This window comes from Propithecus coquereli, unplaced genomic scaffold, assembly GCF_000956105.1.
Source record: "Propithecus coquereli isolate 6110/MARCELLA unplaced genomic scaffold, Pcoq_1.0 Scaffold76, whole genome shotgun sequence".
In the NCBI taxonomy this organism is placed as follows: Eukaryota; Metazoa; Chordata; class Mammalia; order Primates; family Indriidae; genus Propithecus; species Propithecus coquereli.
Window position 1 is genome coordinate 5,522,969 of NW_012153729.1, and position 68,816 is coordinate 5,591,784.

General features: G+C 48.5%; 5 protein-coding genes across 8 annotated transcripts in view; 2 read left to right on the forward strand and 3 right to left on the reverse strand.

Annotated features, from left to right (window-relative positions):
• The first annotated feature begins 1,268 nt into the window (after positions 1-1,268).
• On the forward strand, positions 1,269-13,559 carry COG1 (component of oligomeric golgi complex 1). The gene is made up of 14 exons (XM_012662366.1): positions 1,269-1,583; positions 3,800-4,044; positions 4,191-4,372; positions 4,523-4,693; positions 6,021-6,177; positions 6,729-6,939; positions 7,260-8,051; positions 8,551-8,697; positions 9,192-9,353; positions 10,587-10,714; positions 11,209-11,317; positions 11,765-11,874; positions 12,202-12,280; positions 13,368-13,559. Exons 1-14 carry the CDS (start codon positions 1,269-1,271, stop codon positions 13,503-13,505), a joined length of 2,946 nt encoding a protein of 981 aa, XP_012517820.1. The 3' UTR covers positions 13,506-13,559.
• Positions 12,376-26,756, reverse strand: FAM104A (family with sequence similarity 104, member A). 2 transcript variants are annotated; one of them, XM_012662367.1, is made up of 4 exons: positions 26,454-26,756; positions 21,808-21,907; positions 16,676-16,738; positions 12,376-14,838 (listed from the first exon to the last, which is right to left on the reverse strand). In XM_012662367.1, the coding sequence occupies exons 1-4, from the start codon at positions 26,672-26,674 to the stop codon at positions 14,587-14,589; spliced, it is 636 nt and encodes a 211-aa protein (XP_012517821.1). In that variant the 5' UTR covers positions 26,675-26,756; the 3' UTR covers positions 12,376-14,586. The 2 variants fall into 2 exon arrangements, with proteins under 2 accessions (XP_012517821.1, XP_012517822.1); XM_012662368.1 differs by lacking the exon at positions 16,676-16,738.
• Positions 26,757-27,571: 815 nt separating this feature from the next.
• LOC105824789 (chromosome unknown open reading frame, human C17orf80) lies at positions 27,572-35,995 on the forward strand. 2 transcript variants are annotated; one of them, XM_012662369.1, is made up of 5 exons: positions 27,572-27,690; positions 29,160-30,679; positions 33,332-33,439; positions 34,254-34,361; positions 35,882-35,995. In XM_012662369.1, exons 1-5 carry the CDS (start codon positions 27,581-27,583, stop codon positions 35,902-35,904), a joined length of 1,869 nt encoding a protein of 622 aa, XP_012517823.1. In that variant the 5' UTR covers positions 27,572-27,580; the 3' UTR covers positions 35,905-35,995. The 2 variants fall into 2 exon arrangements, with proteins under 2 accessions (XP_012517823.1, XP_012517824.1); XM_012662370.1 differs by lacking the exon at positions 27,572-27,690 and adding an exon at positions 28,379-28,387.
• A 2,672-nt stretch (positions 35,996-38,667) lies between these two features.
• On the reverse strand, positions 38,668-50,387 carry CPSF4L (cleavage and polyadenylation specific factor 4-like). The gene is made up of 7 exons (XM_012662228.1): positions 50,222-50,387; positions 49,780-49,830; positions 47,076-47,228; positions 44,259-44,354; positions 43,292-43,385; positions 38,834-38,973; positions 38,668-38,699 (listed from the first exon to the last, which is right to left on the reverse strand). Exons 1-7 carry the CDS (start codon positions 50,322-50,324, stop codon positions 38,668-38,670), a joined length of 669 nt encoding a protein of 222 aa, XP_012517682.1. The 5' UTR covers positions 50,325-50,387.
• A 12,889-nt stretch (positions 50,388-63,276) lies between these two features.
• Positions 63,277-68,816, reverse strand: part of CDC42EP4 (CDC42 effector protein (Rho GTPase binding) 4) — a 30,605-nt gene continuing 25,065 nt past the window's right edge. For both annotated transcript variants that reach the window (XM_012662365.1, XM_012662364.1), the window contains exon 2: positions 63,277-66,210. In XM_012662365.1, the coding sequence (XP_012517819.1) occupies positions 65,035-66,099 (1,065 nt within the window). In that variant the 5' untranslated portion in view covers positions 66,100-66,210 and the 3' untranslated portion in view covers positions 63,277-65,034. The remainder of the gene's footprint in view (positions 66,211-68,816) is intronic.

Genomic DNA, 68,816 nt, shown 5'->3' on the forward strand with positions numbered 1-68,816 from the left:
GTTTGTGGAAAATTATGTGAAAAAGTAGAAAAGGGCTGGAGCCAGGAATTCAAAACTCTAAGGCCCAAGTGCTGACTGGGTTACTTATTAGCTAGGTGATTTGGGCACGTAAATAAACTTCTCTGGGTTTTTGTCATGCACAGACTAGGCATTAATTGCAGGGCTGGTGTTTGTATCCAATGAGGTAATTTTGAGGACACGCTTGGACAATTGTACTGAGTGAAACCATTTGCCTCTCCCGGTCCCGGCTTACCCATCTGTAAAGTGGGAATGATACTCCCTACACTGGGGGGCTATGGAGAGGTAAACTAGAATATTATAAATTAATCGTTTATGTACAGGTTGAACTTCTTTGATGTCTGGGATTTGCCTCAAAATACTGGAGGTGGCAGGTGGTGCTGCAGATAAGTCGGACCACGAGTTAGTAAGGGTGGAACCTGCCGCTGGGCACATCATGCCATTTTTTCTGTATTAGTGTTGGGTATAAAAGCTTCCATCGTAAATTTTTTTTTTTTTTTAAATAAAGAGTGTTGGACTTACTTAGAAGAAACAAGATCACAATCCCCAAATTGCATTATTACTGGGTCAACCCCAGGAGCCCCCCACCCCTCGGGCACGGTGCCCTTTGCCTTTCTGCCCCACGTTCCCCGCGGGCCACGCAGTGAGGCCATGGCAGGGCAAACGTCTGTAGTGGCCAAATGTAGATCTGAAACAAAATGGAAAACCCCAATGAAGGAATCAACATTTAAAGAGAAACAAGCGCTCAGGTACCCCTTAAGGGGCAGCGAAGTAATCCTTTACAATGAACGAAGGACTCAAACTCTTTTTCTAAAACTGCATTGGGTCAATGACCACAGGAAAATAGCCGCGAACGCGCCTCCGCCGCTGCAGCCCGCGAGCCAGGGCGGGAATGGGCGGCGGTTCGGGCCACACCTGCGGGCCCGCAGAACTTAATGCCCACCGCGAACTCGACGACGGAGCTCTTCCAACAGGAAAGGCTCCGCTGGCGCTGGGGGGTTTCAGGTCACGCAGGGCTTCGGCCAGCTTAGCAAAGGCACGGTCAGCCTAGCGACCTCACCTAACCGCCCAGGTTCCTTCACCGCGCCAGGGCGCGCCGCCCACCACCTGCCCGGGCTCTCGGCGGCGCAGGAGAAGCCCGGAACAAACATGGCCCCGGCGGGGCGGAAGGGCTTCCGCCCCCAAACAAGATGGCGGAGAGGCGGGGCTGGCAAAGCGGAAGTAGCTAGTGGACGTCTGACGGGTGCATCATGGCGGCCGTGGCCGCCTCCTCCGCGCTGAAGCGGCTGGATCTGCGCGACCCCGCGGCGCTTTTCGAGACCCATGGAGCGGAGGAGATCCGCGGGCTGGAGCGCCAGGTTCGGGCCGAGATCGAGCACAAGAAGGAGGAGCTGCGGCAGATGGTGGGCGAGCGGTACCGCGACCTGATCGAGGCGGCCGACACCATCGGGCAGATGCGCCGCTGCGCCGAGGGGCTGGTGGACGCCGTCAAGGCTACCGACCAGTACTGCGCCCGCCTCCGCCACGCCGGCTCGGCCGCGCCCCACCCGGCGCAGGACCCGCAGGTCAGTCCCCCCACGTAGGTCGGTCCTTGCGCCCCATCCCTGCCACCGCGCAGGTCAGTCCGCGCCCCGCCCCCGCGGGACCAGCAGGTCAGTCCCGGTCCCCCCAGGTCCTCCCCACGCTCCCGTAGGCCGCGCGGACCCCCTGGCAGTCCCCGCCTGCCAACTTTCCGACCCCCGCGGGCCCGTCCCAGTCCGTCGGTCTCCGACCCGCGAATCCTCACCTTCCCGGGAGGAGCCCGCGTCTCTCCCTTCCGACTCCCCTCCTCAGGGGACAGTGCCGGCGGTCCTTTCGCGGGCTGCTGATCCGTTCTGGAGAAGTCTTCCAGCTGTTTCTTCAGGAGACTTCCCCGACTTCCGCGCCCCAGTTCCCTCACCTCACTCTGGGTTCCCTGGGCTCCTTTCACTTATAGCGGAAAACGCCAGGGGTCTCTGTCTAGACAGCTCAACTCTTCCCTGTATAACATTTCCTGACATTGTTTTTCTTAGGACAGATTTCTCCTTTGTGTTAACACCTTCCCCCAAGTCATTTGTTCCTCATCCCAGCCTTGCCCCAGATCCCACCCCAGGAATAACTTCCACAATCCCAAACAGCTGTTCCACCCTTTGGGAGTTGTTGGAAGGTGGTACTGGCCTTCAAGCCCTTACCTTTTAGTAGCTGAACTAAGGCTCTTCTAATTCAGGTTCTCCTGCGTTCTTCTCCCCGAATGCTATTGATTAGACGCGAGGTGGAAAGATGAGGCAATAAACGCATCCTGATATTGGAGCAGCATCTTGTGTGCCCAAAGAATGTTGACCCAGGGAGGAACAAAGTAAAGTGGCATGAGGGTGAAAAGGTAAACAGGGAAGTTGTTCTTTACAACCTGGGAGAAGAATTTACTGGGACATGGAAGAAGAAATTGCACAAGTACAATCTAGCTCCAGTTTGGAACTTTTTCATGCTACTTGGGTTTTAGAAAAATCCAGGTCAGTAGCCTGGGCTGACACAAGAGAACTATAGAAAGTTGGAAATATGTCACAAACGTTTGAAATGAGTGACCCCATCCCTTCCAAAGCTGAGCATTTAGTACATGTCCACCCTTAGGTGGCCAGCCTTCACTGTAACTTGAGTCATGCTTCCGGGCTTATTAAAAAGGCAACTTGTACTATGCCTGATTTTAGAAATTACTGATTTTCATAATAGTTATATCTGACTTATTCTCAGTCAAACCCATAAAAACTTGAGTGCCTTCTCTGTTCAAGTAAAAAAGAAATACAAGTCCCCCAATTCCTGCTCTAAAGGAGCTTACAATCTAGTTAAGGAAATAAATCCATGGAAAGTTGACCATAAAAAGGTAAATAATTTAGAATAACAGTAGGAAAGATTTATGATAATTGGTGATTAATTCCCAAAATAATTATATACATTTACCCCAAGCGTAGGCTTTGGGTTCTTCTTAGTAAGGAGAGGACTTACAGACAGATGAGATTTGGAATATGGGTGTCTTAGTCCATTTGTGCTACTATAACAAAATACCTGAGGTTGCATAATTTATAAAGAACCGAAATTTACTTTTGCACAGTTCTGGGGTCGAGGAAGTCCAGGATCAAGGCACTGGTGTTTGATGTCTGCTGAGGGCCTTCTTGCCGTTCCTCATGTGGTAGAAGGTGGAAGAACATGAAAGAGCCCCAGCTAGTTCCCTCCAGCCCTTTTATAAGGCACTAATCCATTAGTGAGGGGATGTTTGAGGGAAGAGAATCCTAAGAGGGTGGGCTGAGATGAGTAGAGGCCCAAAGACTGAACCAGATGAAGATTTGGTACAGGGTTGGTGAAGAGGAACAGTCAGCAAAGAAGTCCATGGTGCCCTCGAGGAAGCAGGAGGAACAGTAGGAAGGCTGAACATCAGAAAAGGAAGGAGAAAGCTCGCACAGTTGGTAGTCTGCAGAGCTCGCTGCCATTGAGACTTCAAGAGAACCGCTGATGGCCAGATGGTGAGATGAGAGTTTGCCTCTCCACAGGACCCAGCAAAGGTGCACGCACGCATAGGAAAAACCGTGAGCTCATACAGCACTCCAGCAACTATACTGCACGGGAATTTGATGCCTTGCTGAGTGGCATTGAGTCCCGCTTAATGAAAGCTTTGTATTCTAAAATGCCCCCCAATTTTTCCCCAAGCCTGCAGAAAACTGACCTTGCTTTTGTGTGCTCTTCTGACTTAGTTCTGTGCCCTTCCCTGCAGCCACAGCAGCCATCCCAGCAGAATTTCTACAGCATGGCTGCCCAGATCAAGCTACTATTAGAAATTCCTGAGAAGATCTGGAGCTCTATGGAAGCCTCTCAGTATCTGCACGCCACACAGCTCTACCTGCTCTGCTGCCACCTTCACAGCCTGCTCCAGCTGGATTCTTCTAGTTCCCGATCTAGCCCTGTCCTCTCCCGGTTTCCTATACTCATCCGGCAGGTGGCAGCAGCCAGCCACTTCCGGTAAGTGGATCCGGCATAAAGCCCTCTGGTGATGGTCAAGCTTCACCACTACAGTTCTATGGAGTCTGTCTTCTTTCCTGATGTACCAAGGCTCTTCACCCCAGATGTTAAAAATTCCCTGTTGCCCTTTGTTATCGTTTTTCTAGGTCAGCTATTCTACATGAGAGCAAGATGTTGCTCAAATGCCAGGCTGTGTCTGACCAAGCTGTCGCCGAGGCATTGTGCTCTATAATACTCTTAGAAGAGAGTTCTCCTCGCCAAGCCCTCACAGACTTCCTCCTGGCCAGAAAGGCAACTATTCAGAAACTTCTCAACCAGCCACACCATGGTGGGTGCGGCTTCTCTCCAACATTTGGTCCTTAAGCGTGGGATAGAGAAGGGTGAGCTGAGGGAGACTGCAGCCTTCAGAGCGTTCTCTGTCTTTAACTGTACGAAAGGAAATTGTAAAGGAGAAACAGAGGATGGTTTCTTCTCGTAGGTGCTGGTGCCAAGGATCAGATTTGCTCGTTGGTGGAGTTGCTGGCTGCCACGCTGAACCAAGCTCATGCCCTTTTCTACACTTTACCAGAAGGTGCGCTGCCTGATCCGTCTCTGCCGTGTGGCTTGCTCTTCTCTACTCTGGAGACTGTCACAGGCCAGCATCCTACCGGTGAGCTTTTTAGCTAACTTTTTTTTTTTTTTTTAATGTGGCAGTGGATCCCTGTGGGGCTAGAATGGATGCTGAGAGCTCACTTAGGAGGCTGCCACCGTGATCCAGGTGTCAGATGCTGGGGACTTGGGTTAGACGGGAGCAGTCGAGATGGGGGTCAGCAGACAGCTTGGACATCTGTGTAGGAGGAGAGGATTGGTGATGTATGGCTGTAGAAGGTGAGGGAAGGGAGGTGTCCAGATTAACTAGAACAGGAGCTGGTTTGAAGGTGCCAATGATGGGCTGACTTTGAACTTGTTGCATTGGAGATGCCTGGGACTTTGAAGTGGGGCTGTAGCATGGGCAGGTGCCTGTGACCCACCACAGAGCAGTAGGATGTCTGATTGGGGACATAACCTGTGGTGCTTCTGCATGGGGCTGTTATTTGAAGCCATGGGAATGGATGACATCATCAGTAAGAAAAGATGCCAGAGACTGTGCCTTATGGAATTCCAGAAGTCCGGGGTCAAATGGGGGTGTCAGCAAAATCAACTAAGGAGATGCAGCTGAAGATGGAAATGAAACAAGTTGAGTATGGTGATAGCCAAGTGGCCATTTCCAGAGAAAGAGAGACGTGCATCACAGAGCCGCCGCTTGGCTTACTTTATCTTCCAACTAAGCACCACCTCCTTATGCTTTGGTTTCTCTCTAGGCGCTTACATTTAACACTTTACCCTCTCATGAAGGCTGGGCATTGGGTGGTTTGTCATGGCACTGGAAAACAGTGCAGCAGTACCTTGGAGAGGCCCTGTGTTTCACAGTCCAGAGGGTGCCTTGTGGTGCAGTGATGGTGCCTCCCAGAGCGGCAGAGCACGGGCCTGTGCCCTTGTCGACAGGTCACCCCTGAAGAGCTACGAATGACTTACTAATCAGGATGAGTGGTCATTGATTCTTTCCTTAGATCTTCAAGGGAGGGAGGAGGATGGTGAGGAAAGGGAAACCGTTAACTTTTACTTTTTTTGACAATGTAAGTTCTACTTTCAAAGTCCCAGGGACTACACAGCACTCATTTCTTCTTTCTACTCTTTTGACCCTCATTTTTTCCTTTTGACCTTTGTTCGCCATTCTTCTCAACCAGTAGGATGACCACAGTTGTGGGGAAGCTGCCCCGCTCCCTGATGGGGGGCCCTGGACATATTCTGTACTTCCTTGTCCCCCCTATTCCCGGAGCCCAGTTCGACCTTTCTAAAGAAAAACTAGATGATTTTTGGAAATTCCTTCTAGGTTCACATTTTAATGTGCTGTTCAAAAGGTGGCCTCGATTGCTTCTCACTGGCCTTCTCTTTAGGAAAGGGCATGGGGGTCCTGCAGGGGGAGATGAAACTCTGCAGCTGGTTCAAACACCTGCCGGCATCCGTCGTCGGGTTCCAGCCAGTGCTGCGCACCCTCGCGCATCCCATCAGCCAGGAGTACCTGCAAGACACGCTGCAGAAGTGGATCCACATGTAAGTAGGCAGACAGTGCTTCCCTAAGGCTGGCAGTAACCACCTGTGCAGCCTCGCGTGGGACGGTAGGAGGGTCGGTGAAGCATCAATGGGAAGCCTGATCCCACAGATGACGTGCTGTGTGTCCGCCACTCTCCCTGAGGCCCATTGTCGCCTTCGTGGCCATTCAGCACCCACCGTGGGAGAGCCAGGAAGGAATTTGTCTTTGAGAAGATTGTGTGGAAGGTTTTTAGTTCTCTTTATGTAAAAGTTCTGCAACTCCTAAGGTTTTATTTAATGCATTGGTTTTTGAAGCCATTCCTGGGGGCTCTAGACTTCCTCATATTCTCAGGGAAGCAAGGGTGGGCCTGCTAAGAGGGCAACAGACTGCACACCCCAACCCAGCCAGAAATGCTCTGAAATACACACACACACACACACACACACACACACACACACACTAATATATTGGGACTCAGGTCAAAGGTTTGCAAATGGAATCCTGCCGTTTTTCTTAATAAAGATGAAAACTATGCACGTAATGGAGCCCAAGGGAAATGATTTTGTGGCAGGTGTAATGAAGACATTAAAAACGGGATCACCAATCTGCTGATGTATGTGAAGAGCGTGAAAGGTCTCGCAGGGATCCGGGATGCCATGTGGGAGTTACTTACCAACGAGTCCACCAATCACAGCTGGGATGTGATATGTCAGCGCCTTCTGGAGAAGCCACTTTTGTTCTGGGAGGATATGATGCAGCAACTCTTCCTTGACCGGTTACAGGTGAGGTAGAAAGTCACAAGGTCCACCTGTTTCACAGCCAATCCTAGTGTAGTATTTTGACTGTCTGGGGAGACTCCTGTCACTTCTTTCCCTGCTTACTAACAGACATCCAGCATCTGGAGCTGAAAGACGCCAAGCTCCGTCAGTTGGTCGGGAACATGGCCGTGTCCATTAGTAATTGCTTCTTTGTGCTTTGCCAACACCATGTCATCTCTCTGAATGTGGTGGAGAACATTCTGAATGCTCAGATAAATTGCCATTTGGTAATTTTGAGATTTCCTTAAAGGAATTGTGATTAGAACTCTCTCTCATTCTTTTAGACCCTGACAAAAGAAGGCTTTGAGTCCATCTCCAGCAGCTCCAAAGAGCTCCTGGTTTCAGCTCTGCAGGAACTTGAAAGCAGCACCAGCAGCTCCACCTCAAATAAGCACCTCCACTTTGAGCATAACTTGTCTCTCTTCCTCTGGTCTGAGAGTCCTAACGACCTGCCTGCTGATGCTGCCTGGGTCAGCGTGGCAAACCGGCATCAGTTGGCCTACAGTGGCCTCTCCATGAAAGCTCAAGCTGTCAGCCCTTGCGTCCAGAACTTCTGCTCTGCCCTGGATTCAAAACTGAAGGTTCACCTGGATGACCTCCTGGCTTACCTTCCCTCTGATGACTTGTCACTGCCCAAGGACATTTCCCCCACACAGGCCAAGCGTTCTGCCTTTGACAGATACGCAGATGCGGGGACTGTGCAGGAAGTGCTGCGGGCTCACTCGGTGGCATGCATCCAGCACATCACAGACTGCATCCGGGCAGAGCTGCGGAGCATTGAAGAAGTTGTGCAAGGGCAGCAGGACGCCCTCGACAGTGTCAAGCTGCGCGCAGTCCTTTTCATGGCCAGACTCTGCCAGTCCCTGGGAGAGCTGTGCCCTCACCTGAAGCAGTGTATCTTAGGAAAATCAGGCAGCTCTGAGAAACCAGCAAGGGAGTCTAGGGCTCTGAGGAAACAGGGAAAGGGGAAAACTCAGGAAATCATTCCGACGCAGGCCAAGTGGCAGGAAGTTAAAGAAGTACTCCTCCAGCAGAGTGTCGTGGGCTACCGGGTCTGGAGCTCAGTGGTCCTGAAAGTGAGTGACATAACTTCTTCTTACGCCCATTTTATCTCATTTTTAGCATATTCGGTCTCACCAACCTCAATGAGGCCCTTCAATAATAAGGAAATAATAGTTCTTATTTCATACACTTTTACTTTGTTTCTGCCAGAGAATTCAAATGTAAAAACCTTAACATTCATTTTTAGCCTAGATTTTGGAAACAGAAAACCTGTATTTTTTCCTTCCATCAGATGAGAATGAAAGATTTTCTGCTGTGACAAAGGTCTGCATTTCCCATTCTGCAGCCTGAATGCCATAAGATGGCATTTGACATTTGTAGGTTAGTTAGCAACAAAGTCCTCATTGCTGGCATCGATAATTAGGCACAAGAAGAGTGATGTTTGTCACTCAAACCACTGCACACATGACCTGAGCAGCATGAGCTGTTCTCAGTATGGTGCTAATAATTTTGAACATACTCTACAAAGGATCTGAATGGCTTATATGGAAAATGTTTGCCTTTTATTACCAGGTTTTGATTCATGGATTCACCCAGTCATTACTTTTAGATGATGCTGGCTCAGTCCTGGCCACAGCCACCAGCTGGGATGAACTAGAAATCCAGGAGGAAACAGAGTCCGGCAGCAGTGTCACATCCAAGATCCGACTCCCTATACAGGTGAGTAAGTCCCACTGTTGCAGGGACCATGGGCTGAAAAAGGGAAAAAACTGTTCTGTCGAAAAGAAAAAGATTTTAGAAAATCATTCAACATACAACTTCTGAGTAATAGCCGAAAGTCATACTTATAACTTCCTACTATGGGAGCATAGCGGATGTAGCACCAAGTAAATAGCAGACTATTTGAGAAAAAGTTAGTGGTTCTTTCCTTTTGTAGCATGGGCTCTGTTAATCAGAACCACACATTCTAAAGTGAAAACAGCAGCATAAAACACAGTGCCACCTGCCAGGTCAACATCAGACCACAGAGGGGTGACAGCAAATTGCACTTCACAAGGGGCTTTGTATCTGTTACGTGGTCTGCCAGGAAGAAGGCTTAATCGGAGAGGTCAAGGTCCTGGCCTATAGGCCTCGTGAGGGTAAATGGAGCCACTTTTACTGCGCGGCATTTAATTGGTCCGAGTTGGCAACAAGACTTTCACTTGTTCTTTTAGCCGTCCTGGTATGTGCAGTCCTTCCTGTTCAGCTTATGCCAGGAAATTAATCGGGTTGGAGGCCATGCCCTGCCAAAGGTGACGCTGCAGGAGATGCTGAAAAGCTGTATGGTTCAAGTGGTAGCTGCCTATGAGAAACTTTCAGAAGAGAAACAGATTAAGGTAGGTGCTTGAATGTTTTCCCATTAAAAACAGACAAATAAAAACCTTAGCTTTTTCTTGTGTTTGGGCAGTTCATATCAAGGATTCAAACTGTGAAGGATCACCCAGCCCAGGCATCAGGTCCAATAAAAATGTTCTCTTATTAGGAGTGGCTCCCAGCTCTATGCGTTTAATAACACCCACTCTCAGGGGTCAAGCAGGTCTTTGCTAAGAGACCGTTCAGTGCAAATGGAAAGGATGAGAGCTTCAAAGTAACAAAAGGCCCGGTTTCCAAGTCCACTGCTGCCACTTGCGCACTGTGGGCTTTGGGCAAGTCATTAACCTCTCAGTTTCCTCAGGATCAAATGTGATCACATAAACTGCTCAGCCGGCTTCCTCACTTGTAACTGGAGCCCCCACCCCCAGCTCAGGTGATTGTGAGGGGTTAGACCAGTTGCAGAGCACAGCCTGTGGTGCACAGAGGTGCTCATTTCAGGGGAGTTCTCGTCTCCCAGCCCTCCACTTCCTCTCGCCTTCTGTGAGGCATCTGCCCTTGGTGTATATTCCCGTTTCATTAGTAACACTTCTAAGAAGGGACCAATCCTGACTTTGGAAAGAATTCAGTTAAGTCTTCGCTCATGAGCTTCCTCCAAATACCTGTCCTTCATAGGTTGTGCCATAGGTAGCTTTTTTCCCCTATAAAATGACCATTTATAGCACCTGAGGCCTTTTTTTAAAGGGCTGGGTCTCTTTCTTGCTGTTAGGTTTAGTTTTGTTTAAAACTAAGTGTCAGGCTGGGTGCAGTGGCTGACACCTGTAATCCCAGCACACTGGGAGGCCAAGAAGGGAGGATCACTTATGGCCAGGACTCTGAAACCAGCCTGGACAACGTGATGAGACCCTGTCTCTACAACAAATAAAAAAATTAGCTGGGTCTGATGGCATGCACTTGTAGTCCCAGCTACTCAGGAGCCCAGGAGTTTGAGGTTGCAGTGGGCTATGATCGCACCACTGCACGCCAGCCTGGGTGATAGAGCCAGACCCTACCTAAAGAAAAACAAACAAAAAAATAAAGACCAAGTGTCTAACATAACCTGTTTGTTGTGGTTGTGAGCTTTAAGCTGGCCACGTGAGTATAAAAAGCATCTGCTTCTGAAATAGCAAGCTGTAACTCAACCAAAACATGAAGCCGTCTTATTTTGCTCATGTAACAAATCATCTCTCTTCATGGTGGGGACCGGGATTCACCTGCAGAAGGAAGGTGCGTTTCCAGTAACCCAGAACCGGGCACTGCAGCTGCTTTATGATCTGCGTTATCTCAGCATCGTTCTGACAACCAAGGCTGAAGAGGGGAAGAGCAGCCGAAGCAAACCGGACTCCAGGTGTAGTATCCTCTCCACTGTGCTGTTACAAGACAGTCTCTTCCAAACGCAAAGAGCCTCCTTGCTGGGAAGCCACCGGAGAGAAGCATCAGCCTCCTATAGCACATTCCTTGTGTTTGTTTTAAATAGTAAGTGCTCATGTTACCGGCAAGTTAAATAATGGCCACCTGCTGGATAAACTCCGTGGTCAAGTGCAGTAGGTGGACCCTCATTCCTCTCTGAGTCAGCCTAACAGCTGTTGAGGAGGATCATTTGAGCCCTTACTGCTCTCCCTAAAACCAGAACATGGGGAAGGAGTGGACTTCACTTAGACACCACGTCAGGTTGAAACTCTTTGAGGATTACTTAAGCACAATCATCAGTGACAAATGTCCTAAGCCAGCAGCTAAGTAGAGTAAAATCCAACTCCAGGATTTCTGTGGCATTATAATACTGTAAGGTTGTTTTTGATCCTTAAAAAATGCGGAGAATAATGATCCTAATCCTTTTCTCAGAATCGAGAAAGTGACTGACCACCTGGAAGCACTCATTGATCCATTTGACCTGGATGTTTTCACGCCACACCTCAACAGCAACCTCAATCGTCTGGTGCAGCGAACTTCTGTGAGTCTAGTCTCAAACGTGCTCCGTGTGACTCCGGGGCCACAGGCTCAAATTACAGAATTAACCTGCTCCTGCACTTAACTCTCCAGGACGCAGCCTTGGGAGGGGGGTAAGACACAAATAGCTGTGTGTAGTTATAAGGGCTGAAAGAGGATTAGATAAAATCTCATATGCTGAGGCAAACATGATCTGACCCCTTAAGTTGTAGATAAGGATTATTAAGGTTTTATCCAAGCCTCAGAAAGAAAAATAAAAGAACTATGTGACTATGAGATTCTGACCTGCAGGGCAATAATAAAAAGTAATTTTGATGCATTAATGCGCTCAAAAGAACATTGCCCAAAACGATGGTTAGAAATAGTGATTGATTACGAACAGAGAAGTGACCTTCCCTGACCTGGACAATGAAACCCAGCGTTTTATTGTGTTGCATTTCTTGTCTGTCAGGTTCTATTTGGATTGGTCACTGGTACGGAGAATCAGTTCAGCCCCCGGAGCAGTACATTCAACTCCCAAGAACCCCATAACATACTGCCACTGGCATCGAGTCAGATCAGGTAAATCAGCGGCCCCCAACCTTTCTGGCACCTGGGACTGGTTTCATGGAAGAGTTTTTCCATGGGTTGGGGTGCGGGTGGGGGGGCCGAGTGAGCAACGGGGAGGGAGGCTACAGCTGGCTGCTCACCTCCTGCTGTGCACCCAGATTCCTAAGTTTCATGTAAGACAGTTTTCCCAGAGGGGCAGGAAGGGGCATGCATGGCCCAGTTCCTAACAGGCCACGGACTAGGGATTGGGGACCACAGAAGAAAATGATTCTAAGAGGCTTTCACTGGGCCCTGAAGCTGCCTGTTTGTGCTACTGAAATTCTTTCCTCTCATCTTGAGGTTTGGACTTCTCCCGCTGAGCATGACGAGCGCTCGCAGGGTGAAATCAGCCAGCAGAAGCGTCGAAACAAAAGCCCAGGTTAGTGCCAACAGCAAGAGGTCCACCCCTTGATCCTGTGTCCATCTCCCACCCAGCTACCCAATGAGCTCCTTTTTAAATGACTGATAAAGAACTGAGTGACAAAATGCACTAATGCTGCTTTTAATGGCGGCGCAATAGAGAAGTACAAGGTCTTACTAGCTCGAGCTAATAGAAGTGTTAAAAGTAGCCCATTGACACTACCAAGTAGCTTCATGATAGAAATATTTCTCAGGCTGCCCCGGCTGTAGAAAATATACAGGACAGGGTGGAGATTCTCCCTCGTATTTAGTAGGGTAAAAGTTAACTGCCAACCTGGCACTATGATTGTACTTATTTGGAAAAAATCTGTTTTGTTCTGGTGATGGTTTCACCTTCCATGTCTTTTAGTTGGGTGGATGGTAGATAAAAGAAAATTTGCTTCCTCAGGTTTTATGTTTTCTTGTTAATACACGTTTTGTTTCAGTAGGGTGCCATCCGTTAAGCCTGCAGGAGTCCTTCTGGGTATTTCTGAATTGTGCTGTGTACACGTGTTTGAGAGCTCAAACAGCTTGTCTTCTTACAGCATTCACTTGTTGTTTGCTTATTGTTAGACAAAACATGAGCAGTGTATCCTTTCTATATTCCCTGATACCAAAGCCATGAAGATCCACAGTCCTCATTAAATATCTTCTTTTAAAATTTGGGAGATGGTAGTAAAACAAAGAAAAAGCTCTTGCAAAAACCACTCACTCCCCAAGCATGGGCCTGTGCTGTAACTTCCCCCAGAACACGCGTTTCCACTTCAAGTGACTGGCCTTCCAATCCTACCCAGAGCAGAGGGACAGAACATGAAAAGGAGGTGCATGTGTTTACCCTTTTCCTAGGACAGTCATTTTCAAATTCTAGTTCTGTCACATAATAAAATCTCATGCTGTTCCCCATGTCCTCTTCAAATCTTGAAAAACAAAGTCATCTGACTAGAGCTATCCATGCTTCTCAGACCTGCTTGTGTGCCGTGTGGACTGCGAGTGGCGTGGTGTGGAGGGTGAGCAGGCAGGAGGGCTCGGGGAGACTCTAAGGCACTTTCCTCTACATCCAATGGCAGGTTGTCCCCCCGGCACTCTCCAGAGCAGGTGACCCGATGCTTCCTGGCTCCTTTTTCAGACAGCTCGTCAGTGAGGAAGACGACACGTCTGCACCTTCATTATTCAAACTTGGCTGGCTCTCTAGTATGACTAAGTAACATGAGAACATATCCCTCTCTCTAAATAAATACTACTGCATTGTTTCTTCTAAAGGTGCCTCTGCTCATTTGTTTCAAAGCCACACCAGTCTATCCAGTTCCAATGATGGAATGTGGCCCCTAGTTACTGTTAGGGGTTACTTTAAGCATAAACTTAATCCTTGTCCAATAGTTTCACAATACTTGTTGCTTTAAACATCAGTTCAGGTAGCTTACACTTTATCAGCATTCATCAATGCCTTAATTATTGACACTACAAGGTGGAGTTATCAGACATCAGGTAAGCTGCTGATTTAACAAGTTTGTGAGTAAGACAAAAAGTCATTACGTATTTCTTCGCTTTCAGAGCTGTGCAGTGTTTCCTACTAAAGTCTTAGGTCCAGACTCTGGACGAATATCAATACAGAAGTTATCTGAGTATGTAGGAGTCTAAAAGACATTCTCCCTGGAAATACAAATATATAACAAAGAGTAGAGACCATTACTAGGAAGGGTGCTTCTCTCTCACAGTCTAAATTGGATCTGATTGTTCTCCCGTTACAAAGGAGAGTACGTTCAATAGAACATCTACATACTAAGAGGTAGTCTGGCAGTTAATTTCAGTGCAAGACTGAATCAAGATTTCTGTATTTTGGAAAAAAAAACTTTTGTTTTTTCATGGAAACTAGATACTCTTTACTAGTTTATTGAATTAAAAAAATTGAAGATCCCGCATTTTTAAAAGGCCCTTTTACATAAAGTAGAATTTCTAATTGACAGATTTGGAAATCAGTCTGAATTGGACATACTATGGATTCAACACACAGATGAGATTTCCTCATACCACTACCTTGACATGGATTTGACACCCTCCCTCAGAAGAATCCTATAAAAAATTGCTTCAAAGCCCCTTTGAAATTGCAATAGTGCAGCAAAACCACAAGTAAACAATTGCCTGTTAACCTGTTATTTCAAATATAAACCAAAAAGCCAACAGGCATTTTTGTGTGTGTGTGCAATTTTTTTTAAAACGAATCGCAAGTTGAAATATCCAATCTGCACAGCGCTGTCCCTTCACAGAAGGCAAGAAACTGCCGGCACATCATGTCGGAGGCCGTCCTCGGTGCTGTAGGCTGTGGAAGTGGGCCTCCTTCAGGGTCTGGTTGATGTGGAAGTAAGGGCCTTGGCACAGTGCAGACTGCTCGGGCATGGGCTGAGGGGTGTTAGGGCTGGATCCAGCAATGGTCTGGCTTAAGCTGCCTTCTGGCCCACTGGCCCTGTCTGGGCTGTTGATGCTGCTGCTGCTGCTGCTGCTGCTGCTACTGCTGCTGCCACCACTGTCACTGCCTGAAGACTGGAAGGAAACAGAAAAAACAGGGTCACGATCAGGCTGTTTTGTTTCTTAAGTGCTTCATTATGGTTTAATGTACAATACCCTTAAGTGTATTTTTCCAATTCAGCTTGAAGATGAAGACATTTACTGAGCTTTACAGTTTACAAAGTCTATTCACCTAAGACATTTCAATCTATCCTCACAGCTACCCTGTCAGGTCGAGTGGGATTTACTATCTCCACTATATATCCCTAGGTGGATAGGTCCAGATTCAAGCACAGAGCTTGAATCCTTTCAACTACATCTTAATTCCTTCACACATCTTCTGTACCTACTTTTACCATTCATTTCAATAATTTCTAATCAAAGGAGGAAGTTTTCAGCCTCCAAGGGAAAGTGTCAGTCATTGGTACAGGGCATAATAAAGGTGTCCCCATAACAAATAAGATGGCTTCTAGGCACAAGTGAAGATAAAAACTAAAAACCTATCCCAATTTTGTGATCATCATCTCATCATAGACACAAAAAGGTATTCTATAACTGCAAGACGGGACATATACCCTGAAAGGACTTTAATATACCTCTTATAAGTTATCTTATGCTGGCATTTTTGCATCTCAATGTGCACATGTGTATCACTGAGTATGCCCAATTTTTTCTTTAATGTAACTACCATGACTTGGAGTTTAAGTCACCTTTGAGAAGCTACTCAGAGATCCCCGATGAGAATCACTTGCAGAAATTCCTGCCTTCCAACACTAGGATTCTCAAAAGGGAAGATCATGTCAAGGATTAATTTCAGAATTATAGTATGTTGCAATCTTAATACTGCATTTCTAATAAATGACAACCCTGATTACTCGATGAGCAGTACTTTTTTCTATTTACAACTTAACACAGTACCATACTGGAAATCGATACATGAGAAAGTTAAAATCCTAGTAATTCATCATCTGGTGTGTAATTTTTTTTAACTTAGTCCTTTGATACATCCAAATTTATGTTCCCTTAGATAAAAACATTGGTTTTGAAATGTCTGCTTACAACTATGTAAAGTCTGCACATAAGAAAAAAAGACTGGAAAGAAACAGACCACAGTAGTTGTATTAGAATGGAAGGATTATAGTTGCTTATTTTTTTCTGCCCTTTACTATAACTTTTTTTTTTTTTTTTTTTTTTAAGAGGTGGGGTCTCACTACGTTGCCAAGGCTGGTCTCACACTCCTGGGCTCGAGTGATTCCTCCCGCCTCAGCCTCCCCAGTAGCTGGGATTACAGGCACATGCCACACCACCTGGCTTTACTATAACTTTTTAGCAAAGTGGTTATTATGTATTTTCACTGTAAAAATAATTGCATAAATAAAATGTTGTTTCCAGATATATACTTTTAAAGTGATTTTTAAAATCCTAGTTCTGTCCTTTTTTGACCAAAAGTTACATCTAACAATATACGTGATAACTTGGTCTGAAACAGTGAAAAAAGCAATGTTCATGAAGCAGCCATCATTAATAAGACTGAAACCAAAACTTGTCATGGTCCAGAGGTCACTTGGAGCTATGGTCACATACCCCCCATTGCCCATATGTAGTAAGAGACAACATATCTTTCTACAGCTTTAAAAAAAAAACCAAACTCATGAATGGATATAATGGGCTGAATGAAGTCAGATGGCAGGTTTTGCTGCAGCAGCAATTAAATTTACTGAAAGGCTTAAGAGGTCAAAGCCAATTCAAAGACAAAAGCTTTCTTCTACAAAGGCCTCTCCTAACCTAGTATAACAACCTAGAACAGCCGCGTACACCTCATGAGGTCATGAATATAGAACAAGTAGATCACTACACTGGATAAGAAACCCACCGCGCAGAACGCTTTGTTTCCTCTTAGTCTGTTTTCTTTATTGCTTTTCATTACAGGTACTGTCTGAAAATTAAGGCAAGAACTAGAATCAGTTTCTAGTAAGTCAAATTTTCATCTCAAGTGATATCTATTTTACACTATAATAGCAAGGGTGACTATTCACATAAAAAGTATAAGTTCTTTAAAATAAACAAGTTAGGAAAGACTTCTATACAGTAACTTTTTAAAAAAGGATAAATATACTTACAATTTCTAGTTCATTTTTAAAATGTTGTAATAAACCTTATAAAGACATATATAAAAACATTTAGTGTAACCTTGTTTACAATGGCTAAAATTGGAAACAACCTAAACATCTAACAATAGGGAATTGGTTAAATTTTAATATATCTGTTGTATACATATATATGATAAAATTCTATTCAGCCATTAACAATAATGAGAAGTACATATACTAAGATAGAAGTCTTTAACATATTTTTACATCGTTTTCAAGTTCATACTGAACAGTATGCATTGTATATCATCTAATTTTTAAAATGTTTTTCTTTATGTATATGTATACATACACCAAAAATAGTCCAGAATGATATATATGGCAAAACATTTAGAATTTGGATCTTCTATTTTATTTTTAATATCTGTATTTTCTAAAGCTTCTACAAAAAATATTTTTGAGGAAAAAAAAGGATCATAAATAAATGAACTAAAGAATGCTACTACAAAACAGAGTAAGGTCTTCACTTCTAACTTCAAGACGGAAATTGAAAAAAAAAGTATTGATACTGCCAATAAGATTTTTGGAAGATTTTAGTTTCACCTCCCTTAACTACATAAGAATTTATAAAGCTGCTTCATTATACTCACTTGCATCAAGCAGGCCAATGATACTTTTAAACTAACAAAAGACAGGCCATATAGAATCCAGATGAATGCACCTTATGTGTTATTTTAATACAAATAAAGTGCTCCATAACTATTACTGTCATCAAAGGTAAGAACAATACATCTGTTTCAAAGATGCTCTGGTTCCAATATTTTCTGCCAGTTCAGAACAGTCCTCTATCAGGGCGGCTTAGGGAGTATCTCACAATCTGTGAGATGGACCAGGATTTTTCAAATTGACGGTGAAACCCATTGGTGGGTAGCAATGGGCATAAGAAAACGGTGCAACATGGTTAAGGAAAATTGTTCTGTGAAGCTTCTTGTCAATTACTCACAAATATATCTGCTATACACTGGGTCACAAAATAAAACATTTCTATGGGAAAGGGTCAAAAAAGTTTGAAAGCTACTAAAATCGATCTTAACACTGTTGGCCATCAGAGTGATCTGTTTCATGGGATAAAGGAACTTTTAACCCTAAAGGCCGAAAACTCAAGTGTAAGTCTCCATCAGTGCCTTAAGATATATACAGAAGAAAAATAATTTTTGTCTCCTAAAATAAAAAAAGTAAAATAGGAAAAAAAAATTTTTAATTTCTCCCACTTAGTGAAGCTTTTTTATCTCTGATTGCTTGGGTTGGTGGGGGGGGATCACTACTTCATGGTGTGTGGTTTTGAGAATTGAAACTGCTATCCTAGTATAGACATGTTTACCTTGTTATACTTGTTCTTGAAAAGACAGCAGATTCTTTTACCAAAAGAGAAACAAGAGTCAAAAGACTTTGGTACTGAGAAGGACCACCAAATAAGAATGCTATTCCCATAATCCTGATTCCTTACAAAGACTCCTCATCAAACAATTTATCTAAATCAACAGTTACAAAGCTCATTTTCTTTTCTCTGAATTTCCCATTTAGGCTCAGTGTTGACATCTAACCAGGCTATTTTCATGACAAAGTTGTATTATCAACCAAAAGAAAATAAATAAGGCCATGATCTGTGAAATAAAAACCCCTTGCAAATCCACAAACACAAGATAAAATTAAGTTTATGAAGACTCTGGCCAAGAATCTCTCTAAACAACATACAAAGGCAACTCATAAGAGTCCTGTTTTAAAGATCTGTATGAAAAGCGAGGATTCTAGGTTAGACAATTGTAAAATCTACCATTATATCCTTGTAACTGCAGACGTCTGGAACTGTCATGATATGTCTATTTTGGAATTACCCATGGACTTTTTAAAAAAGTGTACATGCCAGAGCCCCACCTCAGGACCACCCTTAGCAAACAACAGGGCACAGGTTGTTCTCAAATCCAATCACTGTGCAAACCAATGTTTGTGTGCCTACTATGTACAAGGAGGCATTTCGCTAGGGCTGCTTAATCACTCAATAATTTTTTTTGTTTGCTTTTTGTTTTAGAGACAGGGTCTCACTCTGTTGCCTGGGCTAGAGTGTAGTGGCCTCCTCATAGCTCACTGCAACCTCAAACTCTTGGGCTCAAACAATCCTCCTGCCTCAGCCTCCTGAGTAGCTGGGACGACAGGCACACGCCACCACGCCCTGCTAATTTTTCTATTTGTGTAGAGATGGGGTCTCACTGTTTCTCAAGCTGGTTTCAGACTCCTGGTCTCACGCAATCCTCCCACCTCAGCCTCCTAAAGCGGTAGGGTTACAGGCGTGAGCCACTGCGCCTGGCCAATGATTTAAAATCTCTCTGAGAATTTAAACAAACTCCTCACAAATGAGAGTATAAGTTACAAGAATTCTAAGATTATTTAGGTGTTTCAGAAAAGACACAGGAAATGGTTTCTCTTACATAATTGAGTTAGTTTCAAGGAAACTTACCTCATTGGCCCTATCTTAGAATTAAAAGATAACATTTTCATTAATAATGTTATTAATATTTTATTATATAAATCATTAATAACATAACTCATTAATAATGAAGTGTTTTATTTTCCCTTTTATATACGATTGTCCAAAAGCAGCTAAACTTGATTTTTTTTGTGCTACAAACATAATGATCTATTTCAGTAGTGAAAATTTAACTATTCAGCACTGAACTTTCCATTTTAAAAGGCTTCGCCCTGCCTTTTGCTTCTCCAGCTCTCCCCTCTCTCGCGCATCCTTGTTACTTGTTCACACCACTGCTGGGGAAACACAGCACGGCACAAGCACAGACTGTGGAAATGTTCGCTAAGCAAGGCTGAAACTAGTGGTGAAGACACCCCATTAGGTGATGTACCAGTCAGTTCGGAAAGAAATTACCTGTAATGACCTTAAATTATAAGAAAGACAATCCAGTCCATCCTTCAGACTAGTGATTACAGAGTGGTTCCACAACTGAACTAAGAACAAGTAAGAACAAGATACATGACCCAGAGGCTAACTAACAAGACATTGTTTTCCTCCCTCATACTGATGCATAGATTTTAGAAAAAGAGTGAAGGTCATTTTCTACAAACAACTAAAACAAAACAAAAAACTAACAGAATACTAATATTTAAAATGAGAGATCGGAAATGTCTAATTTTTAAATAAAGATGACAATTTCTATTCCTGTTTTCATGCATCAAAACTGTAGAAATAGCAAAAAAAAGGTTAATACAAAGAGATAGACCTACTATGCCTTTGAAATAATGTGAACATTCTATGGCAGGATTTACAGGCACAAGTAAAGAAGTATTGATGCCGATATCATGAAAGCAATCTCTGCACACTCTTTCAATGAATAGTCTTATAATTCAAAAGAATGGAAACACTATTACTGTTACACAGTTTTATGAGTAGATGTTCACGATAGCCTCTAATATTAGATTTTTCTTTCATCCTTGAGATTCTCCAATTATCACATTAAATAAAAGCTCAACTACTTTTCTGCTAATCATTAGAAAAAGTAAAAAAGCAAATAGGAAGATTTTTTAAGGGAGGAAAAAAATGCCACAGAAACTAAAGTCTCCACACAAAAGGATTCATATCTGTACTTGTTCCTTAATTGTTCCTGAATCCCTGTTACCTACGTGAGAGCTCTGACTTTTCCCCGGGGCGGGGGGTACTTAGGATTGCTGGTAAAGAAAGCCTAGATATAGGTCAAATCCTATCACCAGGAACTAATTGAAGTACAAATTATTGTTGGTGTGTAAGAATTCTTCTGTGACTTATACACTAGAGTTTAGTAATCTGTGTCACTGAGGTGTTTGTATTAGTGCGGCAACTGTTAAAGGTCAACATCTTTACATGTGTAATTTAACAGCAGCATTGCTTTAAGGCTGGCTCCCTCTCCCCACCATAGAGCAGCCTTCCAACTGCACAGAAAGCTTCTCAGTGTGCATACTGAAACACTCTTTCAGGGACCAAAAATTACAAAAAACTTCGAGAGTGCTCCCTCTCCTCAACTCCCCTCCTCCTACCCATCGAAGGAACTCTTTTTAGAACACAATGAAAAGTAAAAACACTTAAAAATGGGATTTGCAGGCCGGGCTTGATGGCTCACGCCTATAATCCTAGCACTCTGGGATGCCAAGGCGGGAGGATCCTTTGAGTTCAGGAGTTTGAGACCAGCCTGAGCAAGAGTCAGCCTCCCATCTCTACTAAAAAATAGAAAAAAAATTAGAAGGGCAACTAAAAACAGAAAAAACTAGCTGGGCGTGGTGGCACACACCTGTAGTCTCAGCTACTTGGGAGGCTGAGGCAGGAGGATCGCTTGAGCCCATGAGTTTGAGGTTGCTGTGAGCTAGGCTGACACCACGGCACTCTAGCCCGGGTAACACAGAGAGACTCTGTCTCTTAAAAAAAAAAAAGGGGGTGGGGGGTAGGATTTGCATACACATGCATTATATATTCTGCATTCTTAAAGTTTCTCTTAAAAGACATTTAAATTGAAACACCAAAACATGTTTACCTTAAGGACAATTCATGGTTTATACACTATCAGAAAGTAAGCTGGTTTCTGAAATGTAAAACCAGGAGTTCAAAGATGGGCTTGGTCCATGAAACTTCTAATAAATATAAATTGTGTGTATGTGTATATGAATATGTACAGACGGATACTGTTTTGCTGGGGGGAGGGTACACAGCATCCTCAAAGGGGCAATGACTCAAAAAAACAAAGGTTGAAACCACTGCAATCAAGTAAGAACACTTTCATTTACTCCTTGAATAAATTTCTTTTAATTATATGGCAAAAACTGGGTTATTTAGCTTAAGCAGTGAAAACAACAGAGACTATGCGACCACACTTCCTACCTCTGTGTCCCAGGAATCCTGAAAGACAGGGTTTCTACTACTTCTTTTGGTCTGGGGGGGAAGATGGTTGTCTTCTTCATTGCCATTCCTTCTCCTTTTCCTGAAATTAAATCATGAGGAGGAAAAAAAAAATTCAACAAGTGATCTTGTAGACACTCAAACTGCAAACATGACAATATAAATTTACCCTTTTTCCTGAGAAAACATAATTTACCGTATGATATCCTAACAGATTAAAAATTGGAAGTACACTATCACTGGGCACTAAGAGTAAAAATATAAGATAGCAGCAGTAAGGTCAAGCTTAAATTAGTAAAACTCATTTCTATAAAGAAGTCTGACAATTTTAAATGTCTGTTGGGAATAAAATAAGAACAGGAATAGGTTAACGACTGAGCTTTCAAACTCTACCTAATTAAGGTTTTCTTCTTTCTACATTCCCTGAAATTACAATTTCAAGCTACCCTAATTTTACTCTCTTCCATGTGACATTTAAGAGTGGCTGCCTTTCACTATTTGCCCTGAAAATCCTTATAAAAGTGTCTCTTGGTCATGTCAACCTGATTATTCTGGCTATACTAGCTAGTATTATGATATAACAGTTACTTCACTAGATTGTTACTGTGAGATTATAGCACAAGTTGCTTAAAACTTCAGGTTTAAAGAAAAATTGCACATCTTTCTTAGGGAAGCATTCTCAGATATACAAGACAGACAAAATGTATATGCACTCTTATGTAAGAATTATGTGCTGTCAAAGGGATTTCTAAACCCCAGTTAGAATACAGAAATAAATTAAAGGAGGTATAATTTTAGGTCAAATTGCCTGGAACTGTACCACCTAATATGGAAACCACTAGCCACATGTGGTTACTTTAAAATTAACTAAAATTCACAATCCAGTTCCTAGGTCATACTAGCCCCATTTCCAGAGCTCAGTGACCACCTGTAGCTAGCGGTTGCTGCGCTAACCAGTGCAGATATAGGACATTCCCATTACTGCAGAAAGCTCTCCTGGACAGCACTGGCTAAAGGTCCATATGTATAGGCATCAGCATCTATTGTAACGAATATTCTTAAAGGTTCAAATTTCTGTAGTTAAGAGGCAAAAGGCTAGTGAGAGGAAAAAACAGCTTTTGGAAAGTATTTCACTCTGGAAGATATAGTATCTTCTTTACAATTGCATACTTTCTTTGTGAGTAGGCTGGCTTATTGGAGCAGGTCTTTAATCCTAAAGGCTTCTTGAGTTGAAGTCTGGATATTGAACAATCTTTCAATTATCACCCCGAGGCTCAATTCCCTGTACTCTGCAACATTCTGGATATGTCAAACTTTATTAATGAGTATGGATTCCAGTCTAGGTTTGGAATGATAAATAATGAGTATGTGGTTCTGATAAAGCTTTAGCCAACCTGCAGTGGGCTATACCATTTACCTCATTCTAAGACTCAGTTTTTAATGTAAAGTCACCATTTCTGCTCCCTAATTTTCTCCCAGCATATCAGATCTTACCTGCACATTACTTTGAAGAACTTGGATGTTAAAAACTAGATGGATACCAGGTTTTAATAACCATTAAATGGATGTGCTGTTATTATAAATTCAAACCAAGATTGCACAACTCTTCGTGGTGGATAAATGTGAGAACCAAGAAACTGCTACTTTCACCATACATGATCAGACAATTTGTGTGGGAGTGTGCTGCAGTGGCAAAGTGGGCAGCCAGTTGACACCCAGAGAGAAACTCTGAACAGCAGTGTGCTGGTCCCCAAACTCTCCTTTTATCAGTGTGCCAACAGCTGACCGTGCTCTGGGCTGCTGACTCACTCTAACCAAACTTAGGAGCCTGACCAAAATTTGCCGTTTCCTCATTTGTAACGAGGGATATATCTTTCCAGTGACACGAATATGAATGGCAAGGAGGCTGCAAGGCAGAAAGAGGGTAAGAACAATGAGAGTGAGAAAGTCACATGAAATATCCCTGCTTCATAATTAGCTGATTTCTCAAGGTATCATAATTATCTCTTTGGCCTTTTGGTGGCTCTCGCCTTTGGATGATATTGGATTCTTCATTCTCCTTTTCCTAAGCTCTTAGCAGATTCCATCCTTGAAACATTCTTCTTTAAACAATATTGGCAATAATTGGCAAGATTACTGCTTCAAGCTCATCTCTATCAGTACAATCAGTCAGATTATAGCTTTTGGAGTTAATGCCATAGACCAGGTTGTAATTTGAGCAGGCACCATATAATTGACGATACTCTCCCCTAGTCACCTCGGTACAGATGATAGTTTAGCATGTGTTACTTCTAAGGATGTTTGATTTCATCACTCTTCATCATTTCATTTCTCTCCAAACTTCCTGTCGTCTCCTAGAGGCTTAGCATAGAAATAATCTTAAGAGTATGGAGATTAGTGGTTTTCAAACTTTTTAAAAAAGGCAACAGAACTCTTTCTTCTTACAAGAGGAAAAACCCTCAATACGTAAGAGATAAATAATCTGTTAAAGTGGGGACTCTCTCGCCACACACCCACCTCTCTATGGTCATCCGGTCTACTGTGGAAGAGTTTGAAAAACCACCATCTTAGACCAACCCTGCATCTTAAAATTGAGAAAACAAATCCAGAGAAGTGAACTGACTTGGAGACAGTAAGATAGCTGGAGCTGGCTGAGCTGGTCCATTATACTCCATGAAACACAGGATGAGGAGAAAAGTAGGCAAGAAAAGCCTGTCTAAATCAAATGACTTCCTTTAGAGTTAAAGAAGTTACCAACACAAACATGTTGAGATTATCTGTATCTAGATAAAAGGAATCTAATGCTGGTATAAAAACATTCAAGGCCGGGCACAGTGGCTCACGCCTGTAATCCTGGCACTCTGGGAGGCCCAGGTGGGCAGATCATTTGGGTTCAGGAGTTCGAGGCCACCCTGAGCAAGAGCGAGACCCCATCTCTACTAAAAATAGAAAGAAAGTAGCTGGACAACTAAAAATATATAGAAAAAATTAGCGGGGCATGGTGGCGCATGCCTGTAGTCTCAGGTACTCAGGAGGCTGAGGCAGTAGGATCACTTGGGCCCAGGAGTTTGAGGTTGCTGTGAGCTAGGCTGACGCCACGGCACTCTAGCTCGGACAACAGAGTGAGACTCTGTCTCAAAAAACAAAACAAAACAACACAAAAAAACATTCAGATTACTTGTGTACAGTACTGGATAAAAGGAACTATTTCTGTAGAAAATATTTAGACTTTTCCAGATATGTAAGACAACCCAAGAGGATACCAGAAGTATAAACTGACTTTGGGAAGGAAAAAATGGCAGGAAAGGCTTGTTCCTAATTCCGATGGCATGTCTGTAATTGGGCCCCTAAGTTCAAATTGAGTCCACTCTTCTTTTCTATACAAGTAGAGGCTTTATGCCCCACTTGCTACATGACCCAAATCAATCCAATGCAGCAGTTTGGAGAATCCTAGGTTTTCACTATGGGACCAAATAACCGCAGAATGCTTTTGAGAACCTCAGTCCCGTGAAACAACTGTTTCATAGAAGGGTCCTTGTGAAAAGACTGTCGGTTACATTCAGAGACAGTGAAAACTTGGAAAGATGCAGCATAATCTACCAAGGCAATCCTATGATACATCTTATTCGTTTAAGCTGAGATCACTATGGAATAAAGGAAAGAGCAGTGAACCTGATTAAGATCCAGGTAAATCAAATGATCTCTGTAAATCTGTTTCCTCATCAGAAAAATGAAAGTTTGGTGATCTACAGATTTTTCACTTCAAGCTCCATGATGAGGTATTTTCTAATTTGAAATAAAGTTCATCCTCTTCTTTCCGGTGCAACCCATCCTAACTATCCCTTCTCCACCTCCTTGCGGGGAGGGGGGCAGGAAGAAATCCCAGATTGGTCCGGACTCAACTCAATACATGTCAACCATAAAGCCCCTAAATTAGGACCCAGGTCCTTAGGCCAGGCTCAACCGGGAAGGTAGCAAGCGCATCGACATATAATCCTACCTCCCACCTTCCGAGTCAAACGGTTTCGCATCTAAACAGTTTAGAATCCTACCTGTTCTTAATGCTACAGCCCAGAGAGGATCCACAACCCACCTTGCTCATCTGCCTCCTGTGTTCACAACTGTCCACGGCACAAGTTCCTCAGTATAACCTAATCCTTCCCTGCTGCGGGGTTAAGACCAACCCTTCTTTCCGACCTTGGAGAGGCGGCAACTTCCCGCCCGAGCCCTCACAGAAGCCTTAGGGGGCTCCCTCCCCAAGATCAGACATTGCTCCCATCCCCCCCACCCTCCTAAATTTAGGACAGTGAAGCTTTAGGGCCACCGTCTCTCTTCCGGAACCAACCACACTTCATTCCAAACAGGAAAAGATAGAAGCGAAGAGAAATAAAAAAAAGATGGAGGGGCGGGAGACCCGGACCCTAGAGTCACCCCTCCAGCCACCTACAGGGACCAGGTACCGATCACTCCCGTATCCCTCTCCCCTCCTGCCCCGGACCGCAGAGCACCCCAGATGGAAACCCGCAGGGTCCACGCTCGCTCCGACCCCCGCTTCGCGCGCCCCCTCGGCTCCGTGCCCTAGACCCTCAGACGAGAGGCTAGAAAGGAAGGGGTCCCTTCTCGCTCACCTGGGGCGGAGGCGCTCGCTCATGGTAGCTGACGGAGAGGAGCGACGCGGCGCCGCTCCGCGAGAAGAGGGAATAGAGGGGGCTGCGTTCCGGCGGCCGCCACGCCCACCCCCTGGGGCCTTGGCTCTAGCCGACGCTCTGGTGGACGCTGCCGGCGGTGAGTACCCCACGGTCGGAGCCGTACCACCGCTACTTCCGGCGTCCCCTCCGCGCCCCCCCATGTCGCAGCCGCCGGGGGACCGCCCTCTCGCGACTGCGCAGTGGAGCGAGCCCGGCCGCGCCGACCGGTAACCCCGCCCACGGGAAGAGGCGGGCTGGGAGGGGGTGGCCCGGGATTTCGCCTGTTCACAGCCAAAGGGGCGGGCACGGCATAAAAATCAAGCCAGATTTAAAATAGATTAAATTAAGTCATAATAATATGATACAAGTATTTGGGTTAAAGCCCTGTGAGGTAATAATTTAAAAAAATAGGGGCGAGCCGTCAGGCAGTGGCGCAGACGGCCTGCCGCGGGTCCCGGGCCGGGGGATTGGGTGGGCGCTCGTGGGCCGAGCTGGTGGGCTAGTCGCTGAGGCTTCTCGGCCGTTCGGGTCTTCCGAGGTGAGATGGTTTCTCTGCGGTGAGTCTCGGAGGGCGGGGGTTTGTTTCCCACGGCTCCTGTTCTGAGCTCGGGGGAGACTGTCCTGAGGCGAGAGGGGAGCGGACCGGGTGCCGGGGCCAGGCGGAGGGGCTTCCCGGAGCCGCAGGGTGAACCCCCTGCCCCTCCGTGAGGCTGCGGGGAAGCTGGTCTCGCACCCGGCAGCTGCCCGGCGGTCCCCGCCCTCCTGGCTAGAAGGAGCTGGACAGCTAGCGTTCAGCAAAAGGAGGGGTGTGGAGGGGAGGGCAGGCCAGGTAACGCACTGGGAGGAGCGAGAGTCGGCTGGAGAGCGCGCCGGAGGTGAGGGCGAAGGTGAACATAAACCGTGAGATCCGCCTGTGCCCGGAAGACTGGTGAAGTCGTAACTTGCTGCTTTCCGGAACGTCCTAGGGGAGATGCCAAACAGATAATCCAGTTACTGTATTTGGTTCACTAGTAATGCCACATTTGCTCACTGAGTGTGCTGTCGAGTTATCTCTCTGCTCGTGTCTTATGCAGGCTGACGCTGAAGTTTATTCTGCCGAAATCAGGAACCGTGATCGGGAAGCATGGGAATCCAGGAGAAACAACTGCAAAATTAATATCCTCCTAGAGGAGCTCGGGTAAGGAAACAGGCACCCACATTGAGACATTACCATATAAATGTACAGCGATCTTTCCAATAGGATTAAGTGTGAGGTGGAGTACCATAGAAGCAGAGATGTCTAATAGAGGTCTCAAGTCCTTTTTAAAGTTATTGGCTGAAGGCCCATGCACTGGCTTCATTTGTGTATTTTTGTAAATAAACGGCCCATAGCTTTCATCGTATTGTCAATGTGTACTCCAGACAAAGTAAGAATAAATACTGTAGTCTATTGGCAGAAAACAGTTTTGTTTTGCATGACTTCATGCAGGATAAGGTAGGTTGGTTGCTTTGATAAAGGTTGCTTTGATAAATGGATTGGCCAAGATTATATCTACTTATTTTGTAAATGGTTTCAAAGCTTACTTTTTGATCTCTTATTTGTCAGAAGATATTCTCAGTCATAATATTGAATAATAATGTTTACCCCTTTATGTCTAGAGAAAATTCATTCAACAAATATCGTATGCCAGGCTCAGTGCTAGATTCTGAGACTACAGCTGTACACAGGATAGATATGTTCTCTGCCTTCTGAAACTTTATAGAAAGAATATGAAATATAAAAAAGGAAACAACCTCCAACTGAGCTTTGGAATTAAACATTTTCTTTTCCTTCATCTAGAGAAAAAGAGATACGAACGATACATGGTATAAATGTTTTAAAATTTTCCTGTATGGTATGTATTTAACAAAGATGTCAAATTTGCCAATAATCTATTGTACTACAAACTATACATGAAAACTTGGTGCCATGCCCCCTCCTTTGATTTGTAGATTACACATACATTTTGTATGTGTATATGTTATATATATGCATATTACTAATTTGTTGAATGTTAGTAGAGCTTCATTTCTCATGCTTAGATTGTGAGAGTTCTAAAATTCTTTTCTTGCACCTCAGTGGATCTTTCACATATCATTTTAGAAACCTCTGCTCTAATGAGTAGCCTTTCAATCCTGGCCTGAGTTTTTTCTTCTTCGTATGCTGTCCTTGAATGATGTGTCTAAGGGTTTTTAAGTAATTTCTTTATACTAATGTGATATCTAGTTGACTCTCTATAACCTTAAATAGCAAACATTTTATTCTGACTGGTATTTTGGGAATCTTTTCCTTTGGCTAAATGTTCATTAGACATGAGCCTTTTGGCCTTGCTCACCTCCTTGTTAGGGATGTTGCACAATCCCTTTGTCTTTTTATTGATGGATTCCTAGAAGACTTTCAAAAATGTTAACTACCAAGCATAAATAGAGCCAGAAATATTTATCTTAAAACCAAACTATATCTCTTATTTTCTACTCGTGTAAGAAAAAGAATGGATGAAAACAATTTTTTTAAAGTTTCCTTTAACCTAACTTGTTCCAAATTAATTTAAAAGAGATGACCAATAAAATATTGGTCTTTACTCTGCAAACTATGTGCTCCTCATAATCTCACATTTACCTTTTCAGGAAGAGGATGAGTGATATTCCACCTGGAATGGAGTTGTGTCCTTATTGTAAGAAGCCATTTAAACGATTAAAATCCCACTTGCCACACTGTAAGATGATAGGACCAACCATACCTGCTGATAGAAAGGTTTATGAGTCCAAGCCAGGTACACTCCCACGTGCTAAAAAAATGAAAGAACCAATCAAAGATTTAATGAAAGCTAAAGGGAGAGAGTTGGAGACAGAGAGTGAGGAAAGAAATACTAAGTTGATAATAGACAAACCAGAACAGACAACTAAATCCTTTCCACTACCACCGGTTGGCTTGGAAAGAGCTAATACTACAGAGGCAGATAAAGACATCAAGAATCAAATTCAGCTCTCCTGCAAAACATTAAAGAATTCTGAACCAAAGACTGCTTTCCAAGGAGAAACCAAGGCTCAGTTTTATGCATCAGAGAACACCTCTCCTAAAAGAGAACTTGCCAAAGATTTGCCTAAATCAGTGGAAAGTGGATGTAATCCTTCAAAAACTGAAGTATCTTTACCGGTTGGCTCAATGGAACCTTCCTTATCAAATCAAGGTAGAAAATATTCCTCAGCCATACCTAATGATGTACAAACCACTTCTGCTGATCTTAAATTGGATAAAATTAACCCCCAAAGACAGGAGCTTCTAGTAAAATTACTAGATGTGCCTATTGGTGACTGTTACAGTTCTCCAAAGAACCTCAGTGATGGAGATAAAAGAGTAAGAACATCATTGTCGAGCAATGAGAGAAATTCCAAAGGCAGGGATCACCTCTCAGGAGCCTCTACTGATGTCAGAGACAATGAGACTCAGGAAAAAGACCCAGAATCACTAATTTTAAGCCTTAAAATTAGCTCGTCAGGTAAAATCCGAGTCATGGAGAACCAAGAAAAAGGACTTTGCCTTGGAGTTGAGGTGTGTGGGAACAAAGGAAATGCAGAGCAAAGTGAGTCTGCGACAGAAATGCAGGAATGGACTGCCATCAGCAGTGGCTCTGAGAACTTCAAAACTGATGATTCAGCCACAGAGAAGAAATCTCAAGGTGAAGGACATTTAAATTTGTGCATTCCAAGGGAGACAGCTGACAGTGAATTTTTTTCTGTATCACAGTCAAGTAGTCAAAGTCCTGCCTCTCTGGCTACAAAATTTCTCCAAGAAGAAAAAGCAGAAGCCTGCAGTCATAATGGAGTCCCTGATGTAAAGGCCTTATTGGAAAGTAAGGGACAGGTTTCTCTGGAGCCCAAATCTGGCTGTCAGTTTCAAGCATTGCACACTGGATGCCAACAGCCTCTACATTCAGCCCCGCATCACACTTCTAAGAGCCCCTTCATCAATGATGTTGCAGCTGCTGACAGAAAGACCCCTCCCAGCTCCATGGGGCTAGAGTGGTTTCCAGAGCTCTATCCTGGTTATCTTGGACTAGGAGTGTTGCCAGGGAAGCCCCAGTGTTGGCATGAAGTGGCCCAGAAACCACAGCTCATCAGTCCCCAGGGGGAAAGACTCTCAAAAGGTAAACGAGCTCATTTTCAAGGGCCACCTAACCCATCCAGAATGCTCTGTACCTTTTGAATTTTTAAGGGCTCGAATAATAATATTTTTACTCATTTAGCTTATTTTTACCTAGGCATTCCAGTGCACTGCACTTACAATTGTTCTGAAAGCATTACTTGGCTCCAGGCATCAGTAGTGGTGGTTTATCACTCTCCCTTCCCCTCCACCAGGAAGGCGCTAGGGCAGGCTGGTAGTATCGATAGCAGTTGAGTTTCTACATTGGGAAGAAGCATAGCAGTAGAAATTAGATGGGTATTCAAACTGACATAAAGACTTCAGAATTCACCTAAATAGGACAAATACCGTGTTCAAAATTCAGTCATTACCAGGTTGTACAGGAAACGGGTTCCAGATTTATAGTCAAATGCAACATCTAGGAATTTAGAGTAGCAAAGAAGGTATAAGCAGAAGCTATTTCTGGAGTTGGTGGTAGGATGCAGTTAAAATTGGCCAGGTAAAGGCAGGCAAGGCAGATAGAGGGAAGTGGAGGCTCAGGAGATGAACCAGTTAAGATTAAGGACCAGGAAGAGAGGATATGGCAAAGAAGGTTTAGAAGTCCAGGTACTGGAAAAAGTAAGTCAGGGAGACTAGGACCCAAGAGTAGAACCAGAGATTGAGTCTTAGACATGGGAGATTAGGTAAAAAGGACCTGGGGGAAAGGAGTGGACATTGAAACTGATACTGATTATGAATCAATCTGTTCAGAAGCTTCCTAGATGCTCCTTGCCGAGGGATAGAACAGGTTAACGAGGGTAGGTTGGGACCCAGATAAGAACTGGGAAGTTCCTTTCAGTCATTTCAGGTGTCCTTGCTTTTCTTTGCTGAATCTCATCTTTAGTTTTTAGACTGCCTCTCTAGTTAAAATAAGAATGTTTCTTCATTTTCTGTACAAGCTTTGGATTTTTTTTTTAAAGATATTCTAGGGGCATAGTTAGTGTGAAGTTGCATACATCTCTCTTGTGTAATGGTCATTCCAGGTTTATTTTGACAGGAGACCTACAACAACAGAATGGGTTTGCAGTTGAAAAACTGGTATCATCTCTTCCTAAAGAGGGAGAGTTTTTCCCTGTCTGGTATATTTTGCAAGTGGTCCGTATTCACTAAACCCCTATTTGGCCCCCAAAGCATTTCCTTTTGTATTGTAACTATCCCTTTCTTACGGGTTTCAGAATGGACATGTATAAAGAGCATTGCTAGCCAAAGCTACATTTTCTTTAGCTACCTCGATAGGTACAAGTTTTTCTATTAACAGGCCTGTCATTTAGACCTTTTTGTACAAAATTGTAGTCTCAAGGTCAAGCCCTTTCTCCATACTAAATACAGACTTAATTATATTAACATTTGTGTTGCTTTGTGGTTTTCGAAGTGCTTTCGTCTGTATTTTCTTATTTTGGCCACACAACTCTTGAGAGGTGAGCAGAGTGATTTTATCTCTTATTTTGCAGATGATGAAACAAACAAGCATAGAGAAGATAAGTGATTTGTCCAAGGTCATGTTGCCAGTAAACGGTAGAGTTGCAAGTAGAACCTAGTCTCCTGAGGCCTAGTTTAATCCTTTCCACTAATCGTGTCATTCAGTCAAGTTTGGCTGAATCTATAGCTGGAAGTCAGTAGGTTCAACTGACTGGGGAAGGCAGACAAGGTCAAGGAAGGAGCCACATAGTTCCTGACGCTGCGGAGAATGTGGTTGTACGGTTGAAGTTTTCAGGAGGTTGTTTCTTCCCATTTTTTCCTTAATTTTTTTCCAAGATGAACAGGTTTTATGTCATGCTTTGTTTTTTAAGAGACTCACCTTGCAAGAGAATTATCTTCTATGTCATTTCTTGGAAGCCAACCTATTTCCTTTCATTTTTACTTAATATAATGATCATTTACATCCATTTACCACACCTGCTAAACCTGTCATCAGTTTTTGTTTAATTTATCCTTTATCCTGACAGACCAAACCAAGACCATAAAACTATCAGTAGTAGAGATTGCCTGCTTGTCATTAAATACGGAGAAAAACAGGTGGAAGGAAAATGTGAATCAGTAGCATAAGCCCTCTATTCTGTTTCTGCTTAAGTTATTCTTATACTGAACATAAATAAGAAATGTTTGCTGGTCAGTAATAGGACTAGGTGATAAAACAGGCACATTGACTGTACATAGTAGTGACAAGTTGCAGTGGTTTATTTATAATAGTAGAAAGTCATACTTTTTTCTAAAATGTTTAGCAGGTGATAGAAGATATAAATGATTCATTTTGTGAAGCATGAACATATGAATCATATGGGCACTGTATTCATCAGACCGAAAATAAGTATAGGTCCTGATTGCCGGGGGGCCCTCAAGCCTTTTGAAAAAACTTTTTTTGACCTGGAATAAGTTTGACCTTTAACACTTAGCTGCAGTCCAATCAGTATCAGTTTCAACGTCCACTCCTTTCCCCCAGGTCCTTTTTACCTAATCTCCCATGTCTAAGACTCATTAGTGATCTGCAGAGATCACTAATGCACCTATTTAGAATATGCTTTTCCTGAGACCTAGCCCTGGGAACTTTGGCTCTGAATGTTGGGGAAGGGGGTGGGTTTAGATGAACTGTCACAGTGACTTCTGTTTGGAACCGTAGTTCCTTTGTTGGAAAGAAGTTCGACTGATATAAGGAGTTTGGAACCCCCGACCAGGCTTACAACCTCCAACTTCTCTCTAATGATGCTTTTGGAAGCTGTACAAAAAGGTGAGGCTGGAGTTACTGACTGTTGGATTCTGTTGCTGGTTCCAGGCATTTGGAGAAGTTTCTCTTTCTTTAGGCTGTTATAACAAAGCTGAGGAAAAGAGAAAAAAAAAGTTTGTTGTCTTCCTAGTCTTCGGTTTGTCTATTTTCATTTTGGATTGTGATGTAATGAAAGCACCAAAGCTGATATAATAGCAGCTTCCACTTACTGAACAGCTTTTTTTCCCCTGAAGAGACAGTGCCTTACTCTGTTACCTAGCTGGAGAGCAGTGGCATAGTCATAGTTCACTGCAGCCTCGAACTCCTGGGCTCATGCGATCCTCAGCCTCCTGAGCAGCTAGGACTACAGGCACATACCACCATGTCCAGCTAATTACTAAGTTTTTTGTAGAAACAGGGTCTCGCTGTGTTGCCCAGACTGGTCTCAAACTCCTGGCCTCAAGTGATCCTCCCACCTCAGCCTCACCCACTACTGGGAATACAGGCCTGAGCCACTGCGCCCAGCCCAGTGGCCTGCCTTTCCCTTGCCCACATCGATCATGCCTCCTGTAGCCAGGAAGATGCTATACCTCAAGTTAACCAATTGTATTAGTCTCCTTCCATTAACAATTTTAACCAAACTCCCCAAAAGAAGAGTAACTACTTTAAATGTAACCTTTTTATCTGTTTAAAATGTGTGTGTGTGTGTATGCATGTATGTAAATTCTCTGAATTACAATCCCATGGCCCAGGTTAACTGGGAAAACTTGAGTAACTCCCAGATACCGGCCCTAATTCCAATTCCCTGTAACATTTGGCCCTGTTTCCTTTTGCACAGGCTGGCTTAGGTGCAACACCACCATAAAGAAGAGTGGAGTCGGCGGTATCACCATGCTCTTTACAGGGTACTTCATGCTGTGTTGTAGCTGGAGTTTCAAGCATCTGAGTAAGCCTTTCTGTATTTTTAGCCATATTACAAGTCACATCCCGTTATAGGGACCTCCAAGGGATTCTTTGAATTGCTTTTCCTATTACAGTTTTGCAGTATCTTACATGCCCTGTGAATGAGCTATTGCCTGGGAGCTCTCCCGTTTTTTTATTAGAGGTTTTGATTATAATGGCCTCTGTAAGATTTGACTAGAATCTGCATAATTGCCCTTGTCCTTCATTTAATGTTGTCACTGATCTGGTGGTGGTCCTGTTTTTTTCTCCCTTAAGCTGTTTTCCTGCTAGAAGGGAAGGTGCTCTCCTTGGTGCCTAAGAATTCCTTTTTAGCACTGAAACCAAACAGCTTTATACCGTAAAGGAGAGGAGGCGGCGGAATAGAACACAGCTGTCACTCATCAATGTGTCTAAGACTTACAGCTGTCTTAGTTAATCTACTTTGAGCATTTAAAAACAAACACCCTTCTGGTTAGGAGTTCTGGCTTGTACCAAGTCCTAACCAGAAGGAAAATGCCTAAATTTCATTTCTCTTTTAATTCAAGATAGCTTTGTTCATTTTTTAAAATATTGTATTGTAAATATATATCCTTTTGGTTAAAAAGAAAAACATTATAGGAGGATATTCAAAAAGTCTAGTATTTTTCCACAATTAAAAAAACAAGCCCACTTTCAGTGTAAAAATACAAGATAACTGAACAATAAAGGCCAATAGACCGGTCTGAGTGGCTCACTTCTGTAATCCCAGCGCTCAGAGAGGCTGAGGCAGGAGGATCACTTGAGGTCAGGAGTTGGAGACCAGCCTGAGCAAGAGTGAGACCCCATCTCTACTAAAAATAAAAGAAATTAGCCAGGGGTCGTGGCGCATGCCTGTAGTCCCAGCTACTTGGGAGGCTGTGGCAAGAGAATCGCTTGAGCCCAGGAGTTTGAGGTTGCTGTGAGGTAGGCTGACACCATGGCACTCTAGCCCGGGTGACAGAGCGAGACTCCATCCCAAAAATAAATGAAGGCCAATATAATTCACACACTGGATAATAAGACTTCTTTAAAAACAATGAAGATTCGACACTAAGTGGAGTTGTGTGACCACTCAGTGTGTAGTGAGTAGGAGGGCAGGTGGAAGAGCAGCACGGGGCTGCAGGGCGCCCGTGTACACTGGCTCGGATGGCCTTGCTGCGGGCCTGAGGAAAGGGAATGCCTCCCCTGTCTTCCTGCATAAATGGAGAGGCCCAAAACCAAGAGTCATTTCTCCCACAAAAAAGAAGGGCTTTCCTTAAAACTTTACCAATCTGAAAGGGATTATTTAGTTGATACCTGATATTAGTAGGTAGATATTTATTAGATGTGATATTTTTCACCTCTCTAAATTCAGACTGAAAAAAGTGAAGCAGAAACTGCTTGTGCCTAAGACTGTTTCTGAATTTATCAAACAAAAATAAAATGGAATGATCTGTGGAGGCAAGAGATAGAAACAGTGGATAGAAGTGGCTTCTTGAATCCTTACACTTATCTGTTTATCCAAAGAGCTGCAACGCTGGCGCAAATAGTGTTGGCCTGGACGTCACTTAAGAAACTGCAAGAGACGTACGGTGGAGACGGCTGCAATGCATATTTAACAACTTAAAATTGTATTGGGGAGAGGGAGTGAAAAGAATAAAATTATTGGAATCTAAAACAATTATATAAAAAGTAAATTTTTTGTTAATATGGACAGATCTGGTTCTGTCTGGATGCTTTTGGCTTGCTGTCAAAAGTGAGAGTTATTGAAAAAACAAGATTTGTTTAATCATAAAGTTGTTATTCAAGGAGACATGAAGTTATTCAAGGAGATGGGACGATGACAGGGTTCGTTAAAGTTAGAAGCTATTTCTCAGTAAAAACCAATATCTCAATTTTAAATCTTTTTCCCTAAAATTGTTCTCTAAACCTTGGTGTTTTACCAGTCATCTGTAAGAGATACTAGACTACACATATACTGCTGTAGGATAGTAGAATTGGCAGAAAATGGGCCTGCATCCATCCAGCTCTTCCCCTTGGGAATGCTCGGGCTCTTTGGGGCCCTTGAGCAGATCATATAGGTGTGAGAAACACAAGAGCAAAGGGTGGGCACCTGATTTGCAAGTGAGCCTACAAAAAAACCCTGCAGATACTCTTTACAAGTATTTTTTAAGCTGATTAAAATAAATAGCACACTAAATAGAATGTTAAATCACCTTTTATGCATCTTAAGTGAGTATAATAGTGAACAGATAGTTTCTGTTTATCAGCTTTTCCTGGAAACTTCAGAATCTCACCTCTGTCGCTTCTCAGGAATTTCCATGAATTACTGAATTAGTTAGGATTGTTTTTGGCTGGTGGGTTTTCTGTGTCTCTTCTGCCCATCAAAATATTCAGTGTCTCTCTGATTCTTTTTGGCCCCTAGAGAGTAACATGGATACTTGCAGATAGAACAAGCTTTGAGGAAATGTAACCTAGGCAGTGTAGATGGATAAGTATTCCTCCAACTTCCTTTCCAACATAGGGGGTTGGTTATATCACACACACTTCTTTCTCAGCTTTGCCCGTGATCTCCTCATGCCAAAATACATGAGGTCATTCCCTATTATGTCCCAGCTCCTTCAAAACTACAGAAAAGCTGGTGTGCTGTTATAATGCCAGTGTGTATTTACTTACACGTTGTTTCCTTCTCTCCCCTCAAAACTTGAATGCTGGATCTGCTGCTTTATCTCCCTTTCCTATTCCCAATCCCTTGCCCCTCTCTAATTATCCCGAGTGGGAGTAATTCTGCAACGAATTCTCATGGTTAAGGAAAGGCATTTGGCAGTATATCCATGTCTACTAGAATTCTCCGTAAGGAAAAAATCATGGTTGAGGGGAAAAGTTCCATATTTAGTTATTTTAGCTTAATATTACTAAGAACTTCTTTGGGACCCAAAAATAGTCTCTTTGCTTTTGAAACAGCTTTGTGCCCATTCTCTGTAATGCCTTTTGAGAGAGACACTTAAGGATTCTCTGGGCACCTCGTCATTTGTTCTTACTTGAGATCAGGGCCTCTCAGGGGGAGAAGGTAGACGAAAATGACCTCTCAACAGTGTCCTCTTGCCCGTTCCTCTTGAGCAGCTGTCAGCGGACTACCACGGCCCACAGGCCACATCCAGCCCACTGCCTGCTTTTGTAAATACAGTCTTGCGGGAACACAGCCCTGCTCATTCAGCAAGGTGCTGCCAGTGGCTGTTCTGTGCTATGGCAAAGTTGAATAGTTGCAGCAGAAACCATATGCCCCAAAAAGCTGAAACTATTTACTGTTTGGCCCTTTATGGAAAAACTGTACCGACCCCTGCCCTGGAGGAGTGTGGCCCCTCTGTGTGTTGGCGTGGTGAAGACAACCAGGGACCGCTGCTCTAAAGTACTTTTGGATTAGGAGGCACATTTAAGTGGAAGAAGCCTTTCTTGACATGACTCTAGTACCTCAGTGTCCTGTGTTGCCCCCCAAACTACCCATAAGTACAGTGGTAGCACAAAGGAGTACCTTGTCACCTCCAACATTTTTTTTATCAGGAACATTTATATGACTACTGTAAACAAGCTATTTCATTTGTCACAGTCAGAATAAACTAGTATCGTTTGTCACAATCAGAATGCTAAAAACAAAGACGTTTAACTTAATCGCAACATTTTACATCCCTGAAAATAAGTTCCTTAATGAGAAAAAATATGATCCATTAGTCCTAAAGGGCTATCTGCCTCATAGTGCCAAGTTTAGGACAAAGGTGAGATCCTATAGTCATAGGAAAACGGCTTTTTGTTTGACGTTGGTTGGTACCAAGAATTCTAACTCACATATGGTAGAAAAGAACAAAAAAATCTTAACTGACTCCTTTGAATTGGATGCTGACAATTGATTCTTAAAGTGATGTGGGTGACTTCCAAGAAGCCACTGGAAATATTTCCACTTTCTGGAGTCATTTGTACGTGTCCACAAAGTAAGGAAGGGCAAGCCTGTCTTACCTACTCATTGCTGCCATCTGCGTTGGGAAAATAATTGAAGACCTTTTATCAAGTCTTTTAAAGATCCCTTCAAAATAGTTTAAGGGAGTTGTTGAGATAAGCTGATAGCTGACGATTCTTTCCTGAGACTGAAATCTAAACAAACTCAGCGTGATCAGGGAGTATATGTCCTAGCTCTGGTTTGCAATGCTGATGTAAACTTGCCTGGTGAGGATACATTTCTTGTTCACATATGCAAATATCCCTGTAAATTCAGTTGCACAGCAGCCCCAACCATGTATATGATCAGCAGATTAAAAGCTTTATCCAGAGAGACTGGAGATTCTTTTCAAACCTGGAATATTGGACAAGTAAGACTTCATTACCTGCAGAAGCCATTATGCTTCCGGTGTAAGGGGGGGTAACTACTCATCTTTTCACACAAAGCAGAGAGAGAAAGAATGCCTTTAACGTGATTACGTGATTTACCATTTTCAACAGCCTTCTTCATTTTGTCTCTTACAATCATGCTCTCCCCCTCTGTGGCACTGGTGAGGGCCTCCCTAGGTAAGCAGCAACGCTTAGATTTCGCTTCCAGGGCAGCAGCTTGAATTCCTACACAAGTCATCCTGCAATGTGCATAGAAATTCACCATGAGAATCCATACACGCAATCCATATCCTCCTCCCCGCCCATCCTGCGGAAGAGTTACGGTGACGCGCGGGCTACCCTCCATCCCTGAGAAGACTTGCTGTTGAAGGTCCCGTTATTGAAGGCTGGAAGTAGCGGCATCCGTGAACACCCTGCTGTGACTCACATGTGGCTTCTGTAAGGTAGATTAAGCCTGGTACTGGCTACTTAGTTCAGTCCTGAATAATAATATCTGAAATACGGAGTTTACTGGGGAAAGTATATTTTTTTCTAATACACATTAAAATATTTAGCTATTAAAAAAATCATGCAGTATCAGCAGGCTGTTTTACACTTAATGGGGAACTCACATATTACTACCAGCACTCTTCATAATAAAAATATTTGTAAAAAATAAAAAGTATTCCCCTGAGCTGATCATTTGCTTCTTCTAGAATTTTTCCTGTGAAATGGGTGAGTGTGTGCCTGGACAAGTTATCCAGTTTACTGCAGCTTCCTTTGGACTGTAAATTGGGGATAATTATGCCTACTTTGCAGAGATTTGGTGAGATTAGAAGACTTACATCTGTTCGTCCCAGCAAGGTCTGACCTAGCAGGAACTCAGTGGTAGCCGCTGTTCTAGAACGCTGGTTCACTTACAGGATAGAAGGAAAGAAAGCCACACACAACCTGTTGTGGCATCATGCTACGTACAGATTCCAAACGGGAACCGAGGAAGAGGCCCCGCCGCAGTCCTCTCCAGCGTTTGGGTGCTTGCTTTGTGCCAAGTGCCGTGCAAGTTCTTTACGTGCATTTTCTCATTTTGTCCTCGCGGCCCTGTGATGTGATGCTATCTGACTCATTTTCCAGAATGAGGAAACAGGCTTGAGGAGGTCAGTTTTCTACAGAGCTCTGTGCTGTTCGTCACTTAGCAGCCCAGAGTGGTTTGAACTGGTGGTCAAACTGCCAAATCTCACTCCTGGGCTGCATTCTTTTAGATTGCCTTAACCTCTGACCCTCCAGCCCTAGGCAGGCCAGGCACCTGTCTCTTCACCTACCAAAGGTGGAAGGCTGGTCCCCGCTCCTGCCTCGTAATGCTCTTCTCTGTTTCTCCAAAAGGCTCAGCTCGGCCACCGCTCTGCTTTCCCAGTGGGTTAGGTTGCACTGGCGCCCGATGACATGATGGCGTGGATAGTACACCACTGACGTTCCACGTCACTACCTCCCCTCCCCAGGATGAGCCTCTTTTGTACCATCTACTGCCCCATAATACTCCACATAAGGCACAGAATATATTCTTAAATTTAAATAAGCCATACAGGGAAGCAGCTGTCATGCTAAAGAAAACCACTTGATTTAATTGCCAGTTTCTAGCAGCAGCGGAGGCCATGTGCGCAAGAACTGCCGCGTGCACCCAGAACTGTCTGTAGGAGCACAGGAGCCGGGTGGAGTATAACAATCGTGGATTTCCTGAATACTCGAGCTTTTGGTTTTACGTACGTTTTGCTCCTCTGTTTTATGGTAATTCATTCCTGCCACAGTCATCTGCCTGCAATCTGTTGTATTTTTAGTCGCTGGTTCACTTACAGGATAAAAGGAAAGAAACCTACACACAGCAGGCTACTTCTGCATGACAGGCTCGCTCTGGAACATCAGGAACGGAATCCCATGGTGGGGCCATTGAGCATCTTCACCAGAACATCTTCCAGTTTCCAGACGGTGGGTTAGTTTTTGATAACTCCCACCAGTTGAGTCTCACTGCACTTACTGGCATAATGGCCTGGTTTTCGACACTAAAAGAGAAAAAGTTAATGGCATGACTTTTGTAAATTCCAGTCTCGAGAGAAAAATTCTGAATGGTCTAGGGAACCACAGGAGATAGCTGGCTTTCTGAGGAATTGAATGGATTCTGCTCACAAATGAAGCTTATTTCAGGCCTAAAAGAGACCTTGATATTCAGGCCCAGCACCACGATCAGAGAACAAGGCTCTAGGCTTTCAAAGGCCCATAAAATCAAATGTGCAAGAAAGTCAGTTTCTGCCTCTTAACCTGTCACCCTGCAGAATGGAGAAATCAAAGCTGTGAACAATTTAGAAGCTATCTCAAGACTGAAGGTACGATAAAACCATCTTGGCTTTTTTCTTCCTTATAAACCAGAAGATAGCAAAAAAAGAAATCCAAGGTGCTATATTTCTTTGCTTAACCAAGAACTCTGTCCACTGCTGCAATCTTAAGGACGTTATGTGTACACATAACTCAGTAGGGAACAGAATGGGAAATGAAAGACAACTGTTTCTTTTAAAGAAAGTCTTAATCTGACTAAAGATACAAATAGGATAGCTTGTTGAGGCTTCCCACACTGTAACGTTTGGTTCACCAGAATCAGCCCATTCTCTCTGCAGTTTTCTTCTACGCTACAGAAAAGGAATCTCGTTCTCTAGCTCTCTGGTCAGCCCCCTCCCCTCCCAGCCCGCAGTGGACACCGGCCCAGCCCTGTTAGCTCCTTTGCTCACCCTGTAGCACAAGACCTGCTCGTGCGCCCTGGGCTGCAGGCAGGAGAACAGGTGCCCCTGGGCCCTCTCCCGAGGGTGGAGGAGCCGGCACTCTGTCGGGGAAGGGGGCTCCTGAGCTTCCGCAGCAGAAGCAGGAGGTGCTGAGTCCCGGGGCTGGCTGACAAGCTGCAGACAGAGCGAAGTCGTGGGGAAACACCTGCAGATGGCTCCTCTGCAGACACGGTGACTTTACACTGAGGGCCTGGGCAACAGCCGTGCGTCAGGGTGAAACCAGGGTTCGAAATGCCCTTAGTTACGGTTTTAGTTGCCAAAAGCGCAGCTCTCCATGAAAGTTAGAAAGGGAGCTGTGAATTCCCCATGGTCCGGCAGATCAGATCGCTTCCCACCCCTAGCAGAGGCCCCTGGGAGCCCGCGGGAGCCACCTTCCCCCTGGCCGCTGCCCTCCCAGCTCCAGCGTGGGGCGGCCCCAAGCTCAGTAGCTGCCCCAGCGTCTGCTGTGCTCCTGCTTGGCCTCTGTCACACTTAAGTGGGGACCCAACATTCAGTCGCCCAGACCAGGGGTCAGCAAGCTTCCCTATAGGTGACAAAAGAGTAAAAAAAAACATATATATGTGTGTGTGTGTGTGTGTGTGTGTGTGTGTATTTTTTTTTTTTCTCAATAGTAAATATTTTAAACTGTGAGGTGAGCCATCAGGTCTGTGTTGCAACCACTCAATTGTGCCCTTGGAATCTCCAGAATAGCCATGGCAACATGTAAATAAAAATAAACTATGAACACTGGAATTACCGTTTTCACATGTCACATAATGTTCTTTTGATTTATTTTCTCCCCAACATTTTAAAAATCATTCTTCCCAGCTGTACAAAGACAGGCAGTGGCCACACTTGGCCCGCAGGCTGTGGTCTGCTGACTCCTGGTGTAGGCTCTCGGCGCCTGCTGTCCGCAGGGACAGTAAGTACGTCTCCGTGGGGACGGAGCACATCTGTTTCCATAGGGAGCGGGCACATTTCTCAAGCGGGGCTGGCCCTGACTCAGAAAACCAGCTTTGGACTGCAAGTCCTGAGCTGCGCCCCGTTTTGTTTAAACACAAACACCACGCATGTCTCCGTGCCAAGGAGAAGGAAGGCCTCAAGGGCCGGTCAGCTGAGAAGTCCTGCCCAAAGCAGGGATTGTAGCGGCGGGAGGGGAGTCTGGGAGGAACCACCACATCCGTGTGGCCCACGGCAGCAGGACAGGCGCTTTCCCAGGAGAGTGAGGGCCGCCAGGAGCAGTGCTGGGGAGTAAGCTCTCCCAGGAGCAGAGAGGAGTGTGGGGTGAAGGGCAAGGCCCGTCGGCACCTGCCGACCTGCACTCACCTTCCTGTAACTCGAGTTGAATGAAAGATTCATCCTGGGACTGAGTGCAGAGAGCGAGAGAGACAATTACATCCGAATCGGCCTCCCATCCCCTGCTCGTTAACATGCTCTGCGGCAGCCCGCTGCGGATTTCGGATTTCAGAACCCCTCGGGGCAGGAGCCCTCCCCAGCCAGGGAGTGAGGGAGAACCCAGAGGACTGGGGGGAAACGGGTTAAATGTTTCTACTCTTCTTCCTAGAACAGTTTGTGAAAACATCTACACCCACCCCAGCACGAGCGCACATTAGGAGGAAGGGTTGGAGGTCGCCAGGGACAGGCAGCAGTGCCAGGGGAACACAGTTTACCAGACAGTTCTCCACCACGGGCCAGGGGAGGCGTGGAAGGACCCCGATCCAGAAGGCCAGGCCCGCACTCCGGTGGCAGGTGGTAGTTGAAGGATCGTACTCACTGAGCAAATTCGCACTTAGGTCCCTCAGGGCAGAAGCCAACTAAATAGTTGAGACACATTATTCTGGGGACGTGGCGGTATTTACACAAGGGACCTGCTGGGCAAAGAGAAAATGACCAGAAGGCTCTGCTGCAGCCAGAGGGGAAACACAGGAGAAAGCTTCCTGGAAGGGTATGGGTGCCCACAGGTGCTCCACTAAATGGGGGGCATAAATCTAGTCCTTTCCATGGTGCCCCGAGGCCCCCACTTCTAGCCATGAGACTGAGGTGGGGAAAGGGAACCTTGGAATGTGTTGGGGCAGGTGTCAGCTGGCAAGCCCCGAAATCGCGAGGCTTGGAAGCGTCACCGACATGCTGTGTCTCGGAGGACTTGTGTGGATGCACACTTGACTTTGCCGCCTTTTGTTTATTTAGCTACGGAAGGTACAGCTGAGGAAAGCCAACCCCACAATCCTACTGACGCCCCTTCAGCCACGCTCCCCCCAGGCCCCCAAAACCAGCAGTGCGAAGAGCTCGCAACAACACAACTGAAGGACAAACACGGGTGCTTAGGGCACAGGGACCCTGACAGGGGGCCCTGCCTCCTACGTTTGGCTGGCAGCAAACCAGCTAAAGGTGGGACAAAAAGGGAGGACGTGCTTAAGTGAAACTTAAGGTGGGTAAAAGGAACAGAGAAGAGAGCGCACGTGAACTGAGCGTGTCTTGTGGGCCAAACCCTGTGCCAAGGGCTTCCCGGGGTTAAGTCACCTGTTCAAGGTCAGGTAGTAATATATACTGAAGATAAGATTTGGACCCACACAAGCCTGCCCCGAGTAGCCCGTGGTGCCACGGCAGCCTGGGGAGAACTGCAGAAAGGCCTTCTGCTGGGACTTCGATGCGGCACAGCCTCATCAGGAAAACGGCCCCTCCCCTGCTGAGCCCCCTTCCTGATCACCCGCCTCCCCCAACACGCCCTGTCGAGGCCTCACCATCCTTGCAGAAACCTTGGTCATACCAAGGACAGTCCCGGGACTTGAGAGCAGGCTTCACATGGAGGAAGGAACACTCCTTGTTGTTGCAGTCACCTGAAAATTCAAGCATTTTTGTACGTAAGTGGGCTCCTGGTTTTGGTCACTTCCACCTCCCCACACTGATTTGACCTTGCCCCTCATGTACGTGTAAGCTACTGGCCTTTCTTCTGGTTGCCAGCAGCTTTTGAAGACAGCAAGGTGTGGCTAATCCTTCCTGCGATCTAAGAAGGCTGGATGCCAGTAACATTTGCTAAGCGGGGCGTGGGTGTGGGCGTCCACATCCGGAGGAGTGGGGCAGGACCACGGATCCAGGAGGAAGCACCAGGACTGCAGGCGCGTGGAGGCTCCCAGGGAGGGAGGATTGAGGACACTTATGCATTAAAGGGAGCAGTTGCGTGTGCTGTGACTAAGCCCTCTGTTCCTCTCTGCTGCAAATCCTATACTGCTTCCAGGGCTTAGGGGAGCAGTTCCTTTTGATGGAAATGCCAAGAAAAGCAGGGTCCTGCCTCAAGTTGGCACAGGGATAAAAATAAACACTCCACAGAGGGACACCTGCAGAGTACTAAGCCAGCGTTGCAATCTATGGATTAGACCAAGTCTCGGGTTTAGCTGGTCTCCTGGAAGGAGCCAGCCTGCGGCACAGGCTACCCAGGAGTCGTTCTAAGAGCCTCTTAGATTCCTCCTAGGAAGGAAGGTCTGAAGGAGGCGTGGGGAAGATCCAGCCCACTTTGTGGATGTCTCCAGCTCCGTCCTCCGTCGGAGTCTACAGCTCAATACTTTCTCGAGCTCAAAGGCGCTCCGCAGCGTCTACTCCGCTGGTCTTCAAACCGCTCCAAAGAGATGTATTTTATATGTTGGGCTTCTGCAGAGCGAGGTTTCGCCCGAAGGAGAGTACCGCTCATCCCCAAGGGTGTGAAACCGCCACTCTTCCCCAGCACTCTCATTTCACACACATGGACGCCCGTGTTCAGAGAGGGGAAAGGTCACGTCACATTGGCCGAGGGTTTCTTTGCTCGTCGTCCGTGTGCAGCACTGGGCAGAGTGCTGACTCTGGGCTTGAGCCTTCTAAGGATTCAAAGTGCGAGCACCCCTAGGGCTGGTCAGCATTCGATCCATTTGATCGGTGCAGATCACGGGAAGTCATCTACCCTGGTGTTGCCTTTCTGCCTGAGCCCCGCGCACGTCGCTGCTTTCCTGGCCTGGCCAGCAGGTGGCAGCAGCACTCCAGCCTTCAGCCTGCCCTTCAGAGCTGCCCCAGTGCCTGCCGGAGACCCTGCACATCTGAGCCGCTTCTCCCTTTCCCCCTCCCACACCTCCCCAAAAATACCTTTAAAAAATGAAACAATTTGCATCCAATAAGAATGATAATTACCTGGATAATGATATTACAAAGAGATATTCATTCATTTACTGTAAGAACAGAACCACAGGTTACATATCGTAATAATGGGTGTACATGTCTGCCCCCACTAATCGGAGGTACTTGAGGGCAGAAGGGGGCCTGGTCCTGTTCCTGTGCCCGTTCCCTGCAGCATCTGATCCCCACACGAAACCCAGCCAAGGGGTACTGAAGGAATAGCTAAGTAAGTGGCATTTTAAGTGAAAGAGTTTTATTTGGGCAATGACCAAGGGCAGTGGGGCTCTTGATACCTTTTGTCCCCTCTTTGAAGATGTGCGGGCAGCCCTCAGGAACTGCCACGCTGTCACTTCCCTGGAGCAGGCAGGAAACGGAAGGTTGGCCTGGGAGGGGCTTTTGCTGGTCTAGGGGATGCTCTGCTTTCTTCCCACGTTCCCAGGACCCCCCCAACACTGGCACTATGAGGACAGCTGCCTGGGGGGCTGGGGGGCTGGAGCTGGCTCTAGCCTCATCTGGAAGCTGAGCTTCTTAAGCCAGGGACGTCCCTGAGGATCTGCCAGCGCTCTCTCTGCAGGTCGCTCTTTTTGGAACACAGTTTGAAAACCACTGGACTAGATAGTCCTTAAGGCTCCTTCCGGCTCTGGAAAGTGCTGAGCTGTAGAGTTTTATTGAGAAGGATGAGACCTGAAGCATGTTCACAGATTCCATTGTTAAACGGGGGGAGAGTGGCTACAGCTTCTCCCTAAATAGCCCCCTGATTGAAAGGACAGAAAGAGGACTTGAGACCAGAGGGCGGTAAGATGACGCTGGTCCAGACCTGACCACACGAGATAATTTCAGGGGCTGGACTGCTGCTGCACCCGTGGTTTTATGTTTACAGTTACCTTTTCTTTCTAACAAGTGATGCTGGTTTTCCATTTATGGAAACAACGCAAAGTTTTCTTCTAAAATAAGAGTTAAAATAGCAAGACCACTGAAAGAGCAGACAGTGGCACTGGGGCTTTGTGGGTACAGCGGGCATCGTGAAAGCGGCTCCCCAAACCTGATGTTTGGGAAGCGCTAACCTGGCCCCCCTACCTCACCCCGGGCCTGAGAGATGGCTCATTTGAGATTCATCTCCCAACAGTCAGTCTCGGTGTGTGATTAGCCAGGCCTGGGGAGGGCCACAACCCTCCCTTCCCTTTTGGAGGTAACTGGTGCGCACTTGATCCTGGGGGGTGGGAAGGGCAGGGATGCCGGGGTGCGGGTCCCCTTCCTTACGGTTTGGGGAAGCAGGCACCTGAGGCTCAGACCGTCCTAGCCGGCCTCCTGGGACATGCCCGGCCTTCCTCGGGTGCCCCCTCCCCTGAAACCGTCCTCCCATCTCAGGCCCCACTGCCATCTCCCAGGCGAGGGGCAGAGCCAGGAAGGCACCTTACCGAACTTGGAGTAGAAGTAGCACTGGGGCATCCTGGTGACATCATACTGGTGTAGGAACTTGCAGGGGTCGCCCTTCTTGCACAGCCCACGGAGCCAGTGCTTACACACCACCGTCTTCTCCCCTCGCTCGTGCCGGAACGGGCAGAGCTTCCCTGGAGACACAGCACCCTGCTGGGAGGCCCCTCACCCACAGCGGGGCCCAGCTCGGCCCTCCAGGGAATTCCCCAGAAGAGTGCTGGGGCTCAGTCCTCAGTGGCCCCCACTTTGTCCCTTCACCTGGACCCCAGTGGCAGCTAGAACTGGGATCCAGGGCACCATGAAGGGCCAAGCTGTTGTCTTAACAGGCAGTCGTCCCCACGGACACACCTTTGCCCACCTGTCCCCTCTGACGGACGTACCCTTCTCCAGAGAGCAAACCCCAGGAAGCCCCAGGCTTAGGACAGCTGCCTTCTTGTGCTCCCACAGCACCCAACACCCCCCTATCCTCCTACCAGAGAGCAGGGCCGGGCTCTCCAGACCTGAAAGCACACCCAGCCCAGCCCCTGGCACGTAGTAAGCAAGGCCTGTTGGACTCATGTCTTTAAGAAAAAGAAAAATGTTATGCTTCCTGATTCTAGAGACCTAACACAGTGACGTAGGAGCCAACTTTGCAACACTTTACAAGGGATCTTCCGTGGAAATGTTACATTTAACTATTTTATCATCTTTGCTCAAGTCTGCGTTGTCATCAGCAGGAAGGACACCCAGTTCCTAAGTTTCTAAGCAGGACCAGCCTTATGTATGGCCAAGTCTCTGATGGAATTTGAGGGGTGGGCCCATTAAAAAGTGAGCAAAAGACATGAACAGAAGCTTTTTAAAAGATAGACAGACAAATGGCCAATAAACATATGAAAAAAACTCAATGTCACTAATCATCAGGAAAACGCAAATTAAAACCACAATGAGATATCGCCTTATTCCAGTCAGAACGGCCTTTATTAAAAAGTCCAAAAACAATAGATGCTGGCATGGATGCAGAGAGAAAAGAACGTATACACTGTTGGTGGGACTGAAAATTAGTACAACCTCATGGAAAACTGTATGGAGATTCCTCAAAGAACTAAACATAGACCTGCCATTTGATCCAGCAATCCTATTTCTGGGTATTTTCCCTAAAGGAAAAGAAGACATTTTATCAAAAAGACCCCTGCACACGAATGTTTATTGCAGCACAATTCACAGTTGCAAAGATGTGGAATCAACCTAAGTGCCCATCAGTTCATCAGTGGACTAACAAAATGTGGTACATGTATACTATGGAATACTACCCAGCCATAAAAAAGGACGAATTAATGCCTTTTGCAGCAATTTGGATGGAACTGGAGACCATTATCCTAAGTGAAGTATCTAAAGAATGGAAAAACGAGCAGCACATGTACTCACTACTAAATTGGAACTAACCAATGAGCACACAAGTGCACAGAGGAAAGTAGAACTCAGCAGAAAGCAACCTGGGGGAGGAGGAAGGAGGGGATGGGTGAAAACCTACCTAACATGTATAATGGACGATATCTGGGTGACGGGTACTCTTACAACCATGACTCAAGCATTATAAAGGCGATTCATGTAACCAATTTGTACCCATAATACTTCTAAATTTAAGAAAAGAAAAGAATTTGAGGGGTGGAGAAAGTGTTCTTAAATACCCCCAACCTCCACCCCTGGCCTTTGACTTGATCGGTTCTGACTTTCCACAGTAACAGTTTTGTTTCTTTGCAAGGGGGTGTCACTATGAACCACTACCCTAGAGACTGGATGGGCCGAGCTGAGGAGACGTCACTCAGTTCACAGTCGAGCCTGGAGGGCCCTGGCTGCACAGGGCCTTGGGCGACCAATGAACTCGCTGCCTTTCTCACCCCATCATCTGGGGCTGTCCCCGAAACAAACAAGGCAGGTGGGCAGACATGGCTCCCCGTCCTCCCTGCCTGGGCCCCTCCAGCCTCCCAGCTTCCAGGGACAGAATCATTTGGATCCCAAGAACAGGTCCTAAACTCATTCGCACTAGCAGGATTTCTTAGCTAGATCTATAGGCAGGCTGCGGGGGGCTGGGAACCCCTAAAATGGAGGCAACTATGTATTTCTATGGATGAGACTTTCAGAGGCCCGTGAACCAAAAGAAAAGTTGAGAAACCCTGTATTTGAGGTGGGTCTCACCGGAATGGCTGTGTCTGGGGAGAGGGGCTTCGGAAGAGGGTATTGCTTGTCAAAGTTGGGGCAGGAGAGAAGTGAAAGATACTTTTTGGTAGCATTTCAAAGACTGTGGTCAGAGCTACCTTAGGCCACAAAGAATGGATGGGACAATTGTCCAGTTTCCATACTGGTTCAGAGGAGAAGACTGGGGGAGAAAGAGGCCACTCTCCTGGCTGGGAGGAAGACAGGAGGGAAGAAAAAGGTCTGGGGCCTCCTGGGAACACACAAGCCAAACCCGTAGACACCCCCTCCCCAGCGGGGCGGGTGGAAGGGAATGTCCCCTCCCAGGCAGCCCTGGTTACCTGCAGTACAGGTGCCGCCGAGACAGCGAAGTCTTCAGCGGGAGGTGAGGTGCTTGGTGGAACCACCCACGCGTCCTTTGTCTACCTGCAAGTCTAAAATTCTGCCCCATCGCAGCTTCCCCTCCCCAGGTGCAGATTCCACACACAGCCCACGCCCCGCCCGCTAACTCACCTTTCTCACAGAGCCCTTTAGCGAAGAAGTTGCACACAGCTGAGCCCGACTCTGGAGCGGGAGGGAGAGGAGGGAGGGGAGGGAGAAGGCAGCTTCCCCACAGCCTGTGCACCTCCCCATTGCAAGTCCCACCTAAACCTCCCCTGGGCTCGGGCCTGTGGGCCCTTGGAGGCCTCCAGCCCCCCACACTGAAAGCTCAGCTCTGAAACAGAGGAGACGGAGGGGTTCAAGGCCAGCTCAAGAGCTAGGGAGGCCCGCGTGGCTTCTCTCAATCTGCCTTTTCTCCGTGTCTCTGTTTCTCTGTCTGGAGAATGGGTTACCCGGCAGCCATAGGAGAGAAAAAAAGAAGGGGCTGCGCCGTCAGGGAGCTGAGCAGAGAGGCCTTCGGAAGAGGCTGGAGGCGGGGTGGGGTGGGGGACGGCCGCAACCCTGCCCCACTTACTGTCCATGCCCTGGAAAGGCAGGAACCCAGTGCCCCTTTGCATTTCGACATCCTTCTCGAAGGCGAAGGTAAACCGCTCCAGCCCTGCAATGACCTCTTGCATCTTCCGTCTCCTGCTGGGGCCGCTGAAAGCTGCCAGAGCCCCTGCAGGTGGACCCTATATAGCTCTCCGGCGGCCCTTAAGGGGCCAGGGTCTGATTCCTCCCCCTTCACCCCGATGCCAGCGGCTAGGTAACTGGCAGGAGACTCTCCAGCCAGGGCTGCACAGGAGAGGGCCCGGCTGCCTCACCCCTCCGCCCCATGCAGGTGCAGACGCCCCAGGGCCCTCACCCCCGCACTGTGTACCTAAGTCCCACGCGGTGGGGAGGGATTAGCAAAGGCCCACACACTGCTTATCTCTGCACGTTACCGAACGGGAACACAGCATGTGCGCAGACGTTACCAAACCTGGGCTCGTACTTGGTACGTGAAGACACAGCCACAGGTTAGCAAATGAAGACTTGCACAAACCAACCCCAGCAAGGCTGTTGTGGTTCTGCCAGAGCTTGGGGGCCAGCGGGGACGGGGGTGGGGAGGGGTGCGGAGGGAGGAAGCCCCCCCCAACCTCCCCATTTCTTCCCATAAAGTCCAGCCAACCCCTTTCTCTGGGACCCCTGACACCCCTTTTCTGGCCTGAGTGATGGGCCCCAAGTGAGCTCTTCATGGGAGAAGGGGAAAAGGAATGAAGTCCAGAGAAATCGGAAATAGTTGGATGAATAGCCCTTTGTTTACTTCGCCCACAGTCACAAGCTTGGCTGGAGGGTGGAACCAACCCAAGGCCGGTTGGCCTCTCAGCCAGGATTCCACTGGGCCACCCCGGCTCCTCCCCACCCCTGAGAAAGTGCTTTGTGAACGAAATCTCTATGCAAATGTTGTTTTATTATTATTACACCACCCCTGCCTGCAGGGCTGTGGACATCTGAAAGTGCTTTCAAAGGAGCGTTTTTTTTTTTAGGGCTCTAATTGGACTGGGCTCCCCCCTCTCCCTCTCCCCACTGTCCCTGCTCTGGCCCCAAACTGGCCTTGCCTCTAACTGGAGCTGCTGTTCCCAGAGTCGCATTGGCCTTTGATGTCCATGGACCTAGAACCCAAGCGTCCTCCTTCCCGGGAGCCCCGACACAGCAGGGAGCGGTGGGCAGCCCTGCAGGCCCGCGGCTGAGGACGTGAATGAGCCTGCTGGCTTTTGCTTTCTGCGGCTGTGGCTCCTGGATTTGTTGTTCTTTTGAACTCCAGATCAGAAAAGAAAATGGCTGGAGAGAGAGACACCTGGAGCCCAGGCAGGACTGGGAGGGGCAGGGAAGCGATCCAAGAGTTTCCAGAAGCTTGGGCCTCTGACAACACTGTGGGGGAGGCAGGACTCCAGGACTGCGAGAGGGTAGGGACGAGGGGTCCCTGGGGCAGGAGCCTTGCTCCTCTTGGCCTTGTTCACGTGTGTTGATTAGTAGCCCGAGAATAAGTCCGTCTGTCAACACAGGCTCATTCGAGGCTGCACCAGCTTGGCAGGGCAGACTCGATGAGGAAATCAAGGCCCATCAAGGCCGAGGGCATGAGGCCCAGAGGGTGATAACGAGGGAAGTCAAAGCCAGGCCTCTGACGGTGTCCTTCCCAGAGCTTCCCCTGCGCCTCTCTGTCCTGGGGACCGTGTCCTTGCCTTGGGGACGGACCAGCCAAATGGGAGACGCAATTAACCACATAATGATACAGTAGAGTGATAAGGGGGGTGTCTGGGCTGATGTGGCAGAGTGTCCCAGGGGAGGGGCCATCAGTGCGAAGGCACAGGGCGGGGGGCAACGTGAAGGCTGGGGAGACGGTCGCGGTTTGGTGTGGCAGACGCAGGGCTAGAGAAGGGGAGTGGAGGTGGCCAGGCTGGAGAGCTGGGAGGGGACCTCCTGGGAGCCCCGGAAGGGCTCGGAGGAGGAGAGCAGCACACAGCCCCCGGGAGTGGACTGAGGGGAAGGCGGGGCCGGACGCTGCCTAGGGGATGGTTAAAAAAATATAGTGAGAGCCCGAGGGATGCAGCCTGAGGTGCTTTCTGGGCCTGTGGTGGCCTCCAAGGTTCATGGTAAGCATGAAGGAGACCCCCAGCTGCTCTCCTGGTCAAGGTCCCACCCTCCACCTGAGCCCCCCATCCCACTTCTAGGTGCCTGCACAGCGGAAGGTGGATCCCCTACTCCCGGTGGTTCCTCATCAGTTTGGCACAAGAACGACCGCACCTTGTGTTCATGGCTTTTGCTCATTCAACGTAAGTTCTGTAGTGCATTGAACTGGCTGCCCCAGAAAGTCCAAGTCTCAACGCTCGTACCTGTGAATGCGACTGTTGGAAATAAGGTCTTTGCAGGTGTAATTCGGTCAAGGAGCTCAGCATGAGATCATCCTGGGGCTAGGCTGAGTCCTGAACCCAATAACTGGTGTCCTTGTAAGAGAAAGGAAAGAGGTATTTCAGATACACAGACCCAGAAGGGACACAGAGAGGCCATGTGAAGACAGAGACAGAGACGAGTTACACCAGTACCGTGGACCCCCAAGGACTGCCGGCCACCACCGGAGACCAGGAGAGAGACATGGGACAGATCCCCCTCCTGAAGAAACCAACCCTGATGACACCTTGACTTCGGACTTCTAGTCTCCAGGATGTGACAGAATAAGTTTCTGCTGTTTTCAGCCACCATGTTTGTGGTCATTAGTCTCAGCAGCCCGAGGACACTAGGACACCTTCTCACTTGGAAATTTAGTTTCAGAAAATCTCAGCCCTTTTGCAGACGAGCAAACAGAAGAGCAGAGGAGTGATGATTGCAGAGTCTCTGTGAGGCCGGGGGAGGTGCCCCGTCTCTCCCACCTCATGGCTCTCAAGGTGACCAGCACCCCCACTGCCAATGCATGAAGGCAGAGGCAGAAGGTGGCACCCCAGTCCTGGGATGTCCCCTCTGGAACCTCAGTCTGCTCCTCTGTGCCCTGGAATTTATCATCCCAAGCACTGGTGTTTTCATTTTTTAATTAATTCATGGGTGCAAAGTGGACACCCAAATCACTACACAAACAGTGGCGTTAATTTTTAATCACCATCATTATGAGGCTCTCATTTAGCTCTGGCAGCAAATCTCCTGAATCATCACCATCCAGCTCCTTCCCTTTATAAATGTACTGCTCTGAAAAGCAGGGGTGGGGGTGAGGGGAGCTTTGGAATTCTCTGGCTACAAGGCCTGGCCAGGTCCTCGTGCCCGTCCCCTGGCCTTGGATCAATGGCAGCCGGTGCTTTGCTGGGTAGAGTGTGGCCATGCCCGCCTCCCTTTTATCTCGAGCATCCGCCTTACTCCCCACCTGGGCACCCTGCGTTTGTGGAAAGGGTGAAGACTGTGGTGTCAGGCAGGGCGGGGTTCAAATCCTGGCTTCGTCTGTCACCAGCCTATAATCACCTCTCTGAGCCCCAGATTCTGCATCAGCAGGACCAATGCACACCTCCCTGGGGGACAGAGCCTGACTTCCATGAGATAAGGGATGTGTCTGCTGGTACACACATCCACGCACGCACGCACACCTGCTCCAGGTGAGACACTGGGAATGTGTGTGGCTCGATGTTCAAGGACTCAGGTGTCCTGCCCCTAGGTCCACGGTGCCACCCCTTCTTTGAGTTCATTATTCCTAAGGGCCCCTGATAAAAGGGGCCATGGGGAACCGGGGCTCCAGGTTTGTTCAGGTGCTGCTGGGGTGCTGCTGTGAGGCCCAGCAGTGGTGGCCTGGCAGCTGAGTAGCTCAAAGCTTGGGTGAGCTTTCCAAAGACCACAGCTCAGGTCTGCGTGACCCCAAAGCCAGGCTGCTTCCAGCCGCCCAAGCTGCAGCGTTGGGAGGTGGAGGGGGTCAGGAGGGGCCCCCATCACACACAGCTGCCGGGTCTTAGCCTCAGGGACAATGAGCCAGTGTGTCCTACCCTGTCCACCACTCTTTGTGCCCCAAAGATGCCACTTGGAGGCGACAGCTGTTGGCCTCACACTAGCCACTTGAAGTCCAGGGCAGAGTGGTATAGCAGGCCAGATGGTCCTGCTCTGTGACTGCCCAGGAGCTTGGTCTCTGGGAGTCAGACAGTTCTGGGACCTACACCCAGGGAAAGGCGTCTATCTCCCCCTGAGGCTTGGGAGCAGTGACAGGACTAATAACCACCCCACACTTCTCATCCACGGCCTCCTTCAATCCTCATGACAACCGTCCCTGTTGCTCTATCCATTTTACAGATTAAAAAACCAAGGCCCAGGCGTGAACCACCTGTCTAAGCTCACACAGCCGGTATATGTCAGAATGGGGCCTAGAAGCCCAACCTCCGCTACCAGTTATTAGGTCTTAATTGGTTTAGGTTCACTGTTTACTCTGTATTCTCTCTAATTCCCGCAAAATCCTGCAAAGGGAGCTATTATTATTTCCCTTCTATAATCGAAAAAAACAGGCTCAAAGGCTTAGCTTCCCAAAGACCACAGCTCAGGTCTGTGTGACCCCAAAGCCAGGCTCCTTCCAGCCTCTCAAGCTGCAGTGTGGGACAGGGCTGCGGACCCCCCTGGGCTGCGAAGGTAACTAAGACCCCCGAGGCCCAAGACAGCAACTAGGACTTTGTTTGTTCCTATGAGTGGGCGTGTGGAGTCTACTTTTGGTCCAAAAGTCAAGGACACAGACATTTTGGGCTCAGGGAATCAGCGTGGGCCCTAAGGGGTGTTCCGCTAGCTTCCCCTGCGCGCTGCCCCCGTGGGTCTTCACCTGGTCTCCAGCCTCCACCCTCCTCTGGTTCTGAGCCCAGAGCCTCCCTGGGCTCGGGGGGAAATCTGCATAGGCTGCAGGTCCACCCACTGCCCCCGGTGCCCCGGGGAGAAGGAGCCCCATCACCTGCAGCTCAGGGGGGCCAGAGGCCCAGACTGTCGGCAAAGCTGAGTTGGCAGAAGTAGCCGGCTCGGAGGGGGCCAGCTCCGGTCACACCCAGGTCTCTCCCTGCTTACCCGCTGTCCTGCCCACCCCAGGGTCTGGGCAGCTATTCGTTCATTCATTCACCCACTCACTCGAAAATATTTCTTAACTTCTACTCACTCTGGAAGACCCAGAATGAACAAGACACTTGCCTAGGAGAGTGTGGTGGGCAGAATAATGCACCCCTACCCAAGATGCCCACACCCAAATTTCCAGAACGTGCGAATATACCCCCTCACATAGCAAAAGGGACTTTGCAGAAGCGATTGCGTTAGGGACCTCGGGACGGGGACATTATCCGGGATTATCCGGGTGGGCCCAGGGTAATCACAGGCCCCTCGTGAGACAGGGACAAGAGGGTCAGAGGAAGGGGAGAGAGGGAAACAGAGATTTGAAGATGCTCCATGCTGGCTTTGAAGACAGAGGAAGGAGCCATGAGCCAAGGCATGCAGGAGGCCTCTAGCAGCCGGGAAAGGCAGGAAGCAGGTTCTCCCCTGGCCCTTGCAGAAGGAACACGGCCCTGCGGACGCTTTGAGTGCAGCTCGGTGAAAGCCATTCAGACGAGAGCTGTTAGAAAATGCTCTGTTGTTTCGGCTACCACGTTTGTGGTAATTTGTTATTGCAACAATAAGGAAACTAATAGGGACAGGAATGCAACCGGTAAGCAGGCAGCTGAGTCCTGCGATTGGGAAACAGAAGGCGCTGGCAGAGCTATTGTCATACAAGACTGCTTAGCTCTCACTGCAGTATCAAGGCTTCTTCAAGGAAGTGAAACAGAGCTGTGGACAGGTAGAGTCCTGTCGAGGCCGTGGGGGGACGATGATTCTAGGAGCAGCAGCAGCGGCAGCTCAGAGCATTCAGGAAACCACCCCGGGTTCTGTAGGGCCAGGTCTGGCCAGCTGCTTGCTGAGAGTGGCTCTAGGGCTTGGGAGGTCCAGACTTGGGAAGGACCTCGAACCTCAGGCCTTGGGGAGTCACTGAAGGAGCCCACTTGACTATATCTGCTCAGATTGGCACATTAGAGGGAACCCTCCGGCTGCAAAGTCCTGGGCCACTCTTCAGAGAAGGTATCTAGCAGCCCAGAATTTGGAAGTTGCTGAAAAGCAGCCCTAGGAAAGGAGATAATCTTCCCCCAGCCTAATATATTCTGTACTTTCTAAAATAGAAAACTATAGAAGGTCAAGATAAACCATAATTATTAAAAGTTCTGATATTTATTCCCACACCCCATGGAGGGTCTCGTGTTCCCCAAGGACACATGCGTGGCCCACCACTCCCGTGCGTGGGAGAGGGAGGTTTCTACAGAACAGGGAACTGCCCGCTGGCCGTGGACACAGGGATGGATTCATTCTCCCAGCTGGGGCCTGTGGCCCTGACTTTGATGAATTATGGGCCCAAGGTCACAAGTTTGATCTGTCTTTGGGTCAATTGGGTCTAGAGGAAAAACTCCATTTTCGTCACCACAGACTGCCCTCGGGGTCTGTTATCTCTAAATAATTCTTGGGTCATGAGGCGGACAGACAGAGTGCAGATGGAAAGAACCCCCAGGCCCCAGCTATTGACAAGGAGTCAATTGTGCCCACTTTGTGTACAAAGCCCAGCGGGCGGGCGCGGGGGAGCAGGAGGCAGAGGGCAGCCCCCTCCCTCCAGCCTGGATAAACCACCCAACCCCAGATGGGGGCCAAAGGGAGACTCAGCAGATCACGGGGTACCAAGTCCCCCATCCTGACATGCCCTCCCGTCGGGTGTTCATCAAGGTCAGAGCTGTCCCTGCTCCTACCTCTTGGCCGGGCTTTGAATTCCGTCTCTGCTGACGATGCCCACGTCTGCGTGTGTTTTCTCCAGACGGTACACAGTTGCCCACTATCTTAGCTCGGGCTGCTATAGCAAAATACTACAGACGGTGGTTTAAGCAGCAGACATTTCTTTCTCTCAGTTCTGCGAAGTCCAAGATCAAGGTGCTGGCAGGTTTAGTTGCTAGTGAGGGTTTTCTTCCTGGTTCCCAGCAGCGGAGTTCCCGCCAGGTCCTCACAAGGTTGGGGGGAGAGAGACAGTGCCCTGGTCTCTTCCTTTCCTTACAAGGACACTGATCCCATCACGGGGTCTCCACCCTCAAGAGCTCATCTAAACCTAATTACCTCCCGAAGACCCAACTCCTGCAACTCCTGGCACCATCACACTGGGAGCTGGGGCTTCACGCAGGCGTCGGGGGACACGCACATTCTGTCCATGGCACTCACTTCACGACAGTCGCCTTCCTGCCGCGTCCACTGGAAACGGCTCCCGCACGTCGGAGACCAAACTCTACCTTGCCCCAGATTGGTGTCCCCCTCAGTGCTCCCCTCTCAGGAAAGTCACCACCACCCAGATGCTCCGGCCGAAAGCTAGACGAATCCTTCATTCCCCAGACACGCCCGTCTCTGCCCTTCACATCGCAGCGCCTCCTCGGCCTCCGGGTCCGGCTTAAATGCCACTTGCTCGGGGAGCCCCCGTCACCGCACCTACAGTGAGCCCCTGAGTTCCTCCCCCGCCCAGCGCCCAGCCGTGCGTGTCCTTCACCTTAGCGCCATCCACGATGCTGCTACTCGTCTCTTGCTCGTGGCGTGTCTGTTTCCCCGTCCCTCCCACCCAAGCCCAGGACCCTGCAGGCGACTTCTCGTCCAGGTTCAGTGGGCACAGTGTCAGGCCCTCAGCCCTTTCAGGACAAAAAGGACACAAAAATGTTTTAATTTCTTTTAAAATCAGAAGAAAATAGGTGACTCTGTAGGTCACGCGAAAGGTTTTACTATATATGAGTACATTCATCTTTATAGCAACAGAGTCATAAATATAATTTTAACAATGCTTTTGGAGGAAAAGGCCCACAAAAATCGCAATGCCCTGGGACCACGTCTGTCTTGTCTACTGTTATATCTTCTAGCACCTCCCAGGGTGCTTGGTGCATAGTAGGTGCTCAACAAATATCTGATGAATAAATGAATCTGCACCGTAGATTTCTGCTTTTAAAGACTACAACCTCAAACTCTGTAGTCTGTAGGTTGACTCTGTAGTCAACTCAGATTTAGATGGGATCAGGAGAGGAAGAAATGATATTGATACAGCATCATCTTCCAAGTCAGCCGGGAAATGACACAGTCCTCTTGCTGCCCTAGGTATGCAAAGAGCAGCCCTTGGGCCCCGGCCACCTTCATAATACATTTCCCAATTTGACTTCAGGGTGAAAAATTGGAAAGCTGCCTCTGTATGGTCACTTCCCAAGTATACTCAAAGAGAAACATTTTATTGGCTAAAAAGAAGTGTCAATTTTCTCAGTCAAGTAGGTAACTTAAAAGGTAAGTACAGGCCAGGTGAGGTGGCTCGCACCTGTAATCCTAGCACTCTGGGAGGCCGAGGTGGGAGGATTGCTTGAGTTCAGGAGTTGAAGGTTGCAGTGAGCTACAATGACGCCACTGCACTCTAGCCAGGGTGACAGAGTGAGACCCTGTCTCAACAAAAAAACAAACAAGGCAACTGAGCACCCCTCCTCACAACCCCCTTCCCCTTAAAAAAATGAGAAAAGGTCCGTATATACATTTTCCCTAAGGGACTCCATAAATCTTTTTTTTTTTGCCTCAAAAAAAAAAAAGGGGAACCAAAAAAAATGGTTGGCCTAAAATGGCCCTTAACCAAAAAAAAAAATGTCTCGCCCCACCTCTAAGATCAGTGTTGTTCAGCCCCCGACAGGATATTTGGAAATGTCTGGGGACATTTTTTACTGTCACGACGTGAGGGCTCTGGCATCTAGTGGGTAGAGGCCAGGGTTGCTGCTAAACATCCTACGATGACAGGTTGGTCCCCAATAACAAAGAATGACCCAGACCCAGACGTCAATAGTGCTGAGGTCGAGAAGCCCTTCTCTGGGAGAACCTGAATCGCGGCTCTTGGATGAATGTCTTGGACTGCGCCAGGCCCCCCATGGACTTGGTTTTACTGAGCTGCGTCTTGGCATCCAGCCCTCAGTTGATACTGCGCGTCTCTGCAGACAGCAGCCTGAGGGGTTTGTGTGACTGTGTCTTAGTCTGTTCAGGCCACTGTAACAAAATACCATAAACTGAGTGGCTTATAAACAACAGAAGTGTATTTCCCATAGCTCTGGAGGCTGGGAAGGCCGAGGTCAAGGTTTGGTGTCTGGCTAGGGCCTGCTTCCTGGTTCGTAGGTGCCGCCTTCTCACTGCGTCCTCCCGTGGAACGAGGCAACTCTCTGGGGTCTCTTTTATAAGGGAAGTAATGCTTTTGGGGGCTCCTATGACCTAATCACCTACCGAGCATCCCACCTGCTAACACCATCACCTTGGGAGTTAGGATTTCAACATAAGAATTTTGAGGGAACATAAACATTCAGACCACAGCAACATGTCCTAAGACTGTTATTAAGGGATACCGCGCCTCACACCTTCAAAGGTACCGCAAGAATTCCTCTCAGACCGCAGCATCAAAAAACGCTGAGCTGCCCTGGGTTGGTTTTAGCCTTTGTGAGTCTCAAAACAGGCAGGTTTCCCTCTTCACTCTGACCAATAGGAAGCTCAGAGTCCGGTTTGCGGCCCACCTTTGAGAACTGTGGAGGCCTATCCAAAGAACCTTTCTGTGTACTACCCTCTTGGTTCATTGTACTGTTTGTTCCAGTGCTGTTTTCTCTCTGATCTATTTTTATCCTATTGTATTTTATGTAGTTTTGTAAGCTGCCTCCAATCCTTTTCGGAATCAAGCAGGGCGTAAAGAGAAAACAAAATTCAGCAGAGCCCTGTGGCCTTGACAAGTACTTTTGAACATGCCAAATGTCATTTTAGGATTGGACTCCTGCCGGGGAAGGCAGCTACCCTTGGCTCCCCCATGCCTCCTGGGAGTCTCCTTCTTGGAGAACAACAGCTCAGTAGGTTAGAGCAACAGGTTTTAGAGGCAAAACTGCCAACATCCATCTGCCTGCAAACACCACTCCCTCCCCCAAAATGTTCTTCCCGGTCTCCCATCTGCCTGTTGGCAGGAAGCCACAGGGCAGAGAGACTGCAAAGGGGAAGTAGAGAGATAAGCTCGCCCATTTGTCTTCCTAATTTTCCTTTTCTGCCTCTTAAAGCAGGGCCTTCAGGGCCCCGGGGAAACTGTGTACATGTTAACACTACATGCAAGGGGCGTGCCAGGAAGGGCAGCTGCCCAGGTGTGGAGGAGTGGGGCGCTTTGGGAGGCTGTCGTGCGAGGGTCGAGGTGAGGCAGGGAGGGGTGAGGAGTGCCACATACACCTGGAAAGGCTGACCCCCTCCACCTGGCCCTGAATTCCCTCACCTGCCAGCCACAGAGCCAAAGCCAGCCCGGTGACTTTCGCGACCTCTGCTCTGCTCCACTCAGGGGACATCGGCCAATCCCTTGTCCTCCCAGCCTCAGTCTTCCCCTCTCTAGGATGAGGGGGAGGGGAACAGATCCTAACCTTTGAGGATCCGAAGAACCCCCTGCTGCTTTCATGTGTCCTCACATGCTCCGCTCCTTTTGTCCACTTCCTTCCGGAACGTGCTGCAGCCTTGCTGGAGATGGGAGGGGCGGCTGGGTGTGTGACTCTGGGGCAGAGGTGGACGCCAGGCAGGCCCATCCTGGAGACAGCAGGCGCACGGGCTGAGGCTGTGGGCTTGAGGGGTGAGGGGCCAACCTGGAGCCCTGGTCCTGCCCGGCAGAGACAGAGGCCAGCCACAGTGACCCTGGGAAGGGCAGGGCCTTTGCACGGCCTGCTGGGCAGGGCTGGCCTGCCCTTTGGACTCAGTGGGTCAGCTGAAGGGGCCTCGAGCTCCTGGTGCCCCACCCGACCGCAAGCAGCGCACCTCTGTCCCTTGGGCATGTGGGGCAGGCATGCCCCGCCCAGCTAGGCAGCCAGCTGGACCTTGTGCTGCGTGGCTTGGCCCAGCCAGGCCACTGGCCCCACCTCGTCATTCTGGGTCCCACAGTGTAAATAACCAGGTCGGAGAGCCTCGTGGTCTTGGATCAGGGCTTTGGAGCCCGTGCCTGGGTCCCGGCCCCAGCCCCTCCGTTTAATTGCCCTGCGGGGTGGCCGGTTCTTTAACCTCTAGCTGCTTCCCCTGGGAAATAGGGTGATATGAACGGTGTCGGCCTCACAGAGTTGTTATAGGAATTAAATGAGGCCAGCACAAAGCACAGTGCCCGCATGCGCAGTCACAGTGGTGGGGGACATAGAGGGAGATACCTTGATGACAGCTGGGTCTGGCGGCGGCAGGCAGTGGGGCCGGTGCCAACTCATCACTGGGCCAGAGGCTCTGGGTTCCACCATGTTTTGGGAAATGTGGGCTGAGATCTGAATTAAAATTACTAAATAATTACCCAGAAGTAGTTCCTGGCCCCTGCTTCGAGTTTTTGGAGGCAGAAGGGGCCCTATAGACAATCTTTAAGGCAAGAAGTGCCCTGTGGGGCCCTAGGTTTCTCAGTGAACCTCAGAGACCAGGGGGGAGAGAGTAAGGAAGGACCCTCCCCCAAACCCAGCCCTACTCAGGGAAGCTCCGGCTCAGTCTGAACCAAAAGTCCAAAGTGTGACCTCACTGCAAGCAAAGCTTCCGGGAAACAGCTGAGAACAACTGAGCTAGCACCTCTTTTTACGGACGGAGAAACTGAAGTCGCTGGGAGTGGGAAAATAACGGGCCCAAGGCCACTGGCAGATCTCGGGGGAGCTCTGCACCCCACCTGTCGACCCCATCCTGGGTGCACTCTGCCTGTCCACCCCGTCTCCTGGGTCCCTTGAAACCCCAACCAGCAGGCCCCTGGGTCTTCTCCAACAGCCAGAGCTTTCCCATCAACGGTCGAGAAACAGACCCTGAGGCTTAGGATGGCTGGCTCCTCTCGGACCCTCAAGAATCCGTGGTCAGGCGATGTAGGGACAGCAGTGTCTCCCTCTGGGAGGCCAATACCACATCTGGGAGGGACGGCCCCCCTCATCTGCCTGGGCCTCACCTGGACAGTGCCTTTCTTTCCCCAGCTGCCCCCAGCTACACTGTAGCCCCCAAGGACCCCGTCTCCCCACCCCCTGCTCCTCTCCCCCTCCCTCCCTTGGGGCCACCACAAGGGACCCAGAGTGATATTTTAATTATGCCTCTAATTGCTTCCCAGAGAGATAATGAGTGGGGAGCCCAGATTTCCCTGTAGCTGCTCAGGAGAGATGGTAGGTTTCCATTCCACCAGGAACTCAGCCACGCTGAGGTCCTCGAGATTTCCCCAGATTTCGGGAGAGCAAGCGAGGGCTTCGGCCCTGCCTGGGTCAATGCTCCCTTCTGAGAGAGGCCCAGACAGAGGAGACCGTGGGGGTGGGCTGGGGGGTCCCTGGGTCCTCATCCCCCGACCCAGTTTCCCGAGGCACCCAGCAGTGCTGGGGCCTTGGATAATGTTCCTGCCGTAACACTGATTATTTGGACCGTGGAGAAGGCGGCCTCGGGGACCCTCTGAGCACGTTTCTTTATCTGGAAACAGGGATACGGAGCTTCTACCAATGACCTGCCTGATCTGCTGCCTGCGAGTTGATTCTCTGGGCCCAAAGGTAATAGGGCAGAGGGGAGGGGAAGGTCAGCCCCTTTCCTGGCCCTGCGAGAGCTGAGGACAGAGCCTGCAGTGCCACCGTCCTGGTGGTGACGGCTCCCACACACCTACTAGTCACAACTGGACAACCACTGCCCTCCCCACTGTGTGCACCTGGCCCTGTAAGAATGGCAGGATTCCATTTACAGAGACTGAGGCACAGGGCAGCTAAGTGACTAAGTGCCCACGGCCCCCAACTGACGGTAGCTGCTGCACCTGAGTCCAGAGCCCCAAAGGGCCTGCCCAGGCAGAGGGCACATGAGGCCTTGTCCTCCCCAGAGGCTGCAGAGCAGTTCAGGAGGGCAGGGCCGCAAGAGACAGAGGGAGAGAGAAGCTGCCCCAGGCCCCCATGTCCCGGCCCCGTGCAGCCCCAGGACTCCATCCTGAAACAACCCGCCCCACCTGGCCCTATCCTGAAATAACCGTCCCCCAAAGCAGACACAGATGCCAGGCGTGCTATAGGGCTTTTTTAATGTTTCCTCACTGTTTTAACAATATCATGAAAAAAATACACAGTTTAGAATCTGGAACCGACCTGGGTGGGTTTCAAGGGCAACTGGCGGGGGCTGCGCCTCCCCCACCGTGGGAGCTGAGCTACTACGAACAGAAGCACCAACAGGGCACCGAGTCAGGAGCTAAGTTAGTGTCTCCGAATCACGTCCTGGCAAAAAAAGGGAAGCCAGAGCCCCGCGGCCCCTCCCTAGTGGGTGGCAGTTAGTGCTGTCCCTCCCTCTCCTGCACTGGCTACGTGGAAACCAGGGAGGCGGGGCAGCCTGTTCCCAGGACAGAAAAGCCAGCGGCAGTGCGCCCTGGGGCTCCCACCCAAGCTGCTTTCTGCTCCATACCCTCGGGTAGAGTTACAGAGTGAAACCTGAATTTCAGGAAAATGACAAATAATTTCTTTGTATAAGTCTGTTCCAAATATTGCATGGGGCATATTAATACTAAAAAAATGATCTTTTGTTTACTTGAAATCCCGATTCAACGCAGCATTCTGGTTTTTTGTTTTGTTTTTTGCTCTATCTGCCAAACCTACCCTCAGGGCCCTGGCTGCAGAAGTGGGGGCGGGGCCTGGGAAAGGAAGGGGAAGTAGCCAGAGCCAGGGTGTGCGGGAGGGGGAGGGGAGGGCGAGGGGAGGGCACAACCCTGCCAAGAACAGCTTCCCCCCTAGGAATGAAATATTCTTTTAAAAAATCATTCTTCAGAACTTTTCTACACTGGCCTTCTTCAGCTGTTAATAGCTATGGGGTGGGGGAACAAACACACAGACACCCCCATATAACTCTAAATAAAGTTTGGAAGCACTAGTTAAAGTTGAGCTGGTTTCTTTGTCAAAGGATGTCCCCAGACTTAAGTGTGCTAATAGTCACTGTGAATTTCCAAGAGGAGACTTAGTATCAAGGTTTTCTAAAAGGATTTGCTCTCCCTCTGGGGGCAGGCCTACTGGGACACTGTTCTGATATTGCTCTATGAGGATTTAAACATATTAATAAAGAACAAGCAAACCCCTAGAGACTGAGCAGTGAGTGCCCCAGCCCCTGTTCCTAGTGTCATCCTGGAAGGGTCCCTTCTTGAAAATCCAAGAAGCCTGGGGCTTTCCTTCAGTTTTTGTCCTGTTCTCATCCCCTGGAAGGGGCTGCGTTTAGTGTACACATTGGGGACCGTCCCCCAACCCCACCCCAGTCCAGCTCAGCTCCAAGGGGGTCTGGGCTGCTGGTGCAGGAGCCAGGGCCAAGGAGTGTGACCACCGCCTTCCTTCTGCTGCGCACGCTTCACCAGCTGCCACCACTGGTCACCGCAGAAATACCAGTAGGGAAAAGGAGAGTCAGGTGTCCCAAGCCCCGGAGCCAAGGCCGCCTCTGGGCTGACCTGCTGCAGTTGTATGTGGCAGGAACTCAGGTTGACATCTGGCATTCATTTGAGGCCAGGGTGCAGGAAAGCGAGGCTGAGAGAGGAAAACTGATTCCTACTTCGAGGACACAGCCCTCACCTGATGCAGCCTCAGGGATGGCAGGGTGTGGCGTAATGAAGACAGCGTGGCACCGCGCCAGCTCCCCAAGTCCCCCGAGGGCCCTCAGGCCAGGCTGATGCCCCTCATCCACGAGGTCCAGGGTCTGTGGCCTGACACACAAGGCTCTTGGCTGCCCCTGCACAGTAAGGTCAAAGGTCATAGTGGGGTGGGGGCAGGGAGAAGATGCAGCCAAGCCTTGGAGTGGCTATTGCTGCCCGCCTCACACACGGATCTCCTCCTCCTCTTCCTCCTCATCCATGAAGGAGAACTCCTTGTCCGGCTGCCTGGGGAGAGCGGCCCGGGCCCTGTCTGGCCCCCGGAAGGCAGGGCTGCGCTCCTCTAGGACGCCCGAGGTGCAGCTGGAGAGGGAGCTGCTGTCCCGCGTGGTGTGGCTGCCCACGCTGCGTGCCGAGCCAGGGCTGGGGGCGGCCGCCGCCCACCCCTCGTCCTCCAGAGCATGGGAAGACAAGTCCGGGCCGGCCTTGCCTTCCTGCCTTGCTGCAGGAGGGGCCACCGAGACAGGAGGGGACGCCTGGGTGACAGTGCCAGGGCCGTCGTCGCCGTGGTAACTGCCGTCCTCCTCTGAGGGGTCCCACTCCTCCCTGTCCATGATGCTGAGGACGTCGCCCAGCATGGACGGCCCCAGGTCGATGTGGAAGGACATGATGGACTCCGCGTGCTTCAGCCCGTAGCTGGCTTTGGGGACGACGGGCAGATCCGTCAGGTCCCCAAAGGCCTGCTCGTCGAGGAGGGGGTCGGGGGAGTGGGGGCCCACGGCCCCGTTCCGACGGGGCACGCCCTCCCCCACGCTCGCCTCCTCATCGCCGCCCTCCCCAGCGGCGGCCTTCTTCACGGGGCTGGACGACAGGCTCTTGGGCAGCTTGCTGGAGCCCTTCTCTGCGGCCTCCTTCTCGTTGAGCTGGGGCAGGGACATGGCGTTCTTGACGAAGAGGGCCGAGTCCCTCAGGGAGCCCAGCATGTCCCTCTGCTCCCGATCCCCTCTGGTCACCGACTGTGACCGCTTGCTGCCCCGGAACTTCCGGGACAGGAGGCTGCGTTTGGAAGACGAGGAGGAGGAGGCCTGTTCATCCAGGGACTCCCCGTCGGGCTCGCCAGCCTTGCTATTGAGGAAGGACGTGTCCCCAAAGGCGTCTCCGGCCCGGCCCACGTGCATGGTGTGGCGGAAGTCGCCCAGTGGGGCGCTGATCATCTCGGCCGTGAGGTCCACGCGGGAACGGCGCTTGGAGTGCACCGAGCTGGACACCAGCTGCTTGAGGATGGGCATCTTGCCGGACTGTGGGGAGCAGGGCCTTCCCCAGGTAGCAGATGGGTCTGGGTTCAGATCTGAAGTCCAAGTCCAGCGTACTGCGGGGGGAGTCGCGAGAAGATCATAGGGCTGCAGGCAGAGCAGAGGAGACAAAGGGTTAACACGGGCTGGACGCCCAGCACAAAAGCCCATCTGCCAAGGGGTTGTCATTTAAACCACAGCTCTCCTACCAAAGTGAAATGACGTGAAATAAGCGAGCAATCAATTCTATAGCCCTGCCCATTTCTTCACCCAGAGGCTCTCAGAGCAGAGGAGTGATTTTGCAAATCTGGTTAGAGTTCCCGTAGGCACAGACACACTTTCCCTGAAACCTGGAAGAGGTTTAATCTTTAAAGGCCAGTGCCTCCCCTACCCCTGCAAACCAGGGTGCTGCTGGAGCAAACACAACCCCCTCTAAGGACGTGGAGGTACACACAACTATTCCAGGTGGCGGTCTAGGGAAGAGACTGAGTCTGAGTTGGCTCCTATGAGCAGCTAGCCTAGAGACATGCCGTACGTTCTTTCTGCTATCTAACTTCCATCCCTATGGAGTTAGTGGACACCTCAGCCTGAGTCACAGTTCTCAGAGAGAGAAAGAAATGGACAGGATGGGGACAGGGAAACAGAGACGCTGCCCGGCTCCTTTGCGTACATGGGCGGCACAGTTCTCTTTCTGAACCGGAATTGGGGTGGGGCTGCTGGGACCCACGGAACCAGCTCCCCAGCCTTCCCGCCCTTGCTCGATGTCCCATAAATGAGGATCCCGTCTGTGACATCTCCACCTCAGGGCCCCAAGCTCTTTGCTGGCCTCTTGGGAGATCAAGACTGAGAAACTCCATCCCAGTTTCTTTAATCATTAGGGAGAGAGACGCAGCAGCTAGACCCTCCATGACTTAGCCCCCCTGGAATCTGCAGACCCCCGGTGATGACCAGAAATCCAAAGAACAGCAGAGGTGGAGCCCAGGAGAGCCTGGAGGCACCACCCCCGCAGCTCTTGGCAAGGGCCAAGCTGACATTCAGTGTCGGGGCCAAACCAGCCCCTCTCTCTCCAGAGGGACTTGACCCAAATGTTACACTGGGCAGGGTGAGGGGAGACGGGTGCAGGGATATAACCAAGAGTGGTGGGTGAGGGTGGTCTAGACCGCCAGGTGCCTCCCTCCCAGTCCTGCTGGCACAGTCCCCAGGAGCACCTCAGTCCAGACCCACCCTTCCCGCTGCAAAGCCCAGATGGTGGGTGCCTGGCCTGGGCCGCTTCCTCCCCAACCTGCTGCCTCACGAGAGGCCACTGTATCCCACCTGGCCCCCATTCCATCAGCCGGGTGGGTCTCCCTGCCTCCCCGCTTATCTGTCTCCAGTCCACCCTTCACCTCTTAGCTAGAGCAAGATCCATCCACAGGGGACGCCCACCCAGTGCAGACACGTTGACCATGACCAGCCCCTGCCTCCTTCCCTAACACTGTCTCTTGCTGCTCCCCTCCCTCGGCGCTGGGCTCCAGCCCGAGCTTCTGTGCAGGACGCATGCAGGGAACTGCGGCAACACCCGGCCAGCCGGCACGCCCAGTGTCCTTCAGGGCTCAGCTCCCAGGAAGCCTTCCTCAGCCAGGGCAGTCCTGCCAGCCATCTGCCCCCCAGCACTCTGGATGTCCCCTTCCCTGCAGGCACCTGTCGCACTGTTCCCTCCCTGATGGCTGCAGTGCAATCTTCCCACCGCAGTGGGAGCTGCCAGAGGGTTCCGACAGGTCTGTTCACCACTGAGTCCGGTCCAGCCGTGCATGCCACAGTCGGTCTTCGAGCACCCAGTGACGGTCCCCCGTCTCCCTCCCACCCTCCCCGTCCCCTCAGCTTCTCCCCTTCTGCCTTCATTTCAGCCGACAGCTCAGCTCCGGGGCTCCCCGCCTGCCTGCTCTGTGTCCTCTCACCCGTCCCCCCCCAGTCTCATTCCGTGCCAGGCTGCTGCCACCCAGTCTGACGGCCTCCCCCACCGGCAAGTGACCCCCTCCCGATGCCCGGGCAGCCACACTGCTTGTCACTCCAGCAAACACAAAGTTCCCTGGTGTCGGGGGGAGCCAGGCACCGGGGCAGACCTGCCACACGGAACCGGCTGAGGACTCCCCTGGAAGGCCTTGAGATGACCCTGTGCGGTCAGTCCGCAGTCAGCTCTCCCTCCTCCCCACCAAGCCCTTGGAAAGTCACCTTCCCCTACCCCTAACCTGAATTGTCCCTGGGGCCCCACCCCCCATCCTACCTCAGTCTCTAAACAATTAGACACTGAACAGCTAGACCAGGGGTGGACAAACACTTTGTGCCAAGGGCCACAGTAAATATTCTCAGCTGAGTGGCTGGAGGGTCTTTGTCACAGCTACTTAGTCTTCTTAGTAATACAGTAGCCACAGACAGCATGTAAACCAGTGGGTGTGGCTGTGTTCCAATAAAACTTTATTTATAGAGAGCTTCTGAGTTGGTGAGCACAGAGGTGCTGGAAGGGTGGTACACCCTGCCTCTACCCTACACCTCGCCCCGCACAGCTCTCCCATCTGGCTGTTCCCGAGCTGCATCCGTTATAATAAACCAGTCAAAGTAAATAAAACAAAATAAGCCCAAAAGAACCCCACCTTTATTTACAAAAACAAATGAGAGGCCGGATTTGACCCGTGGGCCATAGTTTGCTGACCCCTGAACACCGCAAGTCCTGCCAG

Bases quoted from the DNA above. Each gene is read 5' to 3' on its own strand.
- COG1 (XM_012662366.1), top strand. From the start codon at position 1,269: ATGGCGGCCGTGGCCGCCTCCTCCGCGCTGAAGCGGCTGGATCTGCGC. The intron at 4,373-4,522 runs GTGGGTGCGGCT...TTCTTCTCGTAG, and splicing joins TCTCAACCAGCCACACCATG to GTGCTGGTGCCAAGGATCAG. The intron at 6,178-6,728 runs GTAAGTAGGCAG...ATTTTGTGGCAG, and splicing joins CTGCAGAAGTGGATCCACAT to GTGTAATGAAGACATTAAAA.
- FAM104A (XM_012662367.1), bottom strand. From the start codon at position 26,674: ATGGGGGGGCGCGGAGGGGACGCCGGAAGTAGCGGTGGTACGGCTCCG. The intron at 21,908-26,453 runs GTGAGCGAGAAG...ATTTAATTTCAG, and splicing joins AGCGAGCGCCTCCGCCCCAG to GAAAAGGAGAAGGAATGGCA. The intron at 14,839-16,675 runs GTGGGTTTCTTA...GTTTCCTTCCAG, and splicing joins GAAACAAAGCGTTCTGCGCG to TCTTCAGGCAGTGACAGTGG.
- LOC105824789 (XM_012662369.1), top strand. From the start codon at position 27,581: ATGCAGGCTGACGCTGAAGTTTATTCTGCCGAAATCAGGAACCGTGAT. The intron at 27,691-29,159 runs GTAAGGAAACAG...TTACCTTTTCAG, and splicing joins ATCCTCCTAGAGGAGCTCGG to GAAGAGGATGAGTGATATTC. The intron at 30,680-33,331 runs GTAAACGAGCTC...TTGGAACCGTAG, and splicing joins GGGGGAAAGACTCTCAAAAG to TTCCTTTGTTGGAAAGAAGT.
- CPSF4L (XM_012662228.1), bottom strand. From the start codon at position 50,324: ATGCAAGAGGTCATTGCAGGGCTGGAGCGGTTTACCTTCGCCTTCGAG. The intron at 49,831-50,221 runs GTAAGTGGGGCA...CTCCCGCTCCAG, and splicing joins GCCTTTCCAGGGCATGGACA to AGTCGGGCTCAGCTGTGTGC. The intron at 44,355-47,075 runs GTAAGGTGCCTT...TTGAATTTTCAG, and splicing joins CTACTTCTACTCCAAGTTCG to GTGACTGCAACAACAAGGAG.